The sequence below is a fragment of the Culex quinquefasciatus genome, chromosome 1 (assembly GCF_015732765.1).
Source record: "Culex quinquefasciatus strain JHB chromosome 1, VPISU_Cqui_1.0_pri_paternal, whole genome shotgun sequence".
NCBI classification, from domain to species: domain Eukaryota; kingdom Metazoa; phylum Arthropoda; class Insecta; order Diptera; family Culicidae; genus Culex; species Culex quinquefasciatus.
In genome coordinates, this window is record NC_051861.1 from 129,848,246 (window position 1) to 129,920,334 (window position 72,089).

General features: G+C 39.2%; 1 protein-coding gene and 1 long non-coding RNA gene across 4 annotated transcripts; both read right to left on the reverse strand.

Annotated features, from left to right (window-relative positions):
* Positions 1-18,534: 18,534 nt before the first annotated feature.
* LOC6038182 lies at positions 18,535-24,596 on the reverse strand. Of its 3 annotated transcripts, none has more exons than XM_038249419.1 (4): positions 24,539-24,596; positions 24,420-24,466; positions 22,933-22,957; positions 18,535-22,869 (listed from the first exon to the last, which is right to left on the reverse strand). In XM_038249419.1, exon 4 carries the CDS (start codon positions 22,844-22,846, stop codon positions 18,725-18,727), a length of 4,122 nt encoding a protein of 1,373 aa, XP_038105347.1. In that variant the 5' UTR covers positions 22,847-22,869; positions 22,933-22,957; positions 24,420-24,466; positions 24,539-24,596; the 3' UTR covers positions 18,535-18,724. The 3 variants fall into 3 exon arrangements, with proteins under 3 accessions (XP_038105347.1, XP_038105345.1, XP_038105346.1); XM_038249417.1 differs by having other exon boundaries at positions 22,933-22,984; XM_038249418.1 differs by having other exon boundaries at positions 22,933-22,998.
* Positions 24,597-32,580: 7,984 nt separating this feature from the next.
* On the reverse strand, positions 32,581-46,079 carry LOC119765503. The gene is made up of 2 exons (XR_005276782.1): positions 45,288-46,079; positions 32,581-32,686 (listed from the first exon to the last, which is right to left on the reverse strand). It is a non-coding gene; the product is annotated as an uncharacterized LOC119765503 (long non-coding RNA).
* Between the last annotated feature and the right edge of the window lie 26,010 nt (positions 46,080-72,089).

Sequence of the window (72,089 nt, forward strand, 5' to 3'; positions counted from 1 at the left end):
CGTGCCTTCGTTACCACCATAAATGAGAGAAACCGAGAACGACCCTATATGTAACGAGAATCCGCACAATAATTTCAGGTCAGTGAATTTTCGACCTTCCCTCAGGCCGGAGACCCGCACCCCGTAATTGACCCAGACGACACTCCGGCGTTCTGGACCGGGGCAGGTTGTTAATAGCTCGCGGTTTTTTGGCTTCCTTGCGAACTCGGTGCAGCGAATAATGCCATAAATTGCACGCTCACACTCGGATGTGGTTTAGAGATTTCAAATGTTGGGATTTTTCTGTACACGTTTCTTCAAAATTACTCATTTCAAATCATATTTTACTGATAATTTCGTCATACAGGAAAGTCACTCGCGATATTTAAGTTTATTTTTTTGGAGAAACTTGATCAAAATCGAGTAAAATTAAACCAAAATTGAGTAAATTTGAAGAAAAGTGTAATTCCTGCAATTTGCATCAACAGAAAGGTAACCCTAATTCATGGCATGCTAGATCGATGTGACCATTGGTTGTAAAGTTGACCGGAAAAAGCTCCAGTAACTACATCGGATTGAATATTCAAGCGATATTTCTTTTCAGAGGGGTGACATTTTCTATTCGCAGGATTCGCAGATTTACACTCCATCGACCTGGGCCTTGTGGTCAAGTGAACCGTAAAATCAGAACCAACCCTCGTGAGCGGGAAAAAAGGTCTCCTGACAGTGCGTGAACCGTGCTAAATAAGTGGAAAGTTATGGTTTTAATTTTAAAGGTGGCTTTCAGCAAAATAAACTAGCCAATTAAGGGTCAGCAATATTTTTCTACTCTAACGAGGTGTGAAATTGGGAATTTGAGCCCAAAATCTTGCCTTGTTTACAAAAATTGTCAGGTAATCCTTGACTTTCAGAGGATCTTAGCTTTCACTGAAACCACAAGCCGCAGAAAATAATTACATTCAAAGTTACCGAAATCCCCGAGCACTCATAAACACTTCCGTCCCCGCCCCCCTCAAACGCAAACTGTCAATCCTCAAACTTTCAAAAACCATCGGAAAATCCCCTCTGGAGCCACCATTTCGCCACTTACTTCTCTCCAAACAAAAAACCGCAACCCGGCGTGTCAAGTTTGAATTGCTAATTAAAATTTCATTGACTTTCTCTCTGTCTGGAACTGCGCGAGTGGGCGGCCAGAACCAGCATCCACTGACAGTTTTGTTGACTTCCGAGCACCACATCACCCTTCCCCTTTTTTGGGGGGTGAATTATTTCGGGGTGGTAGTTTGTCTCGCAATCAAAGTTGGCGGCGACGAGGGTGAGATTTTGAGGTTAGAAGTTGGCACGGGGGGAAACCATCTGTTCATTATCGGCACGGCGGTGGCGGGCAAAAGTTTTGACTGTTGGTGGATTTCCTAAAGGGAGGGGTGATAAACTACTGAATGGTGGTGGGTAGGGGGATGTTCAAATATTACGTTACAATATTTTTTATTTATTTTCTTTAGATAAAATTTCCAACAAATTTTGAAGAGAACTGACAATTTTCTTCACTTTTTATTTTAGTAAAGTAATTAAAGCAAACCCCCTCAAAAATTACTAGTGATTTTGAGGGTGTAGTGGATGCGGAACTGATAATTATTTCAGTACACCAATATGATGCTACGGATGGGCCAGAGGGAGCGATAGATAGAGAAATATTAACTCATTTTACACTCACCGCCTCCAGCCAGGAGAAAAAGTTTGTAAATTGCGAAAGTTACACGTGTTACAGCACATCGTTATGTGGGTTTGAAAAGAAGACGGTGCGCGAAATTATTAGACCTATTCCAGGTTAACAATCGACGTTGAGGTAATGATTAGAAAAGTTTAATGATAATTTTTAAATTTGTAGAATCAGATATTCAAAAAATTACAATTTTCAAAACAATTGCAAAATTTGCAATTAATTTCACAAAAATCAGATGTAACCATCCTTTAACTATAAATTAATGCCCAAAAAACACAGCTGGCCATGATTACTAATGGCCATTTGCAGCCTAGTGACCGTGGTTGCCACCGTCGCCACCGCTCATGGCCTACTTTGGTCGTCCCGCAAAAACATTCATCACCTAAGAAACGACCATTTCCTCGCCCTGGAAATGGCTCCCGAGTTGGCTAATGGTAATTATGGTGTATTAATTTATACGAGCCGCCACGATCGATAACGATGATAAATCACAACTGTCTCACCGGTGTGTAACCTCTACCAGGGACATTTGTTACAGTAATGGGCGCTCTACTTTGAGGTGGTTTACTTTAACGTGTGAAAGCTCTTTAAATTACTTGGAAATTTTATTGAATTTCGATTTTCTCGTTCTTTAAACTTGACTGTAATCTTCCATGTTCAACAGTTACCAATCACATGGATTCGAATTACATTTTCGTTATTTATGAGAACATTTTCCTATCTATTTAACGATCAGCAATAATGGGTTTAACCGTCACCATGGTGGCGAATCATTCCACCTTTTCTCTCTCTCTCAGCGTGCATGCTGCGATGATGTAAAACGGCTCAATTATCGGTCGCCAATTGCTGAAATTAGTTTTTCATGGCATGCTAATTGGGTACTAAAGCCCTATGTCAATTTTTATGTACAACGGTAAAAAACACGATTAAAAACCATTTCTGATCACTTTTTTTCATTTTAATGCAATTTTTTTTTTACAAGACAACATTTTTTCGATGGATCAACTATGGTCCCCTTGGAACGAGCTGTCAAGTAGGAGCTTTTCTGTCAAGAAGGACCGCGAGGTTAATTTTTCGAAATTTATTTAAAAATCCATTTTAAACTCTTTGTGGTCGTACAAAGGGTCATTTTACTCAGAAAAATAAGCTTTATCGCTGTAAACAATAATATCAGCAATCTAAGCTTCATTTTAGGACCCAATTGAACACCAGTGCATCCTCTCACGGCTCACTGAGCTTTGCACCGTGAACATAATTAATCGCATTTTTTATGTTTAATTGTGCCCAGTTTGTGTGAAGTGAAAAATTAAAAGATTACTATTTATGAATTTCCCCTTTCGAATCAATAAAATTTCGAACAAGTTGTAAACGTTTACACCAAAATGACTGCGATTTCACCGCCTGCTACGAATCGAAACCCAGCAATTTGTGACCATTTTCACCCCTTTGGAAACGTGTGATTCATTTTACTGTGAAACCAAATCGAAAAGGGGACTCTCCCTCGGTAGGTTCAAGTGCAAACAGTAAATATTATTGCAACAGTTTGCGGAGTGACCAATACTCGGCCATTTGAGGAGGGGAGTGGAGGGTCGTCCATAGAAAGGGAGCCTATAAATTGCACCATTGGACATGAGGACAACAAAACGATGGTCACTTCGTTTTAGGGACAACGCAAAGGACTCTTTTGAGGTTCTTCTCGTTGGTCGAGAGTAGAACATGCAAAATGTGCGGCGAACTAGAAGGGGTGAAATTGGTCCAGAGAACATGAGCTTGTTTTGGGGTTTTGTAATGGGTTGGTTTTGGGACGATAATTTTGCACTGGTGAGTTAAATTATGTTTCCAGATTTTTGTAATAGACATTTTTCCTGATATTAAAACTACTTTTTAAGCAAAATATCTAAAAGCAATTCCAAATAAGTCTTATGACAAGGTTGCCAGCGCATCGCAAACAATATTGCATGGTTGCCAGATCATAATATTTTAATTTACTCAACTCAGCTTCATCATTCCATTTCACAAAGCATTAAACAATGAATTGCCCTAAGGTAATTTTAAATTCTCACTTCAACAGACCTTTTTCCACCAAACTCTCCCCCTCGGTTGGTCGTAGCAGGCCTTGCCGACGACCCCCCGACTCGTCCGCACAAACTAGCAAAGCGCTTGATTTGGGGATTTACTGCGTAATTTCTCATTTTTATGGCTGTTTGATGGGGACTCCGTTGGAACGGGGCAGTGTTGCCAGAGTGTGGTGCGAATTTTCAAACCGGGGGATGGCAACACTTCCCGAAGTGAGAAGGATCACTTTACGGGACTGTAAAGATGATGTTGAACTGATTACTCGGTGGGAATTGGGTCAAATTGGCTGCAACGAGTTGAATGAGTTGAGTTGCGGAAGTTGACGACTGCCTTTTTTGGAAATTTTAAAGTAGAATTATTAATTTTCTAACAGAGAGGACTGCTCGCGAACCGAAATCCGACCAAATCAAGCAAGCAAATCCCTCTTCAACAATTTCGCCAACCCGCAGACAAGTGCAGGAAAAACTGTCCACAACCGTCACTTTGCTTGCACCACCCTATTATTAGTGTTCCGCGTTGCAGCAGTTTAGGCTGAGCCGTCATAAAACCGAGTAGGCCTCGCGCCGAGCAAATCCGTTTATTGAATTTGCAACATTTAAAACAGAGCATATTGGTTGACGTTCCACCGCCATGTTGAAATAAATGTCGTCGTCACAGCCTACTGTCATGATGAGCTTTCGTTTCAACCAAAATTTGCCAAATTCACAAACTCGATTTGTTTTTGGTTTTCGAGTGAGGGAGTGAGGGTGGAAGGAGTATGATTTAGGAAGCAATTTATTTGCTCACTTGTTACTCACCCCTCGGCGTTCTTCCTCGTGTTTTCTCGCTCTGATGATGACCCTCGCGTCGCAATGATGTGACATAATCACGGCGGAAAACATGCAAACATTTATGTTGGAGCTGCTCATTCGATGGTGGTTGTGGTGGCAGAGTTGAAACGTGAGCTGACTGTGTATGTTTTTGGCGGGTTGTTAGTGTGACAGTTTTTCGTTGTGAGGGTGGTGGCAAGTGAGGGTTAAATTAGCAACGGGAGAACATTTCGAGTAACGCTCGCTGGCAGATACTGCGAAAAGGACTCATAAATTTTCGAAATAGACGCAGCAAAGTGCTGGAGGGGGCTAATAAAAGGGGTCCGTTCTGGTCAGAAAATGGCGATGTGAGCACGGTTTTATGATGATTAACGTGCGCGTCGTAATGTGTGAACGTTGAGGGTTGACGACGAAATGACTGAACACGTGTTCAAGATTTATTCTGTGGAACAGAGAGTGTCCTTTAAGCAGTTCGCGCAAATTTGCGGTTGTCATTTCTAATTGAAGTGATTTCATCTGGTCCGAAAAGAATCTAAATCAAACTCTAACTCTAACTCTAACTCTAACTCTAACTCTAACTCTAACTCTAACTCTAACTCTAACTCTAACTCTAACTCTAACTCTAACTCTAACTCTAACTCTAACTCTAACTCTAACTCTAACTCTAACTCTAACTCTAACTCTAACTCTAACTCTAACTCTAACTCTAACTCTAACTCTAACTAACTTCAACTCTTGTCGATATCGCTCTGAACAAAATTAATCAGTTCATCCAGCTCACGTTTGTTTACTGTCTGGAGCGATTTCCACTGATGCAGAAGCTTTTCGAGCTTTCTCGGAAGCAACGCTCAACCGAGCCGTAACTGATGTCTCCTTCGAGACGACAGAGATTTATTCTCCGCTGTTTGAGACCCGTTTTATAATAAGATTTTTACTTTTATTTTTCTAGCCATTTCTCCTTCCTATATCCACGTCGTCTTGCATAAATCACCGGAAACTGAGTGGAAAATGACGATAAGAACCATGAATCACACGAGATCGGCTGCCTTACTGGTTGCAGCATTAAAGGGGCATCGCTTCGATCAGCCACATATAGTGGGCAAAATTTATTTCATTTCGCAAAATTTCGTCCAAAAACGCCACAAATTTGACGAACGACTCCTCTAAGAAGTCATTTCTGGAAGTTGCGAGGCTTTGGTTGCCGAAAATTTCCACTTTCCAAGTGCGGGTGTTGGAAGAATAATTGAATTTTACGCCTCCACCGGTTCACTCTCGCTCGCATGTGTGCGACATCAGCCGTAAAAGCCATGCCAAGCATCCCATTTTGGGACCATTTACGGCACCCACGATGGTCACAGAAGAGACGTTGACGACGAAGAAGTTTAGGGCTATCAGCGATGAAATTACGCGAGAAATATGGAAAATTTTCCACACGAACTGCCTGATTTGATGGCTCGTATTTCTCTCCGTGCTTCCGTGCCAATCTTAGGGAAGGAGGAATATTTTATTATTTGATTGAATTACGAACACTCACACGCCAGACACGCAATTTCCCAAGCTCAGATTAAATTTTAAGCATCGAACGTCTCCCAATTTCGCTCAATTTCAGTCCGCAAATTAAATTTCAATCCAATTTAATTTCATCAAAATTCCTAACCTCCCCGCATCAAGTTAGCCTTGCGCCGCCTTCAAAAACGTGTCGAATTTCGCACCCCACACGAAAAAAACACGAATTGTTTCCGGTTGTCACATCGAACCCATAAAAAAGTCTGTGGGTAAACAAAAAATTATGCCCAAAAATGTTGTTTCAGTTGTGCCAACAAGGAAAAGTTGCTCCTTGTGGTCATCCCCCAAAATGACGCCACCTCCAGCGCAAAAGTTTGGTGCCATGTTGGGCCAATGTTGGTCAAATTTCGGGGTTTTCCGCTCGGGCAGTAACTCTAACATTGAACCGTCATAAAAACATGGGAAATTGTTAAACTCACACCATTTTCAAATTCATAACGCAAGGGGCACACTTACACACACATACACACCAAAAAGGGAGTGACGAGCTTTTTTGCGTTGTTTAGTGTGAGCAAACTTTGTGTTTTTTGCTTGTGTTTGTATTGAAATTGACACTTTTGGGTGAGGGACGATGAGTGGAGTTTAATACACTGACTGGGGGTTGGAAGGTTGGCTTGCCTTTTTTGTTTGGTATTTCTGGTTATTTAAACTATGCCGTGATACTTTTTTCATGCATAATAAAACAAATTTGAAATAACTTTTGCAGGAATGGAATTGTTGAACAGCTTGTTCAATTTGTTTGACATTTGTTAACAAATAGCTTTATTGGTCGAAATTTGAAATTTTCTTTTAAAATAAATTGCTTTAGAATCTACAACTTTTCTTCTCTCTCTGAGTGACATTCATCGGAATTAGACTTCACCTGAGCGCGTTTCACCACAAGAGGAAAAAAGCGTCAACCACCTGGAAAACACCAGAAACGCTCCCAAATACCCCAGAACGATGACAGTCATGGACCAAAACCTGCCCCCTTTTTCTCCTGACGACGAAAAAAACAACAACAACACGTGGATCACACAGCAAGCCATTGCCGGGTGGCGAACCAGATTCGATGGTGCCTGTCATTGGCACTTACGACGGGGCTGTTTTGAACTTGAAAGGTTGACGTCCTCCCCTCTGCCTACCAACACTTGGGGTCATGGATTGCTTTGATGGTTGCGCGAAATTGCCTCCTGGGGACCAACAAAAAAAAGTGTGTGACAAATTCAAATATACCGTGTTTGACGGAATTGGGTACTAAAACCCTATGTGAATTTTTATTTACAACGGTCAAAAACACGATTTAAAACCATTTCTGATCACTTTTTTTATTTTTATGCAAAAAAAGTTATTGACAAGACAACATTTTTTCGATGGATCAACTATGGTCCCCTTGGAACGAGCTGTCAAGTAGGACCTTTTCTGTCAAGAAGGACCGCGAGGTTAATTTTTCAAAATTGATTTTAAATTCCATTTTAAACTCTTTGTGGTCGTACAAAGGGTTATTTTACTCAGAAAAATAAGCTTTATCGTTGTAAAGAATAATATCAGCAATCGAAGCTTCATTTTAGGACCCAATTGACGGATGAACGGTTTAACACGTTTCGAGTTTTTTGGGGTTTTGGCGAATTCCGGTGAACACCTTTAAAAATTCAACACGTTCACGGTTTAATTCCACCATGGAATCCGGCATTTTCCCAGTAAACCGAAGGAAAACCAATAAATTTCCCGGGTGCTCTCCCACTGCAGCTGTGCTGATCAGATCTAATACCTTAGTCTCTGCGAGACCCCACGCAAGCTTCCTCTAAAGCAAAAGTCAAATTTGCATGCAAATATGATTCGCCCCCGCTTGCTTGGATGGAGTTGGCAGCAGCAGTGTTGCCAGCAGTTCCACTTTCACCAGCAGTGGCAGTGGCCGGGATGCTTTAAAGTGTTTTCAATAAAATTTATTGGAAATTTGCGGGCTTCTTCGAGGAACCCTTGCGCAGTGTCGCGCCCCTCGCGTACTTCCGGAATGTCCCAGTACAACGCGGAAAACAAAGCATGCCACGCTACCAAGAGGAATATTAAATTCAAAATCATGCTAAACATCGGTTGCTGCGATCGATGATTGCGATATTCGAGCGGTATCGTGGAGACAAAGACAAATGGAGGCAGCAAAGATCAAAATGTCCAACATTTTCGGTTGACAGCTGAGTTGTTCAGAAAACATCCGCTAGGAGCGCTGTAGCGCTTAGTTAGATAATCTTCAAAATTTCTAACATCTAAATCTGTGACAAGAAAGCAAGCTCAGTAGTTCGCCTGCTGCGATGAAGAGCACTTGTTTTATGGCTGCAACATTTTGTTGATTTGAAACAATCGGTGGTGCGAGCGTGAGCAAAGTTTCGAGCTTTACGACCCCTGGGAGGGTCGTGAAAGGGTCGTAAAACCGTTTGACGTAAAGCGTTCTTTTGCTGTTTTTTCTTGAAGATGAAGGAAGAGCTCTTCAAATGACATCTTCATGAAGTTCATTCCGAGATCATTTTGGAATTGATTGTAAATTGATTGAAAATCGGTTGAAGACTTCTTTCATTTGAAGCCATGATGGATGCAATAAACGGATCTTAAAGTCGCAATCGCAATTTTTTAAAGCGGAAAAACGATGCAGCCTACTGTGATTCTGTAAAAAAAACAACGATTTCTGTGAAATTTACACAGTCAATTAACGTCCAGAGCTATCCGAAATTCGACCACCCCCAACATTTCCGGAACTCATCAGGTCCATTTCCGGAATCTGTCCAACAAGACACCCACATGAACTTGGCAAACCCGGCATCATTTCGGCCATCGAACACCGATTGATTTAATTTCCCCCACACTCTCCCCATCTAGCTCGCTCGACCTCACTGCCTAGTTTCAGGAGCAACTGACAGATTGGCACTTTTATGGCCATCTGTAGAACAAGATGTGATTTACGAACCGAAACGCAGCGTAGCAACTGGTCAAACACCCAAAGCGGCTGGCCTGCTGGGATTGTGGACCAGTGGAAATGGCTTTGTGATTTTGTAAAATCAGTGCCAACCGAGGATGATGGTGATGATGAGGGTGGTGGGACGACCACTCATTCGCTCACTCGTAGTAGGCCAATATTGACCGAACGGGATTGGGAGCCAACTTGGATGCTGCCGGAATAGTTGGCGGTTGTCAAGTTGATTCGACAATAAGTCAACCGGAAATGAGACGTGGGGATTAATGAGCCCAGGCACGTGGACGGTCGGTGGTGGTATCGATCAAAGTTGGCTTAGAAATCGAGCGGATGAAGCGAATAAGCAAGATGTGCAATTTGGTAATCACGTCAGAATGTTAGACGTGTAAACTTCAAGAACTTAAATAAGAAGAAAATACACAAAATCAACAGCATTCCAATCGAAACTCGTCAGTTCACAGAACCAGAAGTTCTGTTTGCAATTTCTCACTTCACAATCAAAGTTGGTGTTGGGCGTCTAAATTGGATTGCTTTTTCCCCTCAACCAAACTCAACCAACCACCAATTCACGCTGTAACAGGCTCTCATCAAAGTTGGCTTTGATTTTTTCCGAAGCACCACAACAAGTTGTGGCATTCTGAGTAAACTATCATTAACGCACTGTCGAGCTTCAAAAACCATCCACGCCCTTCCCTTTCAACACAGTTGGCCATGAATCGTAGAATTTGAGGCTCACAACCATCATGGCCAGCTTTTCCGAACTTGTTTGGAGTGAGTCCTATTCCTGTTATCAACCGAATTGATAGCGATATCAAAATTTACCAGCAGCAACTGAAAAATTCGTCTGGCTTCACAAAAAAAAAAAGTTCATTGACTCGCCACCACACCCCCTGACCTGTCTTCCTTTGGGGCTCGAAAACTCAACTTTGAAACGAAATTCACGGTGCTTTTATCTGTGGCCAACGAGTGCTCCTGGTGGAACACTGAAAAAAAGTTGCAACCAGTTATGGCAGTTTGTCCAATTTTATGATGTCAGTACTAATCTTAGGGTGATACTTAAATTTAATGGTTCTTTTTCAATTGAAAGAAATATTTTTTTTAAATCATAAAAAGTGAAAAATTCAGATGAAAATAAAAAAAATCTCATTTATTAAAATTTTAACTCTTATATTGTACCATTCTAAAAACAGTGCAAAAGTATCTCGTCCGGGTTCACGCTTCAAGTGTTCTCTCTCCTGCTGCACTAAAATTTGTTTCATTCCACAAATTTGGTCATTCACGATAGTACCCACGAAACCCCGTTGGCTTCAAGTATTTTTTTTTCGAGCAGTTTCGAGCATTTTCGAGCAGCGCGCGTCTGGCAAAGCGCATAAAATTAGCCAAAAAGCGCGGCCTACCTCCATCGCTATATGAAGGAGGCTCTCGAGTCACACTCGACGGAACAATTCGAAACGTTGTCCGCGGAATCGGGTCGGTGAACCGGAATCGATACCGGTCACTGACTAGTTGGCTGGCCCTGGTCAGAGTTGGTGCCTTCCGGAATGGAACTTGGACCCTTGGTGGATCAAAATTTGATTTTAAACCGTTGATTTTTGGTTATCATTTTTGTTTGCAATTTTCTTGTCAATTTGTCAAGTTTAACAAAAATCACTCCCCAAAGCCAAGGGTTAGTTCACAAAACCCAACTGATAGCGTTAGACCGCACGAGGGGAAAGTCACCCGAGTGAGTAATTTCAAAGCGCACACCATTGAACAGTCTAACCTTTTTGTGGGTGTTTTTCCACGCCACGCTGAAAGTACCCACCACGTGACAGGACACTATTTGCTGGACAGCTCTATGTTTATGGACGATCCTCACCCCTTCACCATTCTAAATAGGATAATATCGCCATTTTAAACTATCTCTCTGGCTGCCAATTAGGAGGGCTTTCGCGGGTTAATTGTTTCGTGGTGTAAATTTTGTGTGCAGCCAACCTGAAAGTTCGCGATTGTTTATTTTACGCAATTTTGGGTAGATTTTGACAGGGCGTAAGTAATCTTTGCGATGCTTCACTGAATTTGCGCAATTTTGATAAGATTTGGTTCTAAAAGTCAATTCAAACAAATTTTAAAGCTAAATTTCGATGTTCTTCAAACTTGTTCTCGTAACAAATATTGATAATACAAAAGTGCACCTTGTTTGCTCGGTGGTTGCCGACTTGAAAAATTTCTTTCTTTACAAACTTTTGTTGAAACAAACACATTCGAGTCATTTTTTCCCATGCTCTTCTCAGAAAGAAAAAGAAAAATGCAACAAGCTGAGCTTCCTTCTCGTGTACCATTATTTGGAGAATACAACTTGAAGAGACACCCACACACACAATCACACACAGACACACACACATGATTTATTGACAAAGCAAGAAGAGCATTTTACTCTATTCCTTATCAGTTCCACTCGAGTGGTGGAGCGCATTTTATGGACACGCTAAATTGGATTGCAAGCAAATTTTCCAAAAATGAAAAATCTAAAATTTTAGGTTTTGCAAAAAAATGCTCAAAAAATACAATTTAAAATGATCGTCATTTCAACAAAAGTTTCATAAATTTTGACAGTTAACCTTTGAGTGCCTCACTCTTCTTCCGTCCCACCCGAACAGCGATGCAATTTCATGTTTCATCAGCAGAAACTCACAGTAACAAACGAGAGAAATATACATTCAGGGGGCCTTTTTTCTCCCAGTGTGTGACCATCTTTCATCCAAGCAAGCTTCTTTCTCATTGGAAACTATCATATTCGTGAAAAAGTGAGGAAAAGCTTCATTTTGACAGGCAAAAAATACTCACAAACAATTTGACGTAAAGCTCTTATGAAAATTGAAGCCCTTCGGCTTGAATTGCGCTGAAAAAGTGTCGAATTGATTCTACTTTTTCATTCCAGAAATGTCTCCTACGCAAGTGACACAACAAACAATTCCGCAAATTGGGGGTGAAATTGGATTAAAGTAATTCGTGAAAACTGTCGAAAATGTGTTTTTTTTAAGGTTGCTGACGTACGACCAGTGTTGCAAAAGAGTGATAGAAAAGCTATCAATAGATTATCTCTGCACCAAAAATATCCGAGAGTATAGCGGCCGTCACTATAGCTTGTGAGATCTCTTCTTATGTCTCGTGATTCCCAGCAATGCCATTCTCTCTCTATCAGTCCTTCCCTTTTCCTCGACTATGCGCTCTCACCGCTGAGTCTCTCAATCTCTCCGAAAACTGCAATGAGAGAACGCGAGATGGCGATTAGGAGCCGACCACGCATGACGCCCCTTCAAACTGCGTTTGCAAAATTGGTTTTGTGGCGGCTTTTGTGGTTAAACGCTGTTGCGGTAGGATGTTCGTGGAAGCGAGAATGAGAGAGAAAAGGAAAATGTCAATCGCGAGTGGGTAAACACGAAAACGTGTTCGGCTATGTTCGGCGCTGAGAGTTTCAATGAAGAGAGAAGAGCAGTTGTATTTGAGGCATGAATATTCAGGCGAGATAATTGTATTTGCTGAGAGCTGATATTTTGATATTTTAACAACCCTGCGTACGACGAAAGCAAAAGTTCAGACACCGCACGAAACTATTTAAACTTGAATGACACGGAAAAACTTGAATTGGCGATAATTTCTTTAAACAAAACAATAACAAGACAAAGATATTTTCTCCGTGCATCATCTGTCAGTCACTTCCAAGTCGAACCGCTCACGGGGAATAGTTGACGAAACGAGATTCAACTCCTGGGTTTTCCCAACTTCCCCCCATCTCCCTTTCATTTCCCACAAAACTACTTCACAAAAGAATTTCCTTTCTTCGTCGTCTCGAGCAGAAGGAGAAAGTCAGCGTCGAAAATTAGTTTGATAAATAGTTTCAAAACTGTGTTTGCGTTCTCGACTCGAGTGTCTTCTTCGCCGTCAAACGTGGATCTGGAGAAGCTCGTGTCGCGAAATTATGAGGCGAACTTAATCAACATGAGCTCACTCGAAAGCGCTTTTAAAAGCTTTTGAAGAAACAAAAAAAAAAGGTCTCAGTGAAAAGTACTTTTCCGTCGTTTGTTCGAAAAGAAAGAACGAAAAAACAATTTAAATTCAATTAGAGCAGTAGGCTACGCGAAATGAGCTCAACCATGCGTGGTTAAGTCGGCGTTGCTTCCCGTTGTACATTCGCGCCTACTTTGACTCGTCCCCGAAAACCCCTGAATTGCTGAACGGTAGATGAAAAGAAAGCAATCAGCACTCCGAGAAAAAAAAGCCCACCTCCTAATGGGAAATCGTTGTCAGATGCAAATTTTTGTTTTTCCTCGGAACAGCTTATTGCGCGCGTTCGCGAACTTTCAAGAGTTGACGGTGTCTTCTTCGTGCTCTGGCTTGACAGAGCTGCTCCCTGGAAGTAGGCTGTGACAATTATCCGAAGGAACAATGACGGTGGCTACTAGGAGTGTGATTGTGAGAATGACGATGAAATTGGATTTATTTATTTTTTGTTATGGCACTTGACTTTTTGAGGAAATTGCCTTGAAAAGGTGTTTTTTAAGTTTTAAAATGCCTTACTTTCCCTGTTCAAGCTGTATCCAAGCCGATAAAAATTGAGTATTTCTTCAGGCGGAACAATTTCATTTGAAATAATTTCGAAATTGAGTGGAAAAAATCGACACAACATGCTCCAAACGGAAGATAAATGCACCAAATTGGTGACCTCCGAACCAGAAGCTTCGTTCCAATCTGTCGTCATGCATTTTCCTTTCCAAAAAAGGAAGTGAAAATTTTCAACCCGCAAAAAAATTGTCACACGGTAAAAAAGCAGACGCGCTCCCAAGTGTGCAAACGAATTTCGGTTGTTTATTTTCCACGCAAATAAATTCCATATTATGTTTTTCCTGATTTCTGATAATCTCTTCAAGGGAGCTTGATTTATTTCTTTTACATTTGACCTTCCCCCGTCTGCTCATTATGTCGAGTTTTTGCGTCATTTCGTTGAGATTTTTGTGCAATCTCGCTGCAATTTTCAACAGTTATGTGAGATTTTGAATTATTTTACTTTCTTTAAATTAATAATCCATAATATCTCACAAATAAGGCAACCCTCAGAAGGTTTCCGGAACTCGACAGTGAGCAAAGCAGTTACTCTCATTTTCCTCTCATCCTCTCTTTACTCTCGCTTGTTTCAATTTGCTCTTGGTTAGGATAAATCTAGAGAAAAGGAGAGCAAATTAAAAAATGAGAGTTATTTCGTTGCATATTGTTTTATTACGTTATCTCAATTAAAGTTGTACAAATTTTAGAAATTGAACTTGTTTTTTGTCAAAGAAATTGAGGATATCTTAAAACTTATCTGCAGTTTCAGTTTGATTGGTATTTGAGAGACATTTTCAGGAATTCGTGGAATTTGATAATATGGCAAAACATTCGGTTGCCTAATATTCTGAAATTTCAAAATTTATTTCACTTACCTTACCTTTAACCTTTCCGCAAAACACAACCTGAAACATATCCTGGCCAACTCCGAATAACAACAACGCTCACTTACCAAGCAGCATCACCATCCGGGACAACAACGACCAATCTCCCTTAGCACGCACATCACCGAGCAAAGCAGGCCATGCCCTGAAACCATGACCTAACCCAAACCGTGTGTCCGTAGCACAGCGCCTACTTCGTTCCCATCATCAGCAACAACGGCAAAACAAGGCCTACTTTGTGATGGATTTCGTTCGAAAATGTCCTACATGGCCTCCTCGGATCGATTCGGAAGAGGAGTTCATCTTGAACAAACAATCCGGGTTTGGGTCGATGACGATCGGTGTTGGAACCTACTCTGCAAGAGAGGGTAATTCGACAAAGTACCAATTTGTGGAAAAGTGCCACTTTAGCATCCTGATGATAAGAAAGACCTCTGGCGGAAAGTTTTACGGCCACTTCCGGCAGCACTGCTGAACCTTGAGGGTACATCGCGGTAATGTCTAAATTTATTGGTACACAAAACCCGGAAACTGCGCTGCTGCTGCTGCTCTCTCGGTATCGCGAAAGTGCTTCATCTCAATCGTCTTCCTGTGTAAACAAACGCACACACACACTCACACGTACAAACGTTATCTTAAGTGTCTCTCGTAAATTAAGTTTTATGTTTCTTGAAGCGCCGCAAAACGTCCGAAAAACGCGAAAAGCAGCAACAACAACAAGCATCTGCTGCAGACACAATCTACTGATGTTGTTGTTGAATTTGTTTTTGTTTTGCTTCTGCCTGCCAGGCAAGTCTTCATATTCTTCATCGTTTCCAGTTCATCCCATTAGATTAAATTTATTTTCTGTCAAAATAATATTATCTCCAGCGTGCAGACAACTTCTTTCATGTCTGGAGAATAAAAAAAAGTTGTGGAACTTTTTTGACGAGTTGTTTTGAATTTTAACTAGTTCCATCGCGCAGTGTAGCGCACCACGTGTCAACGCACTCTCAGCCTACCTTGATCCTTTAAAAGTCTTATTCAGAAAGAGTTTACTTCAAAATTATCCCCAAATTTCATTGTAATTTTTCTTAAGCAACTCTTTTAGAAATTTAGAAGAAATGTTTTTTATGGGTCATCCATAAACTAAGAGAATCTCTCCCACCGGGTTGACAAATTTGAAACATTTTAAACCAAGAAACGGCAAGTCAGTACCAGTCCTCTTAAACAATACTTTCTTCAAATCAGCAAAATTCTTCATTGTCATTTGGCAGAATCTATTCCTTTCCTCAAAACCAGCAGTAGCTTGGCACCTCTGAACCTTCAAAAGGAAGTAAAATCTTGTCGACGAAGCAGAAAAAGTAAGATTTTCCCCAACCAGGTGCGGGACAACCCTTTTCCCTCCAGTTAAGGTGGAAAGCCAAGAAAAGAATAGCTGGTAAGGACGATTTTTCGGACTAAGAGGATTTCCTCCTTTCTTTTTCATTCTCTCAACGGGGAAAGAGACGACGTCGCCTTGGAGCAATAAAAATGAAAAGTTATTAGTATAATAATTTTTATAGTTGCGGTGTGGTTTTTCGGGAATTTTGGGTAACGGAGGAAGTGGGCAGGTGTGCCATTCCACTTTGTGCAAAAGTCAGCGGAAAACAAAAATATGAATTGTGTCAGGAGAGCCAAAGGAGAGCCAGCTTTTTGTTGGGAGGAAGGTAATAAAAATGATTAAGGTGATTTTTCTTCATTGAATTTAAAATATGTTGCAGGGTGATGCTATCGAGTTCCTTCTTTTAATATTTTGATGGGGTTTTAAGACATTTTATTCACATTTTTTGAAAGTTTCTGTATGAAATATAAAATGGATCACTACTCAGTTAGATTCTTAGCTATATGTCTACAATCAAGTAAAAACCTTAAACTCATCTTATCACAATATCACCCATTTCCTTCAACAAATTCGCTAAAGTTGCTCTTCAAAAACCCATCAAATTGAAGCTGCTCGACACGTGCGTCGAGATTATCTCTTGAAAAACATTTCCAAATATCACTTTGCTCCCATCCACCGTGAAAACTGAAGATAAAAGCGATAACATTTAATACGCCTTCAAAGCGCCATCCAAGCCGTCTTTAAACCGCCAACGCAGCAGCAACACATGACAGTTCTTTTATGGGAAACCAAACCGCACACACGCACACCATCAAAGCAAGCCACGCGATGAACGTGATCGGCATAATTAGTGCGATTTTGTGTTGGCCTTCGTCGTTTAGAGTGTATTGAAAGGCAATTTTTGTGTTTAAAGAGAGGGATTTCTTTTGTTTGAGGAAAACGATTCGCATTTCTGTTATTTGAAATTGATACTTTGTCATCAAAGTAGGCATTCAAAACAATGACATTTGTAAACCTCTTTCACTTGAACCACCTTGTTTTATTTAGTTTTCTTTGAATTGAAGATGTAAGTGATGTTGTGCCAGCTGTTTCACAATATTTCTTAGAATCATTTCTTTTCTAAACTTGATGATGTTGAAAATAAATTGTTCAATTCCACGTAAAAATTATGAAAATCTTCTTTCAATCTAATCTCTTTTTCGTCTGAGGCCCTTAGTCGCAATTAATTTCCTGTCCTCGTCGGTCCAACGTGCAGCTTGAAGAATGCTTAAATTCCCGGAAACCCGGAGCAGCTCAAGTGGAGCTGTATCGTCTGCCGAAAAGAAACTTGGCCCAAGAGGAGGTCCTCCATAAACAACAAGTGGTGCCGCCGCCTCTTCATAATCATCGACGAGGAGATCTATTTTGGCCACCGACTTGGTACCGAGTAATGAGGACCCTCTTGGCTCGGGGGTGGAACGAGACTACTTGAGAAGAATTCGAGGGGAATGAGAGCTGGACGGAAATGAGTAGAATTTGTTGAGATTAATTTAATGGAAATATCAAAAATAAAAAAATCGAACAAAATTGTAGTCAAATGTTTCTTCTATCTTCTGTCAAAATAGACGAAAATTCACAAACCTTCCTCCCCTCAAAATCAAAGCAACCCACTCTTGTTGATGATGATGAGACCCTGCCAGCCAGCATCATAGAGTAGTGGTCAGTGGGTCATGGCTTGCTATGAAAGTGACCCTCATCGTCGCGTCCCCGCAGGTCGTTTTGGCCTGATGCTAAAATTTTGCCTTCCCATAGAATAAATCGCGTGGGAGCTTGTTTGCGCCTGGATGTAGGCACACAAGGGTGCGTTATTTTTTCACGACACAAAAAGCTTAATTATCACCACGAAGTTAATTACTTAACGGTCACGGGCTCTTTTGCCGAATCATTACGCTTTATGACGTTGCGGTTTTAATTAGTGAAATGTGCTTTTGAGTGTTATGGGTTTCTTTTTTCGTCCTGAAAAAAAGAGAAAAATCTGCAACACACGCGCTCCCTAAAGGTTATTTCGCGTCATAATCCTTTGAAGTGGTCTCAAATTGATGTTTCGCACATAATGCAATTACGTCAGTCAGTCGCAGCATGCCGCGAGGGAATGTGCCGTGGGGGCAACCATCGCAACGAACAAAAAAAGGCCTCCTTTGTTGTGCCTTTTTGTTCTGGGAACACTGCTGCATTGACAAGACTGGTGCAGGGAAATCGACTTTACTGGGTTCGATTCTGGGATTTTGTTGGATGATGAAGAGAAATAAGGGGACCGATTACGTGATCCGCATTTTTTGTCCTTCCCTGGAAGTCGGTGTTCGACGGATTGAGTCTCTGAGCTATTTTAATGAGCGTTTTCCTTCTATTTACCTTTTCGATGGAATTGTTTTCGTATTGTTTTCGTTACTGGCCAAATCGAGTGGGGTGGAGTGGAGAATCGTTTCAGCCCTAGTTGTTGTCCAGTGGAGCTTCCGAAAGAATATCTAATGAGGCTGAGACTTTGAGACTGGTGAAAAGGGAAGGAGATTTGAAAAGGATCTTAAAGGGCATGGAAATTTAGGAATCGAACTTTTCTGTAAAGATAATTTATATTTATTGTAATTATTATTCATTTTACTATAACGTTTTATATCAACTTTAATTTACAAGAATAATAAACATAATTCTGGGATAGCTAATTCAAATCTGGTTAGATTGGAATTCTTTAAAAATCGACAGAACGTGCTTCCTTATCTCTTTTTTTTCGCAAAAAATTATAAATAAATGCTTTGGGCATTACAATTCGTGCATGGTAATAATTTTTGTTGACATTTTTGTTTCGATAAGTTCGAAGAGTAACCTCCGAACTTTTGCACTCATTTTGCCTTTCTCCACATAATCTAGAACAGTTTTTCCCTCTTTGGTTTTTGCAGTCACATATGCTTCATTTTCTATTAATCTTCTCGCGACCGCTAAATTACCGCTTATTGCTGCCAGATGAAGTGGAGTTTCTCCTTTCGAATTTTGACTGTTAACGTTTGAGTCGAGATTTATTAAAATATTTGCAACGTCTTGAAGATTATTTTTTAATGCAACGTGTAAGGCAGTGTTGCCATTTTTGTCAGTGAGATGAATACAAGCTTGCTTAAATAACAACAATCGTGCCGCGAATGATTTTTTGGCTTCTAGTGCCAAATGAAGTGGTGTTTCTTTATTGGAGTTACATCGATTTATTTTACAACAGTGATTAATTAAAAGTGGAAAAATAGCTTCAAATTTCGAAGCATGATGTAAAGGGGAATTGCCTTCATTATCAAATTTTTCAACAATCGCGCCAGCTTCTATCAACAACTTAATAATGTTTGGTTTTGGAAAAGTATCATTCTGTACCAAATGAAGATGAAAAAGAGTTTTTCCTGTTTTTTCATCCTGGAAATTTACTTCAGCACCAACTTCAATCAATGACTTCAACACGTTTTCCTGGTTTTTCATAACAGATTCTCTTAACATTGTTTGTAAGAGTCGTAAATCGGGTTTTGCTGAATGTTCTTTTAAGATGGAAACAATGGCATGATGACCTTGTTCCAGTGCCAACATTAGTGGTGATTTTCCATTACTATTTTGTACATTGCTTTCAGCTCCTTTATTTATCAAGTATTCTACAATTTGTTTATGCCCTTCTCGAGCAGAAAAGTGTAAAGCTGTATTTTTTTCACTGTCTTCACTATTAACATTAACACTACTTTCAACGAGAATATTTACGGATCTCAGACACCCGAAAAATGCAGCATAAAAAAATAAAGAATTCTTGAAAACAATGTCACATTTGAACATGAAATGTTTTTCTAATAAACATAATAAGATATCAGGAGAATTTTCAAAAGATATCAAATCCAATGGAGTTTTTTTCGCTTTATTAGTTGCGTGAACATTTGCCTCACTTGAAACCAGCAGTTTAACGATTTCAGTGTTTACTTGTTTAACAGCCAAATGCAGTGCAGTGTTGCCATCTTTATCGGTCAAGTTTAAATTTATGTCTGTTTTAACCAGAAACTTTACAACATTGATCGACGAACTCAAAACAGCTATGTGTAGTGGACTTTGGCTTTCACTGTTTTGATGATTTATTAAATGAGAATTTGATCCAAGTTTTTTTTTCAATTTATAATATTTTATTTGACTATCTGTCAACTGACAAACATCATTCCAGAATTCAGATATTTCGTTTTTAGGACTTTTTGGAAGATGAATCATTTCCTTATATTTTCTCCAAAATTCTTTCTTTTTTAAACTGTTTTGCTTTGCTTTGCTGATTATTATTCGAAACGATAGTTTCAGAGGTTTTCTTGTATCAGAGGTTTTAGCGATTGATTCATCTGCATCTGATTTGCACGTGATTTTAGAGACCAAGTAATCACATATTTTCTGAATACTAGAAACCTTGGCTTGATTCAAAAGTGATTGGTCTTGGAAAACGTTATCGTCATCGCATGACCACAATAAAACAACTTGATGTAAATTTGACAAAAACATGAGTCGGTTCATGTCGTTTTTTGTTATACAATACATCAAACCGAAAAAAAAGTTTCGCATAATTTTATGCTTAATTAAAACTTCCAAAATTTCAGAAATGCAATAAATTATTGGTTTTTTTCCTACATACTCGAACAAAAATTTTGCTGCGAAATATTCTCGATATGATTTGTGAGTGAACTCAGGAGAACCTGACTGTATTTCAACTAAAAGTGATTGTTGTTCTTTTATGCTTCCTTCAACCGACCCAAACAATTTATTGGTTATGAAAGGAATCAACTCTATATCGTTTGCAAATAAATATTTTGCTGCAAATATTTGGTAATCGTTATCGATGGCCTTATGTGTGCTGTCAAAAAATGGGTCAAGCTCAGCATTGTTGTCCACTTTACACTTTTTATTAATTGCTATTTTTATACATTTTGAAGTAATGTTTTCAAACAAGACAACAACGTTAAATTCATTTTTTTTGAAGAAAGTTTCTACGGATTTTCTAAATTTACAATATTTTTTATATGATGCTGAGTAAATCTCGGTTACCATTTTAATCGTCAACGGTAGACTAGTAAATTGATTTGTATTGCAGTCGATATCGTTATTTATTTTCTGAATAAGTTTGTTTGAAAAATTTTCAAGTTTATCTTTATCATTTGAAATATCTTTCCAAACTTTTATGAAAAATTGTTTCTGTTCGTCTTCAGTGAATGCCTGTATTTCCAGAGGCTTCACACATAACTGATTTGTAAGCTTATCCAGCACATGGTTTCTACAGCTAACAACAATTTTAAGATTTTTTTTGGTTAAGAGAACTTTGATTAACTTAAGAATTTGATATTGGCTCGAAACACTCAACTCATCCAAAGCATCGATGAACAAATTGATTTTAGTTTTATCATCTTTTACAATAAGGTGAATGTTTTCAGGGGATAAAAAAGATTTGAAAACGTTTTTATTTGAAATATCTTCCAATTGTTCAACGCTCGGAATTGTCCCATGAAAATTACTTGAATAAAGTAAAAATACAGCAACATCAGAATACTTTCTTTGGACATTATATGCCAAATATTGCATCAGTGTACTTTTGCCCATGCCAGGTTCAGCCGTGACAGCATAAAATTGCTCTTCATTTTTGGGAAGTTGGTCAACCATGAAAACATCTTTTATACATTGGGGTTGGCATTTTAGCTGGCGATTTATATAATATCCTTCTATTTGTTCGAAACTAACACAAGATCGATTGGCACACTTTTCAACCTCATTACGTAATATTTTTTCTGCCTGTTTCAAATAAGTGTTACCATCGCAAAGCCTCAAAAAACTTTTATTATTTTGAACTGGCTTCTCCCAATTTATAAATTCTTTCTTAAAAGTACGAAAAAAGTTTCCAATTTGATCATTTGAAAACCTCCCAAAATCATCTGGCCGAATCCAATCGCGCATCCACAGTCGACTTTCTTCAGACATGAGCATTTCTAGTTCGTCCAAATCTGGTTGGGAATATGCCAGTATAAAATCTTTGAAAAACTCTTGAATGATTTCCTTGCTTGTATAAGATGGTATCTTTGTTTTTCTCTTTTTCTCTGGGGTCTCACATTGTTCGTTCCAAAATTTTAACACTTCTTCTGAATTGGATGAAACTGCACCGAGATCCTGATCAAACTTCTCCACCAGGTGATCAAACAAATCCTCATCTAGTTGGTTTTCAAGAAAGTTTTTCGAAAATGTTACCTCACTTTCGGTTGCATTAATGACTGGTAGCAAAAGTGCTTTACAGTTGGTAACTGAATTTTCAATTAATCCCTCTTTAAACATCGTGTGTATTGCATCAACTAATTCGTTAAAATCTTCATTAATTTTATCAAACATTTTACTCTCTAATCCTTTGAGTTGAATAAATTTTCCGCAATTGAATATTATAACCTTCTTAACTTCCCCTTCAAAAGTAAATTCTTCTTGTAGGCCAGCCTCTTCCCTGAATCCAATATTTGTGAACAGACAAAACCATTTTTTATGTTTTCCATGTTTCCAATTTTTCACCACTTTTTGATAACCTTCTATATATTGAAAAAGTGCAAACTCATTATCAGCCGATAATGATAATAGGGATTTTTTGGTTCGATCACTCTGATTTTTCCGTTTTTTGTGCTTGTTTTGAAATAACCACCACTGCCCAGGTTCCTCCAGGTGCAGAACAACGTCCTCAAATTTGATAAGATCTTTATGCTCAAAGGCTAATTCGAACGGTATATGTTTTCGCGAAGCTCGCTGAATCAGCATAAGCGCAAAAAGTCGTTGATACTCTTCACCGTCACCGCCAAGTCTACCGGCTGAAAAGCTTTGAGCGATGCTGTCCCCACTGATGGCCGAGGGTTGTGAATCCGTCATCCTTTTTTCGTCTTAAATGCCGACTGAAAAAGAAAATAATCCATCTTCATTTTTGAGCATTAATTATAATACAATCATTTACTTACATTTGTTCCAACTGGCTCACTGGGTCTTCAAAAAGATTTAAAATGTATGCGACTAAGTTAAAACAACTATATTAATTGAAAAAAAAAAAAACACATATAATAAAAAACTTTACAAAAATCTACACAATCCTGATAGACTCACAAAAGCAAAAAAAAAATTTATTCACCTTTTGGTGGTTGGTGCATTCCTCACATTCATAAAGTGAATTCACTACACAGTCTTGAAAAGTGTAAAAATAACACTTTATTTTTATCAAAATATCTGAGATCCAGCTTAAAAAAGTGTATATAAAAACACTAAAGTACTTATAACTTTTGATAGGTTTGTCAGATCCTCAATCTTTTGGGCTTTTTGGAAAGGTCTTTTTATTACCTATCCAACGATGGATCGCATGATCGATCCGGACAACTTTTTCATCAAAATATTTGAGATCCGGCCTCAAAAAAGTGTTGTGGTCAGATCTTCAATATTTTGAATGCATTGGAAAGGTCTTTCAAATACCTTTCTAACAATAAATAGCATGACAGGTTTTCTGACAAAAACCACCCTTTTTACAATCTTCCGAAGTTTAGCTAAAATCGTTTTTTAGCATAACTTTTGAAGTACTTGTCAAAACTTCATAATATTAACTATGGTCTTGTGGGACCCCAAGATGGATCGAATGAAACCAAAACGGTCCAAATCTGTTCAGCCAGTCCGGAGATAATCGTGAGCATATTTTTCGGTGCACGGACTTACAAACATACACACGCACAGACATTTGTTCAGAATTTGATTCTGAGTTGATAGGTATACGTGAAGGTGGGTCTACGAGGTCGAGTAAAGAAGTTCATTTTTTGAGTGATGTTATAGCCTTTCCTCATCGAGATGAAGAAGGCAAAACCAACCCATGACCCGTAGATTTATGATTTATGATTTATTTACGCTATAAACGATGTAAACAAGCACTGGATAAAAATACACTTAACTTATTCGATCGACCCGCTCGAATCAAATGAACGCACCTTCACACAGAGCGGCATGTTCTTATCGATCTGTTATTGCAGTTAATCTTCCCCACAGATGGCCATAAATCAGCCAAAATAATTGCAACTGGCTCAAATAAAAAAAATAAACAATAAGCGTCATTTCATTTCGTTCGGCCATCGCCATCGGTCCAACGTAGTGTCGATTGATGGCTAGCGTTGGAGCAACGAAAAAAAAAAAAAACAAAAAAAGTCAAGCAATTTCAGGTGACTGGATGCACCCCCTTACGTGAAGGGACTCCCACATCACGTAGTCACTGACTGCTGCTGGGTGAATCCAGCGTCTTGACGTGACGATTCTCTTTCGCTTTTTTGGCATGGCTTGCTTGATAATGCTGAGCATTGCCGTGCATCTTTTAGAGTGCAGATATTGCAAATTTGCTCTAGGTGTGTAGCTGAGTGCAAAGTTTATTTTTCTCGTAAGGCAATTCGTCGCTGTCATTTTTAAATTATTTACTCACCCTAAATCTCAAGTGGCTCACTAGGTCCTCAAAAAGTATTGAAAAAGCTGCCAAAATAAAAAAAAAACGCAAAGAAAACTTAGAAATATGCAAAATCTACAGAATATCGAAAAACTCACGAATAAAAAAATCAACCCACGATAGGTAGATTTTTACGAATGAATGCATTCTTTTTTGCGGTACAAGCCATCTCCCGCTCGAAATAATCAATGACTTTTATCAATGCATTTATCGATAGCGTTGGGTTGTGCTATATTATCTCTGCTCAATTGTTTCTTTTTTCAACAAAGTGACCATTTTGGTTCGCTTTTTGAATCAGCATAATTTTCGAAAAATTGAACTCGAAAAATATCTGGTTTTCTGAAAATATCAAATATTAATTTTAATTTTGCATTTGATTTTTTTAAGCATATGAAAATGTTTAAAAAAATGGATTGACCATCCCGAGCTATTTCTTATCTTATCGGAATTTCGTAAAAGTCGACAATAACACTAAGTATCAATGGCTGAACTGATAAGAAAGCTCATACTGTCGGCAGGTGATATTGTTGACGGTAATAAGAAAACTGGTGCCTTTAGTGATGAGATCTCAGTAGGCTTACTAATTGTATTTGTTCTATTTTTCTAGAAAAGTTTTCTCAAATTTCAATAAAATTTCTGAGATTCTCAGTGTCTCATTCGAGAAATGAAAACCCCCTTCTTTAAAAACACATTTTCCGTGATTTCCTTGTGACAATCAAGCCAACCAATCTGAGGCCGCGTCCCAGATTTGCTTTTAAAATTTATTATTTCCGCTCTGATTCCGAGCAGCTCAGGATTTAACCTTTTCCCGCCAGTGGGGTTTCACCTGTCGTGACGAGCGCTGAGAAAACGATCTTCCAGGAAGGAATTTCTTCTTGTTTTCTTCTTTTTAATGCCAAGTGTACTTATCACCCGTTTCACACAGGTGTAGGAGGGGAAAAGAGACAGATGAAATTGGAGATTCGCTTTTCCTTGCATTTTCTCTCTCTTTCTCGATCTTGACGGTAGAAAAAGATAAAGGTTGTACCCTTTTTTTGCAGGCACAATTCATGGTTTTAATTTGGGTAGCAAAAGGAAGGGGTAGAATCTGGGTAGAAAATAAGAAGCGTGCAATCTCAATTGTTAGTCTTTCGACCAAAAAAGACAGCGTCGGAAAATAAAAAACCCTGAGTAGGCTGTGATTTTTTCGCGGAAAGCGAAAACTGGGAAAAAGGGGTTCAGATTTTTATCTTTGAAGCTCAGGTGTTGCGTCGCGCAGTAGGCGTTGATGATGGCATCAAGTGAGAGGTGAATATTAACGCTGTCAGAATAATTTTATGGATTTTTGTTTTATAAGTGTGTCTTTTAGGAGGAGTAAAAATGTGGAATTATTCAATATTGCAATACTATAAAAATCATCCAGATTAAAAATGATTTAAATGTTTTTTTTTGCTTCAAGCCAGGATTAATAAGGTCAGCATTCAATGTAATCAATCATAACAATATGCATGTTAAATGGAAACTAAGCCCCAGGATAATTGCACTTGTTTTCATTCTGAACAGAGATCATTTTCCATAAAGGCACTAAAGAGCTCAGCAGATTATGATTTTATTTTTAATAACTCACATATAACTTTAACAAAACAATAACCACACACTAGAAAATTTGGAACATTACATTTGACGTAATACTTTATCAAACCGATTACCAAATCATGTAAACGCCTTTTCGATAGAAGATTAGGTTTATTTTAATGTAAATCGATCAAATTCCCTTGTTTATTCCTTTACATCTTTCGTACCCTAAAATTACATTAAAAATAACTTAACTTCACACCTAATTAGATGCACATATCTGGAGCATCAAATTTGATGTAATGTTACATCTAATAAAACCCAATATCACGCTCCTTAGCCACTACACTTTTGTCAGAATGGTGAAACGTCAAAATGTTAGCAAGAGTTCACGTCGCAACGGGAATCAATTTTTCGTTCAGATTTTTTTTGCAATTGTGACCGAAACCTACTACAGTTTAAGATAAAAACAAGCAAATCGCTCATAGAGGTGAGTTTAATCGATCTTGAGGTGATATGATTGAGGTGAACAGATTACTAATATGTTTTATCGATTTCCCTTCGCTTCTTAGATCGCGGACATGGAACGTGAGGGAAAATTTCGGTTCAAGCCAAGTTCAAGCCGCTGTTCCGATGAAGCTGGCTGGATACTTTCTGAAAAGTTTTCCACATACAAAGATGTTCCCGAAGTGAACCAAAACTGTCACCTGCTTGAGGGTTGGCCAACATGCTTCAAATGGCTAGTGGAACAAAAACAATAGCAGTGATTGAAATGAAACAATTTTGGTGATTATTCGTAGATGAAAACAGCAGGATAGACAAGTTTGTGTCATGAATAAACATTTTTGTAATTTATTAAGATGCGCTGAGTGATATTTGCAATAAAAACGTATTGTTTATAGAAAATTTAAACACGTGTTTTCTCGTCCAATAGGAATGACACGATTCCAATAAGAATTATGTCCGACCAATATTACGATTAATGTAATTTTACACGATCTTCGAAGCTCTTTGGAACGTGTAATATTACGTTCCATTTGACCCAGCTTTGCGTCTTATTTGATGCCCCAGTTATGTGCATCTAATTTGACCGAAAATTACACGCTTTTTTCGTAGAGTGCATTTCAAGCACTGATAGGCGCAATTATGAGATTCAATTCAAAATGCATTTGTAATCATCCGCAAAACAATCACAAAAAAAATCTCCATCCCACAATTTGCATTGCAAATCGCTTCCACTTCCAATCAGAGCTTGGTTTTAAACAATTTCTCTGGCATCACTGCTGCCACGTGTCACGCAATTTATTGACACAAATTAGCGCGCACCACGTGGTTGCAGCAGCACAAGATAAGCTCTCCAGTTCCGTGTTGCATCACCCACACACGAGTTGAACATCTGATTATGCAATCTGGAAACCATCGTCATCAGCATCAGTGGGAAGGACCAAAGCAGATCATTTCTGGTCAATTAATTATTATAATGATGCTTTATTGACCACCGCAGCTCGCAAAGTGGCCTGATTAGAATAAATTATAAATCGTTGGATGAGCCCACCGTGTGATTGGGATCGAAGGAGGCATTGCTGGGTTGGTGCAACAGGGGGGTGAATCAATCAATCACGCGTTGTCATGGGGATCGAGTTGGAAAATTGTGATTTTGATATTTATTGATAAATTCACAAAACATCATTCAGATATTTTGTTCAGATTTTGTATTGAATGTTGATATCTCAAGACTCTTAAATGAGTAATTTCAGATGAGCGTGTTGACCTGTGAGCAGTGCTGCCAGTTTAACTTTTGTAAATAAATAGAGCTAATTTTTCAGCCGCCGTTCTCGCGGAATTCCTCCCATTTTTCCCCATTAAACAAAACCACTTTCTAAACAATTTCACCCCGAACAAGTTTAGGCACGCGTAAAATTCCTCACCGAACTCTGAACTGGTGTCAGAAAATGTTTCAACTTCAAGCTCTAATGACACCGCCCAACCCCCAAAAACGCCATAATGAACCGCGTCGAGGCTTAATTTATCGACACAACATTCCAAAACTCGGAAAATGTTCGCCTGCTTCGATCCGGCTGCTCTGACAGTTCCGCTTCCATGCAGGGTCTACTCTGACAGTCTGTCAGGGATGGGGTGACGTAATTTGCATGTAATATTAGGTTTCACAATCTCTGCCCGTCTCTCTGTTGGCAAATTTTAACGACGGACGGAAAAGGGCTCAATCAGTGTCAGGGTGGCCAGGTTGGAACGTCCCTCTTATAGGTCAGGTCGTCCGTTCCAGCTGCGAAAAGAATTCGGAGCTTGGGATTGATTCTGGCGGAGCTTTCAAAAAAGGCTTATCAACCTAAAAAGTATTTTATTAAATTCTTATTTTTTCATCTTTTATTTTTAAATATCAAAATCATTTTCTACGAATCTGTCAATATTCACTCTAGAATTATGCAAACCAAATTGAGGCAATGAACATGATTTCAAACGTCCACGTTGGTGGCGCTGCTGTGCCCCCCGAGGACACAGCTCTACTTTGTTCCCTCGTCGAATAAATTTCGACCGCTAATTTTGCAAGTGAAGTTATTTCGGCACAATTTTCCCAACTCAACATATTGGAACGGGCCCCATTCTCATAAAAAATGAGCTGTCAAGTGCCGCCCACCACCAGCGATGATTGAGCGATGAATGAGAATAATTATGTTTCCTGGAGGTTTGAATTAAGCGTGTACCCACTTAGTGCAATTGAAATAATCAGCATTAGTTTGCAAGAGTGCTTCATTCGTGGGTTGGTCGATGTCATTTGCAAGTGCACTCGATTTCATTCCGTCGAAGCAGGCCAAACCCAACCCTCAATCCAGCGTCCGTCCATGGTCCCAGCATGCCATGGACAGAGAACCAACGAGTGCATCGCAGCAGCTCTGATGATTGATGGTGCACCCAGTAAGGTCTGACGTTTGCTTGCTTTGATGCTGGGTTTTTTCTACTTTCGTTTGCACTCGATATAATTTTAATAGGGTTTGCATTAATCGAGCTTGTAGTGCTAATCTAGGGCAACTAATCGGATTAGATGGATGAGTTGGGCTCTTGCTGAGAGGTATTCTTGATTTGCAAAAGCATGAAATTGATGCGATGACTTTTTTCAGTGTATGAAGTGGCACTCTCAAAAGAATTTAAACTCTTTTTTTTTGCTGAAAATCAAATTCTTTTTAAACTAGCAACTCCAAACAAACGAAATTTTCAAGGAAAATTGAATGAAGTTATGTAGGCTGTACACGTTATATCCCAAATCTCCAGCTAATGGGATAAATTTTCACTATTTACAAGCAACTTTCTCCCGTTAAAATTGCATTTTCTCCTCTCCAGCTCTCAGATAACACAATAAACTTTAACGGAATTCAGCGCAAGTTAAGCTGAAAAATTCACATACTTACAAAACCCTCCAGGGATGTTCTTCATCATAGCGGTGATGCCACCATTTTCCATGGAAAATGCCCATCAAAAAAGGCACAGCCTGCTACTGCTGCACACTGAAAAAAGAAGACAGACTACATCGCACACAATGCATAACGTAATTTATGTACTTTTTCCTTATTTTTCTCATTTTTACTCCCTTCATTACTTCCCTCATGAAGAACCAACTACTTCAGCCTTCTTCAACAGAAACTAGCTAGTTGGTTGTGTAGTGTAATGTTATAAAGTGAGTGTGGCAACAAAGGAGCTTTTCCTCCCTTTTTCCGACCTCGAAGAAGACGAGCTCAGACTGACGTTCGTGCATGCAAAGATGGCGGAAGTTTTCATTTAATTTAATGAATAGAAAATATTTCTCCAGCTGCTGCTGCTGCACAGGGCAGGCTGGCAGCACTTGAAGCTTGCTTGCTGGGTTAAGTTTGATTCAATTTCTCACAGGATGGTTCCACTTGAGAGAGGCAGCATAATTTGTTATGCAATGTAAACAAAGTTCGTTGCATGGAGTAAAGGAAAGCTTGAAGGAATTTTACTTCAGAAAAATGTTATCAGAAAGAAAAACACGGTGATCAGGGGCATCAAAAGCTTCTTCAACTCAAAACTGCGTAGATTTATGTTATCGTGTAAGAATTTGACAGCTCACGCCATGCTAAGCAGTGTTGCTAAATTTGCAAATGCAAAATATCTATGGCAAATAAATTTATACACGAATGCCTTCAAATTGTGTAGGAGCGGCCGTGGCTGACTGGTTACGGTGTTCGCTTTGTAAGCGAATGGTTCTGGGTTCGATGCCCATCTGCTCCCAATGAGAAAGTTAAGAACACATAAATTTGAAATGATGAATATGAACGAAAAATCAAAGTCGCTCGAGGCGGGGTTCGATCCCCCGTCCTTTGGATTGGTAAGCAAAAATGCTAACCACTAGGCCATGACGACTTGGTGAGCGTGGACTGGAATTAGGAATACTGTTACAGAGAGCGAGTTGTGGCGCTTTAACCACGGCAAATAGTGTCCAGGGCATTCGTGGAAATACAATGTCCCATCCCAGAGGGTCCCGGAGTACCAAACCTTCTTAGCATGGTGCTCCCAACGAATACAACCAAATCTCGAAGCGTATGGTGGTGTGTCCCCCACGCTTCTTCCTCCCCTGTCGATTCAGAATTGTGTTGTTGTTCGAACACTCAGTGCTCAAACTCAACCCAATTACGAGTCATCTCTGCGATACGGCTTTACGCAGTAGGCCTGGCCGCTTTAACGCTTGTGATGTTTCAATGCATTCCGATGCAATGGCGCACTACAAATGTTAATAAATGACAAGAAGAGTGCTAGGCGTCATCTAACCTAAGGCACTCTCCAGGATCCCTTCGAAAGATTGGCTGCGCTAGGGTCTGATTAGATTAGATTAGATTAGACACGAATGCCTTCAAATTGCAATATAATTCACTCACAACAATCCTCTCAGTCTGCAACAAAATAGCAATTAATTTGACCACACATTAATTTATGGGTTCTCGGGAAATTGGGCAAATTAAATTCGACCACGAAAATATTATTAATGCTACTTTGTTACCTCATTTCACTTTACCCGGTACACAACTTTGCATGACTTGCTCCCAGTGGACTATTTCATGTTTTTCATATTATCGACCACAATTATTTAATGGTCATTATTCACAGCGTGTTTTTGCACACAGCAAAACCGAGAACAATAAATTTCGGTGTGTTCCGTACCCACACAAACATAAACCAAATGAAACAATTTTAAATATTTTATGTTTTGTGAAAAAACTATTAACTAAATCTCAAATTATGCAACTTTTAAGTTTTATGAAAACTAAAGCTATTTTTATTATTTAACTGAAAAATAAAAGTTTGTTTTTCCAGCTTAACAGTTAGTCCCTTTGGAAATGTCACCTGGTTAAACCACATCGCAGCAAGCCATTGAACTGGAAAATTATGAACAGCACCGAAGAAAAAGTTTTCCGTAAAACGTGTCAGCTCACCAAACTAAAATGGAGCAAATTTTGTGTGCACATGTGCGTTTCAGGAGGTGAACACACTGAAAGCTAACGACACCATGTTTTTTCCCCAAGAGTCAGCAGCTTCTGTGATGTTGTGGTTTTATTCCTCAGGGTGTTGTAAACAAACTGTTAACATAGATGTTTAGATCACAACATTATCTACCTTTTTGAAAATCAACAATTTGATCAAAAAGCTTATTTTTTTTTAATATTCGGCAAATCATCAAATTTATCCTTTCAATATTTTTTTTCTAACTCAAATAAAATGTGTAGAATGAAGTTCTATGTACCCCTTTACAGAAGCAACAGTTTCAACTCACCAGAAAAAATGTGGTTGCACTATGATAAGCGTTCACAAACACGCACGCACACAGGTGTGTTAAAATCTCAAAAGATTTACAATGTTCCCATACGGAGTACGAAAAGTTTTAACCTCAACCTGCTGTTTGCTGCTGCACCTGTTTGGGGTGAGATTGTTCCCACAACGCTGGCAAAATGCACAAAGCATGTCATGACGAAGGGGTTAACTTTTTTGGCAGTTTACATAGCAGGTCATGACTTTGGGATGGGGGAGGTGCCTTAAATGTTGTAATATGCATTTTAAAGGGAAACTGCGGTTGAAGGAACTGTTTTGGAATGAAAGTTTGGATAAACACAAATCAACGGTTTAGAAAGTTTATAATTTTCGGTAAGTGTGTTTGAAAACAGGTTATTTTAAGCAAAATGAAAATCTTGTCAAACTTGATTTCAACGCCAACTTGGATCCTACACACGCCAATAAATTCCGCACCACTTCACTCTCAATTTAAACCCAGCTGTCAAACTCGTGTGGTGACAGTTATGACGCCCACTCGTTCAAATTTTCAACGACCAGCTTGTGAAACTCGATTAAATCGCTTCTGACAGCATGGCTAAAAATTTCTCATCATTTTGACAACTCCATGCGTTCACGACTCGTGTGAGATTTTTCGACACATTTTTTTTCTTCTTCTCAAGCGTGTTTCGGTGGACCCCTCGTCTCAATTTTTGGAACATTTGTTTTTTCATGATTGCGTCATGTTTGGACATTTCTTTCAAACGCCTATTCGGAAGTGAAACTAGGCTGATTTTTTGTTTATAATTGATTATTATTTATTTAATTTACGATTTGTTTTATGATTTTGGAACCGACACTCGTTCTCTTTCCAGAAGGAATAATTATTCGTCGAATGTCTGAAAATGAAAAGAGAATAGTTTAGAATTAGGAGATGGTTTAAGTAAATCAATGAATTTAAATTCCATATAAAGGTCACTAATAAGTATGTAAGAGTGTCTAACGTAACTGCCATTTTCCAACAATTTTCCTTCTCGAATCAAAGCAATCCAACGCCAAACAGCCAAAATGTGGAACTCGCTTGTTTGGGCCAAACAAGCATCGCAGCAACCTGCTCTCCAAAGTGCCTGGCAGCGATTTTCTGCCCTTTTTGTTCACTCCTACAGATTTCCCGCTGATCCAAGGAGACCACGAAAATGGCTTCAAAACGGTGGAAAATACGGAATGTGTTGACGCGCGTTGCAGGTTAAGCCCGCGATGAAAAAAGGAACATGTGTCGAATCATAATTTCACCGTACACGACGGAGTAGAGACTGTAATCCAGCTTTCATGACTTTTGCTTGCTTAGGAGTGTGTACACTTTCATGAGCTAATAAAGTTCGCTTCTGACAAGAGCTTTTAAGGAAAATTTGTGCCGAGTTAGTTGGTTATTTTGCATCGAGTTCCAACCCCCTAAAGCATGCATAACATTACACAGCTGAACAAATTTGATGACAAAACATGTTTTCGTTGGAATTTGCATATCCACATCAGCAGCCCTGCGGCAGCAGTGTTGCCATCCGTTCCGAGCTTGTGCAGCATTGTGCAGCTGGGAACAAATTTACCCATTTATTGAAAAATGGAAATCCATCACAGCAAGCGGAGCGGAAGAAGTGGATTCGATTCGAAGCGTATGCCATGATGAAACTATCTCAAGAGGATCACTTTCCGCAAGGGACTATAGTCAATAGTTTCCGGTTTCGGGCAAATTCCATTCGAGAAGAAAGGAAGACTTGTCGGTGATCCGATGGATAATCGCATTATGCTGGTCGGACGTGAGCAAGCAAGCTTGGGAATTTTGGTTCTTTCGGCGAGAAAAGTGTTGTCAAACGATAAAAGTTTCCCAGCAACTCACACTGCGTTTGTTTTCACTTGCCTTTTTCCGAAAAAGGAATAAATTAGATTTACCATGAAAAGATGCTCCGAAAAGTAGTCTCAAAGTCTCATGACTATAAGTATTAGGGTGTTTCATCCAAACAAAGAAGTTCTCAGGACACCCTTAGGGACTCTCATGCCAAATATCAGCCCATTTAGGACCGATACGAAGTTTTTGCTCTGTTCTTGCTGGGTAGCAAAGTCTGTCTAGTAGGCCATGTCTCAGACACCTGCACAAAACTGTCGAAATTAGGTTAAGTCTCAGTTTAGTACCACGAACAGAGACATGGCCTACTACTTGCCTCGTCGCGTGTGAAGATTTTTTTTTTCGAACGAAAACTTTTATTTAAAGGGAATTTTTCCCTTCAAAAATTTTTAGTTGGACTAGATAATTCAACTTTTTAAATCCTTACAAAAAACGTTACTTAATCCACCCTTAGGTGGTTGGCGCCTTCCTCACATTTAAAGGGTGTTATCCAAAATGAAAAAAGTGCGTAAATAACACTTAAGTGCTTATAATTTTTGATAGGGTTGTCAGATCTCCAATGTTTTGGACGCGTTAGAAAGGTCTTTTGAATACCCATCCTACGATAGGTCGCATGAGAGATCCGGACAGCATTTTCATCAAAATATCTGAGATCCGGCCTCGAAAAAGTGCGTAAATAACACTTAAGTGCTTATAACTTTTGATAGGGTTGTCAGATTTTCAATGTTTTGGACGCATTGGAAAGCTCTTTTGAATACCTATCCAACGATAGGTCGCATGAGAGATCCGGACAACATTTTTATCAACATATCTGAGATCCGGCCTCCAAAAAGCGTATAAATAACACTTATAACTTTTGATAGGATAGTCAGATCTTCAATGTCTTGGACGCGTTGGAAAGGTCTTTTAAATACCTTTCTGAAAATGTATAGCATGACGGGTTTTCTTACAAAAACCACCCTTTTTACAATCTTCCGGACTTTTGCTAAAATCGTTTTTTAGCATAACTTTTGAAGTACTTAACTAAACTGCATAATTTTTAATAGCGACTTATGGGACCTCAAGACGGATCGAATGACGCCAAAACGGACAAAATCGGTTCAGCCAATGTCGAGATAATCGAGTGACAATTTTTTGATCAACATCCCACCACACACACAGACATTTGCTCAGAATTTGATTCTGAGTCGATAGGTATACATGAAGGTGGGTCTAGGAGGTCTAATTGAGAAGTTCATTTTTCGAGTGATTTTTTAGCCTTTCCTCAGTAACGTGAGGAAGGCAAAAATTCAATGAAATTTGGAGATTTTTTATCGCTTTTCAAAAAATCCACCTTTCTAGCTAATTATTCTTTTTCGACAGCTGTTTCTGTGTTAATTATCGTTAGCCGAGAGCCGTTGATTTCAACACGTGTGCAAAGTTAGTCTTTACCTTAGTTCTAGAAAGACACTCTGGGGGACACTTGCTCTGTAGGGAACTTTCCTTCCAGGACATATCGTTGCCAGTTAGGAAGTTTTCGGTTGAGCACATGTTTTTGGTGGGGTCAAATGAGATCTCATTATCTTATGGGATTTTTGAAAGGAGAAATTTTCTTGATAGGTTATTGCTTGACCTAAATTCTTGAATCATTTTGGCTTATTTTTCCTGCGGAACGTAGCTTCTGGACGCACCCCTCCTTCTAAGCTTCTTCGAATGGAATTTTCTCTGCTCAAAATTGGGACCACTTCGCAGAATGATTCGAGAAGGCGTTCGATAAAGTTTCATTTAAACATTTCAAAATGTTTGACAGCTCCTGTCTGTGGGATGCTGCCGTCGTTATTTTTCCTCCTCTCAACACAAAAATTCGAATCCAGATCTAGTCATCACTGCTCCAATTTTCATCCTCCTCTCTTCCACGTGGTCGTCTGGGGTGGGTGCAAGTGGGTTAAAGCAGGCGCTGGAAAACTTTTAAACTTTTTCCAACCCTTTTCCCACTTCCTCATACCAAGTGTTGTTTGCAGGTTGGAGCAAATCTTGGCATGCTGATTGACTTTGGCTGTGCGACTTTCAACCACTTTTTTTTCTCTCCGTGTATCTTTCCATGTTTTCTTCCGCCAACTTGCTTGTCTGGTGATATTGCACTTAATAAACTGTTAAAGTGAAAATGCTTTTTGTCGTCGTTTTTTGCCAAGATATCGTGGAATGCATGTTCCAATATTTTTCGGAATGTGAGTAAAACATGACGATTTTCTTGTTTTTTTTTAAACGCTCAGTTTTCCATAGACGACCCTAACGTCTAAGATTCCGCGTGTTTGGACCATCGACAATCACGTACAAAACAGGACACATTTGCATTATCCACCAGCACCTTCCACCCACACTTCTTTCGATAAAAACTTATGTAGTAGTAGGGCACAGTTAAAATATTCGACAATAATCGACGAATTTAAATTTGACAAAATAAATTTTGTTCGAATGAATATGTTTTACTAATATTAATTCGCCACCCAGAACACCACCCGTGTGACCCTCTTCGATTCATAATCCGATCAACCACCACGTTTCTGCTAGAGACCAGTGCTGCCAGCAATAGCTTCCCTCTTCTGGGTCGTACCGAAAATTAAAACAATAATTCCTAACTGCTGGACCTTATCCTCCGAAAAATGACGACTTTTTTTCTCGGAGTGGAAGGAGATGGAACAGACCAACTTGGAAGAGGAAAAGAAATCTTGTATCAGAATGTCACAGCAAAAGCAATAATGGCGACAGCGGCGTCGTTTTGTTTCGCAGAACAAAATGCCAATGTTTTATTCATCTATTGTGAGACTTTGTGTTTCCTTTCTCTTTTTGAGCTAAAGCTTTGATAAATATGGCGACTCTGGCAGGGTAAAGCATTAAGGTGGAACGAGGACACGAAAAACATTCAATAAAATTTTATTGTTCCTGTTCGTCGATTTCGGCATAATTCTCCTCTTCTCTGCTTTCCAGGTTTTACCATCGTCTTAAATTTCCATTGGCCTTTAACCTGCGACCTTCGTGCTTTATGATTTATCAAACTGTTGTCGGCAGATTGCGACAGTTTCATGGACCGTTTGAGTTGCACAATTTTGCGAATCCAAAATTCTTTTAGCAAATAACAACACAATTTAGAAGCGAAATTCACAAATTTCTGTTCCGAGAAATTGCTTTTGGGCTTATCCCGTAGTAAAATCAAAGCCTGCTGCGAGAAAATTAACAGAAAAAGCAGTTTGACTCAACGCGTATCAAATGCCACGATAGCTGTGTAGGGAACAGTCCAAAATTATCCCTACTCTAAGCTGGGAACACTGGAAAAGAAGACCACAAGTTCATTGTTTTGTCAAATGAGTTCAAAGTCTCAGGAGTGAGAGAAATAAGTTTGAAATGAGGTGATTTCAGTAGGTCGAAAACAAGTCCTTTTCAAAACATGCTCCCAAACAAAAACAATTCCATCTATTAAAAAGATTGAAAACTCTATTATCAATGGCATCCAATGTAACTACTTGGAAATAGCCAACCCGAGCATGCCATGCAATCTCATTTGTAAAATCAAAACAAAGCAGCACAGTTTTGTAACTTTTCCTCCTGAAAACTGTGAAAGAACCAAAATATAGCTGCATTCTTGCACAGCTCGACTCGAAACCAAAGTCCACCTCTCACGTTTCTGGGTAGAACAAACAACAACCAGATTATCTTCCCCCCTCTGAATTCAAGCTGCACAACAATGCACCAGAGAATTCTCCAACTACTCTCCTTTTGTCAGTTCCAAAGCTGAAGAAGCATCATCACCGCCCGCAACCTCCTGCGGAAAAAACACCCAAACAAACAGTGATGCTGGTGTTTACTTTACCCCACCGCACCCTACCCCTATGAAAATTTTGCCTTCTTTAGTTTTGGCACCCATAAACGAATTACCATGTTGGCCGTCGTCGACGTCGTCGGTGCAGTCAAAGCAGGCCATGATGTCTAACAACACTTTCTGCGCGCTAGCGAATCTGTGTTTGTTTTGGTTTTTCTTAGTTGTCGAGTTGCACCCACGCTTGAAACATTTTTTTTCGTCTGAAAAAGAGTCAGGGAAAAAGAGAGCCGAAAACATAATAAAAACAAAACAAACATAACCTAGAGCTGTTACCGCCAACGCTTACGCCCGTTTTCTGCAAGTTTATGTGTTTTTTTGGCAACTATTTAAATTTTATATAACGTTGAAATGAGTTTAAAAGCTCCGATAAAATCTGAAATATAATGAGGTCATACAGGTAAGTTTTTATTGTAACAGCAGTGAACTCGAGTGAACCTGTGAAGAAGCCGTCAAAATCTGTCAATTCTGTCATTTATTCCGTCAAATGTCACAATGAATTAACCCTTGAAATTGTCAAGTAGACCAAGAAATCAGCATTGAAGTTTGATTTCAATTAACAGCTCAATTAATTTGTCAAAATAACATATTCCATTAGGCCTCTCCCCGTGATATGTCATTTATCACCAACCCTGAAACGCCAGTAGCAATTAGCCAAATTGCTTTTCAGCTCGCGCCAACATTCACGTCCTCATGGTCAATAAACTTTATTGCCCAAAACCATATCCCAAAACCCAATAATGGACCTTCCCGCAAGCACAATAACATATGGAGCCAACTCCAATTCAAAACATGGTTCCGAAATTTGTTCGCATCAGTATCACCACCTAGCGTGGATGCCTGAAGTTACTACACTGTTAACTTTGAATATTAGACAAGATAATGTTGTATAACACACGCTACAGGTCACGCGCACGAATCTGATTTTGAATAAGTGGCATAATTTTTAATTGACCGTTGCTACTGGTTTATTTTTGTTTTCAACTTATTCTAGCGTAAACGAGTTGCATACATTGTGTAAATATGAAAACTGTCTCCTTAAATAGGGTTGGCGTTAATTGATATATAAATTACGTAAGTTTATAAATTAAAATTTCTAAAATTCTTTGGGAGGGATAATGCGTGTTACAAGTTTTTCTTATCTTTCCGTAAAATAAGTGTTTCGGTGTTTCTCAACAGATGGCCAGTTGGCCTGGCTTCAGCCCCAGTCAGACCCGATGGCTTTTTTCGAGCCAAGATTTGTCTTATCCGTCTAAACCTAATCTAGATCGTTAGCTTAGTCCAAGTGTAGGAGTCGTCCATGGGTCCTTCCTCGGTTGAGTCGCTGGTAGGCAGTTGGACTCACAATCCAAAGGTCATCAGTTCGAATCCTATCGAGAGGAATGCACCAACCACCATACGGCAGATTAAGTAGCGTTTTACCATTCGTTAACATGCTGAAGTAGTTATTGATATACTGATTGAACATATTGATAAAAAATCTGATGACCTAAATTTGTACACCTTTGTTTGACAGTTCGACGTCGTCGTGCTATCTTGTCGCACCCGCCATTTCGACGTTCCGAGAAAAACGCGTTTTAATGTTTGACCTTGAATATACAAAAACGAGCGCACGCAATGTAAACAATAACAAACACGTTTTGTTTGGCTGACCATTCTGTGCATTGTCCCGAAATTTGGTTGAAGTTGGTTGCTGGAGTCCCGAGTTATAATTACAAATGTTTACGGTAGTCTAGCTTGTACGTGCGACAAACGCATCCTGACTTTTCTGGCCTGAAATCCCTTTGGCCTTTTGTCGCACTTACATCAATTTTCATGGAGTGACAAGATAGCACGACAAGATTGAAACTACTTTCATATGTAAAGTGACAAACATGCACGGAGTTTTTTCGGTTTTTGTTGAATATCTCAGGATTGAAATCGAATTTTGGGGATCTGTGAAGGTCAAAAGGTGAGGCATTGTGAGCTGCACAAAATGGCGTTCTTAACTCAATTTGGCCCAAAATGCACGTACGACAAGTTAGCACGATGGCGACGAGTTGACAGGCGAAAAAACAATCACTTTGGGGTCAGGAAACTTTGCAGTTCTCAAGCAAACTTTTAAAATAATATCCGGCAATTTTGGGAAAGGTCGGTTTCTCTTGACAACGTTGGCAAGCCGGATTTTTAATTTGGCCACTGCTTGACGGATTTCTTGGCTGTATTTTGCAAGAGGAATCGGTCCACCGGTGGACAGATTTCTTTTCGGGAGGAAATGGGTACTTGGGACAAGTTTGTTAACAATGTCTAGCAAGAGGAATCCGTCCAACGGTGGACGGACTCTCCTGCAAAACAATGCACAGAAAGCCGTCTACTGGGGAACCAGTTCTCTTGCCAGCTTACAGCTATTCCTGAACGCCCAACTGTTGTAAGCCAACATTACGTGCATGATGAAATTACATGTTATTCCCCTTTACATTCATAATAAAATTATGCTACAAAACTATTCAAGAAAAATCGAACCGACTTACGGTAGTTGTACTGTATACTGTTTACAAACATTATACGAGGCTTTTTTGACGTTATCCCTCTGTGGCGTACACGGTCAGCAGCGAACGGGCAAAACAGGCAACAAATGGGAAATCAAAGTGAGACCAGGAAAAAAAAATCGCTTTTGTTCGAGCTTGCCTCCATATGCTTTGATTTCCCATTTGTTGCCTGTTTTGCCCGTTCGCTGCTGACCGTGTACGCCACAGAGGGATAACGTCAAAAAAGCCTCGTATAATGTTTGTAAACAGTATACAGTACAACTACCGTAAGTCGGTTCGATTTTTCTTGAATAGTTTTGTAGCATAATTTTATTATGAATGTAAAGGGGAATAACATGTAATTTCATCATGCACGTAATGTTGGCTTACAACAGTTGGGCGTTCAGGAATAGCTGTAAGCTGGCAAGAGAACTGGTTCCCCAGTAGACGGCTTTCTGTGCATTGTTTTGCAGGAGAGTCCGTCCACCGTTGGACGGATTCCTCTTGCTAGACATTGTTAACAAACTTGTCCCAAGTACCCATTTCCTCCCGAAAAGAAATCTGTCCACCGGTGGACCGATTCCTCTTGCAAAATACAGCCAAGAAATCCGTCAAGCAGTGGCCAAATTAAAAAAAATCCGGCTTGCCAACGTTGTCAAGAGAAACCGACCTTTCCCAAAATTGCCGGATATTATTTTAAAAGTTTGCTTGAGAACTGCAAAGTTTCCTGACCCCAAAGTGATTGTTTTTTCGCCTGTCAACTCGTCGCCATCGTGCTAACTTGTCGTACGTGCATTTTGGGCCAAATTGAGTTAAGAACGCCATTTTGTGCAGCTCACAATGCCTCACCTTTTGACCTTCACAGATCCCCAAAATTCGATTTCAATCCTGAGATATTCAACAAAACCGAAAACTCCGTGCATGTTTGTCACTTTACATATGAAAGTAGTTTCAATCTTGTCGTGCTATCTTGTCACTCCATGAAAATTGATGTAAGTGCGACAAAAGGCCAAAGGATTTCAGGCCAGAAAAGTCAGGATGCGTTTGTCGCACGTACAAGCTAGACTACCGTAAACATTTGTAATTATAACTCGACTCCAGCAACCAACTTCAACCAAATTTCGGGACAATGCACAGAATGGTCAGCCAAACAAAACGTGTTTGTTATTGTTTACATTGCGTGCGCTCGTTTTTGTATATTCAAGGTCAAACATTAAAACGCGTTTTTCTCGGAACGTCGAAATGGCGGGTGCGACAAGATAGCACGACGACGTCGAACTGTCAAACAAAGGTGTACAAATTTAGGTCATCAGATTTTTTATCAATATGTTCAATCAGTATATCAATAACTACTTCAGCATGTTAACGAATGGTAAAACGCTACTTAATCTGCCGTATGGTGGTTGGTGCATTCCTCTCGATAGGATTCGAACTGATGACCTTTGGATTGTGAGTCCAACTGCCTACCAGCGACTCAACCGAGGAAGGACCCATGGACGACTCCTACACTTGGACTAAGCTAACGATCTAGATTAGGTTTAGACGGATAAGACAAATCTTGGCTCGAAAAAAGCCATCGGGTCTGACTGGGGCTGAAGCCAGGCCAACTGGCCATCTGTTGAGAAACACCGAAACACTTATTTTACGGAAAGATAAGAAAAACTTGTAACACGCATTATCCCTCCCAAAGAATTTTAGAAATTTTAATTTATAAACTTACGTAATTTATATATCAATTAACGCCAACCCTATTTAAGGAGACAGTTTTCATATTTACACAATGTATGCAACTCGTTTACGCTAGGAATAAGTTGAAAACAAAAATAAACCAGTAGCAACGGTCAATTAAAAATTATGCCACTTATTCAAAATCAGATTCGTGCGCGTGACCTGTAGCGTGTGTTATACAACATTATCTTGTCTAATATTCAAAGTTAACAGTGTAGTAACTTCAGGCATCCACGCTAGGTGGTGATACTGATGCGAACAAATTTCGGAACCATGTTTTGAATTGGAGTTGGCTCCATATGAATCAAAGTGAGACCAGGAAAAAAAAATCGCTTTTGTTCGAGCTTGCCTCCATATGACAATAAGCCTACTTCGGTTTTAATAGTTCCACTTCCCGCCACTGGAGCGCGCCATTATCACCAAAGGGGATTAACGCGGTCGCTAGGTTAATTAAATTTGGCGCGTTGATGTTCAATTTTCATTTAACGCAAGTACCACATCGCGATTCGGCGAGTTTTTATGACACCTCCACCCCACCCCGCCTACTAGGATGTCATCGATGAGCTTTTTGTCACGCTAGTAACACAACAAAAACGAAGTAGGTGGCGCGTCGTCGCCTGCGATTACACACTCTATTTAAATTCAAACGGCAGTGCTGCCATCCAACTCAAAAGTGGGTGAACGAATGGTGATTTTATAGTCCTCTTTGGGGAATTAATTTTTCAATGTTGCGTCTTTGCTATCGTGAAGGTTGATAGGAGGGTTGTCAACCCCGGGGGAATACACGTCCTTCCTGCGAAAACGCACCTGTTGGAGCTGACCTCTCCTCCCCCTGAGAGGAGGCGATAATTTATGGACCCTGACAGAAAAGGTGTTTACGAGCGCTTTTGGAATGATTAAATTTAAATTTCGTTAATGGCCGAAATTGGCTTCGGATTAGATTCCGACGGTATTGTTTACAATTTCGAGCGATTAGGGTCACAGCAAGCCGTTGTGCGGAAGTCGAAGAAGTAGCAAAGGGGAGAGGGACTCTTTTATTACGAACGTCAACTTTGTTAGGTCATAGGTAGAATGTAAATTAAATTGTAGTGTCACCAACCATCAGTTAAGTGTTTAGTGCAAATAAAAGAGAGTTTGATAGAGCAAGTAAATAATGTGGAAATTTTTTCATTGTTTAGTAAACTGTCAAAAAATAATTGAATTCTGAGGCCAAATCGAAGAACTTGATCATCTTCGGAGTAGCATCCAGGGCTGACGTTTTTGAAATAATTTCGTTTATCAACTCAATTTAAATTGACTCAGTGAACTCATTCACAACTGACGGAAACAAGACTAAGGAGACGTGAGATTGAGGGTGAACAAAGCAATACAACGCACATATGCTTAGCTTCCCCTTACCCAACTCGGTCGTGGCCAGCTTAGTTGTAGAATCTGACAGACCACAGCATGCCATGCCAAGGCAGAAAGCATGCCATGTTGCAGGAACTGCCTCCACGGAAGTGGCGGTTGGAGAAACAGCTCATGGCCTACTAACGATACCCTGAGGGAAACTGCCTCCGGGGTAAATCGTGACAGTTGACAGAATAATTGACAGAATTGACAGTTTCACTAGTTCACTTGAATTCACTGATTTTCGCACTAAACACTTACCTGAAGATCGCCAAACACTTCGAAATTGGAGAGTTTCTCTCAGAGGTACCTCGATTTTGACGTCCGTGGTTGGGAAGCATTTCGAAAATTTTCTTATCATGTTAATTTTGCTTGCTAAATGTCTAGAAATCTTTTAGGAGACTCATTTTAAGATATTAAACCTCAAAATCGGTCCAACAATTGTCAAATTGCCCCAATCTCAGTGTGCAGTATACACTTGGAAACTGGAATGGAACGTGCATACGCATAAATCATTCGTCTTTCCCTATGTCTTGTTCGGAATGGTTCTCGACTCTCTCTCCCCCCTCTTGACTATTTGCATTTGCTGGTGTAACAATATCCATTGTGAGTCTGAATGTGTCTGGCAGTGGTTGGCCCTCGGCAGGTTACCTTGCACAATTCCGAGGAAGCTACTCTCTGAGGAATTAGAGAGGCACATACTTTGAATAATTAAGAATACTTTAGCGGATCTTGTTGCACAAAGCGAAACGAAACGTTAATTCAACCTTAATTTGAGAAATAAATTTTCCCTGCTCAGCGCTGTGACGTGTGCGGTGCTGTGCGGGTTGCATAACTCTCGCATCAATGATCACCTAAAAGCAGGATGTGCAACAGCATTTTGTATGTGTGAATAAATCAGATGGGAAAAGGTTCGAACGCAAACAATTTGTGTGCATTTTATACACAAATAATACGAATTCATTTCCCCTCTCTCAACATGCATTCGTTTGACCCGATTGGGGGTCGTCATCGGCTTTAATGTGGATTTAAAATGTTTCGAAAGTCCCTCTCTGACATGGGGGATGATTATCGGGTCGGGATGAATTTAAGGCCCTGTTGATGTATGTCTGGTATTTTGCTCGGTGTTGAAGTTTTGCATTTTTCATCTGGTTGCAAATGAGTTTGTGGGTGAAAACGATTAGTCGTATACACAGCAGTTGATTGTTTGATAAAGGATTAATTGGAAAATTGTTTTGAACGTTTTAAATTAAATTATTTCATCGTAATTAATTTGATTCAAAGAAGACATTTTCAAAACTGACACAAATTTCTGACATTTCTCACCCTCGATAAAACTTCCATCAGGCATTGGAATGTATGTTTCAAACATAAATTCCCACCATCAAAAGGACGAAAGTGAAATAAATTCCCAGCCACCTCCATCGAAGCAAGCTGGTGTCCAACGTCACGAACGGACAATGGTGTGGTTTGACTTTCCCTTTTTCCACCATTCAACCCTAACCTCCAAGGATGGTCAGTTGAACGGTCAGAACGTCCCTCGGAGAGGGGAGATTGGTCGCAGCAGGCGCCGTCCTCCAGTTGGTTGGGTGTCAATCCGATTGTGTCTAGTTGACCAACCCTCCCTTCGTCGCCATCTTGGACCACGTGGCCTACTAAGACTAGTGGTGGGAAGTGTGGCGACAACAACAATCCCCGGCAGTTGGCGACGGACGGTTGATGGTGTTAAAAGAAAACAGACACCAGACCACAGTTGGCCGTGGCATTCCAAGATGGGGAGTTTTTGAAGGGTGATGGAGGAGGGATGTTGGACGCCGCCTACTGGGACCGACTGGAACTACTACTGGTTTGGGGTGATAGCAGAGAATTAATGCTAGTGATTTAGTCATCCTGATGGGATTTTGGCGTAACGGACTCGTATCTGTCTTGTTCGTCAAAAAGAAAGATCTTAAAACAAGAAGCTTTGATGATATGTGGTGATAAATTAAGATGTATTTTTTGGGGATACATTATTGGAGCTTGGTTTTTTAAATCTCAATCTTAAGTTTGACTTCTAGCTAAAAACAAGTTGATTTGATATAAACGCAACAAGTGTTTAAAAAAAAACAAATATTATAAATTACCTTTTTTCAAGCATTCATCATATTTTGTTTCCAGTTGGAGCTTGCAGAGGTGGAATCCGTTCAGCTGTCAAACAGTGCGAACCGGATTTCTGAAGCATGCGCACTCAGTTCTTCACCTGACATGCTGTCAGCTGATGGCAGACAGGGTATTCCTTGACCAGTCTGCCATAATCGTAACATTATTCAGTTTTTATTCCAGTTTCATCGATTTCTGCGTAGTTCAGTCCCCTTCAGCGTCAGATTTCTTTCGCACTCGTTTGATTGTGATGCGGAATCGCCGATAATTGTGTTTTGTTCGTGAGTGACAATTTTCCATCGGTCCTCGCTCAGTGGATAGGTAACGTTGATTTGCCATGTCTGCCCTTTTGATGCTTCCTTTCTTCCAGAATCTTCACTGACACTTATCAATCACTTATTCTCTTTTGGCACTCATTTCGTGAGAACTCATCACTTTTATTTCTCACCGACTGTCGCGTCATCAACACGTTCCAGCACTCTCACAGTCGAGGACTCTTGGATGACAAATCGATATTTTCGTGCATTATCATGACACAGCATCCCAACGCAAAAAATCGTATCCTCTGTCCTACCCCTCGACTCCGTGGTTCACGTGAACAAACCGAAACAAAACAAACCGCCGGAAATCGACGCTCTTACCCGCAGAATATGTCCATTTTGGGCGACAGCCAGGGAAAAACTGGTGTGGCGATCCCAAACCGAATCGACAGCCGACGACGACGACGAAGCCACGTAGAGCCGAACAGAATCTTTCTGCGAAATGTTCGGGGCTTTGTTTCCTATCCCTCGAACGGTGTGAGATAAATTGAGAGAGAGAGAGAAGATCGTTTGAAGTGGGAACAGAGTGAAAGAATCCACCCCACAATGTTTGTTTCAAAATAAAAGACGAACCAGAGTGAACAGCGAATGAAAAACAAATCAAACATTACAAATTTATTTTCACTGCCAAATGCACGTGTCGTGTCGCGCGCCAAACAGAGCTCTCACCATGACGTCGTGGTTTTTTATCCGTCCAATTTTCTCTCGAATATCTCTCTCTTATCGAGCGCATGGCGAGAAAATCTCCAAAACGCGCATGCTTTGATTCGCGTTTTGCTCTCCTAAACCGGTACTAGGGACGCGAGCCTCAGACAACAACAAAAACTTTGAAGCTGTCACGCAAAACATCTGGTTCTCTCTTTGGCGATTTGGCGACCTTTTCGGATGTTATTTTGACAGTTTTGTTGTTGATGATGATAATGATGATGGTAAGAGGTAAAAGATAACAGGCATTTTTGGTCTCCCCCTTCACAGGAAAATGTAGACAGAGAAATGGCAGATTTATGTTGTTTAAGACAATGCTTCCAGATGGCCAAATCGAAAACAGAAAAGGGTTATCCGTGTTTTTTAAAAAAATTCAAGGTTAAACACTCTCGATTGCCTCAGCAATGGCCGGGTCCTAAATTTATGTATGACAGTTATGTGAAATCCTTATTTTGAAAATTGTTCTTAAAATATTTAAAAAATCATCATAAAAGATAGAACTTCACATCAAACCCAATGAGAATCAGTTAACAGTTTATTTTATCCAGAGAAAATTGTTCTTAATCAATTGTTCAGGTCAAAAGAGGACCAAAATCTTACTCTATCTTTTTTGTACAAAGTAGAATTTCAAGACGAGGTTTATGAAAAAAGCAAATTTTGCCTTTTAACATCCTAAACTAACATTATATTACCTACTCACACACATAGGGGAAATATACCCATTTTAAACCTAACAAGCGGTCGTGTTTAAATGATGCTGAATAAACTGGAGTGTTCCTTGAAATTTACTAAAACCAAGTACACCAACGAGTAGAGCAACTTTTTGTGAACATTTCTGTTTATTATATAAATATTTATTCAATAAATATTTCCAAAATGTATTTTAATCAGACTGCAATGCATAAGGCCACGCCCATTTTCCTATCTCAGCTGAGTTCTTTTTTTCTTCCAGCGCTCCTTTGGGTCTGCTTTGTGCTGCAAATTGTGATGAAATTTTAAGCAAACACTCACGAAAAGAAGCATTTATAGAGAAAATTTCCTGGCATCACTGGCTCACTCCAACAGGCGCTGCTGATGGTGTTGGTAGCCACCATTTGTTCTTTCTTCAGCCTTCGATTGGAATAGGTCGTCAAAAGTCAAACGTCAAAAGACATGGCGCGTTTGTTTTTTTTATGGCGCTTGCTGATTATTTACATGTTTCGGGATTATTTTTCAAGTGAGTGACTAACTAATGTGCAAAAGAATATTTTGCGGTGCTGTTGCTGGTAAGTTTATATCCTAAATAGTATTTTTGGAGCTTTAATCGAGCATCAAACTCTCCATATGACGAAGGATATAGGAGTTTGACGAGAAAGGGTATATTTCCCCTACAAACACAAAGGACGAGAGTGTGTCTTCCATGCTTAATATCGTCATCATCATCGTCGTCGTCTACTTGGATGGTGCTGGCGACGCCGTAATGGTCTTTTGCAAACGTGGTGCGGTCACTTCACTGTATGTGTGCAAGAGTGCACGATAAACCATATAATTAATTGCTTTATTATCATCAATTATAGACGAATTATTTAATCCGACATTACTGATTTCGCTCATTTTCAGTTTCGCATCGCAGCATGCCTTTCTTGGGGCCTGCTTGTATGTGTGAGCTCAGGAGTGTCAAAAGGACGGCGACGGAACGGTGTCGGATTTTCCTCATTGTGTAAGACCGTGTCCACGTGTCGATCCGATTCAGCTCAGTCGCCATCGAAGCAGATATAATTGAAATGTTAATTGCTTGATTGCTTGATAAACGTGTTGGTGTTCGTCGTGGCCATCTTCGATTCGGTTGGATTGTTAAGTGCAGCGCGGTTTGTTGGTTGAGGTGGTGTAGTCCGGCGTTAATTGAAGTTTATTGGACGTCATCGTTATTGTTTGCCGTTTATTGAGCCATTTGTACGGTTTGATTGTGATGAACATGGAGTTAATCAGATTGTGTTGAGGAGATGTCAATTATCGTTAGAATATACATATAGTTTGAAATTAGCTCTTGGAATGGAACTCGAAATTTCAATATTATTATACAAAAACACTGACTTCTCTGTGGAACAGGCAGATCAATATTTTCACGGAGAATCAGTCAAGCTTTGACACAGTTTCCACTAAAAACTGTGTGTAATTGAAAGAATAATTAAACTGAGACAACACAACTTTTGAAAATTTAACAGGAAGGAACATTAATTTTTCAATCATGTCGACTTTTGGAAGGGGTAGGGGATGTGGGGAGACAACTTTTTCACTGGGTTGTGAAATATCCTTATCTGGTTCACCTGTGCTTTTTAAGTTAAATAATATTTGCGTTGATTTATATTTAGTCACTTTTTGACTCTTAGTAGGAGAAGCCCAAGGGGGTTGAACAATGAACAAAACATAACAAATTCAAGAAAATATTTGTAATTGATTTTGTAACCGGAATGCAAAAAACATTATAATTGTGTGTGTGTGTGTGTGCAACCAACCAAACGGGACCACGCGGTCGCTTCTTACAAATTGAGTTGTTTCCATGTATTTTTTTTAGATCTACATTCTATACATGCAAATAACTCGCATAAGCATTTGGATGGTGTTAGCTCTGCCGAGCTTCGGTGACCCATTTCTACGCTGGCTAGCCGAGCGCGAGGTACTTCAGCTTTGTCGACAAGCCCCGCCCTGAAGAACGTTTGTACCAATCGGATTCAAACGTTATTTAGAACTTCCGAACCCTTGTCAAATGGACAAGGACCCACCGCGTATATAGTTGATGGTGGTAACAGTATTCCTAATTCCAGTCATAGCTCACCAAGTCGCGATGGCATAGTGGTTAGCATTTTTGCTTACCAATCCAAAGGACGGGGGATCGAACCCCGACTCGAGCGACTTTGATTTTTCGTACATGTTCAGAGTTTCAAGATTTATATTTCCTATACTTTCTCGTTGGGAGCAGATGGGAATCGAACCCAGGACCATTCGCTTACAAAGCGAACACCGTGACCAGTCAGCCACGGCCGCTCCTAATGCAAAAAACATTATAATTTATTTAAAAATCAATGACAATTCATTTATTTCAACAACCAAAATTCACATGCTTAAGTGAAACTCTCTAAAATCCTGAGCAATTTCTTCGAATTTAACAAAAGAGTATTCTGTTGCGCATTCCAGTAAAGCAGAAAAAAGAAAGTAAAAAAAGCATATTTGTATGCAAATTTCTGTGCTGCTTCTGTCACTGGTGGCGCGTGAGCGGAAGGAGACCACTTTCTACCGGGGCATCTTTTGCAACTGACGGTTTGCTTCCATTCTTTCGAAAGAAAGGAGTCGCGATGTTGTAGTGAACGACAAAAAGATTTATTGGCAACCCCGTATGCACGTTATCTTCAAAAAGAGTGTAAGAGTGTAAGGAATCTCAAATGATTACTCCGTTTCTACATTGAAAATCACATTAAAATTTTCAAGAATTGTTGAAATTTTAATTTATTTGAGAAGAATTCCCTTTGAAAACAGAATTTACATTGAAATCAGCTCTTCATCAGCTCTTATCTGAAGAGTTCAATAAATGTTGAGCAAAATTCAACTACATTTGAATTGAATACACCTTCATTCCTGGGATCTATTCTTTGAGCGAAATCGTTCTGATTTTTGGTGAGAGTGTATTGTTTTGGTTTTTTTGTTTTGACAGCAGTGCGGCCAGTTTCATATTTTTTATTACTAAGCGAAAAATTATTACTAATTTAAAAAATCAAGAAAATTTACAGCATTGTACACAAAATCATATTAATTGAATCTGCTTCGATAAAGAAGCTTGTTCCTTGCTGGAAAAGATGAGTAGAGGATAGGGAAAAAGCCATTAATTTAAAACTATTCGCTGCACTATCTGGAGTGAAATTTCCAACGGGATTCTTCTCATCTTTGAAGGATTGAGCAAAAAAAAAAAAAAATGGAAAAAGGGATCCCGATCACAAAGGATTTAAAAAAGTGGAAAATTATGTAAATTAGGCAATGATTAAATTTCACTCCTTTGTCGTTTGCGCCGAAGCCGGGGGTGTCACACTTTGGGACCAGCAAAAAAGGGTACATTCTCGAAATACTATACGAACATTACATTTCAATTTCCTCTCGCTTCCCTTTGAAAAAACAAAAAAAAAATGTTCGGAAGCCCAACGACGACAAAAAGTTGATGAAAAGGGAAATTCGACTTTCGGGGAACCATTTGGGTGGTCCCTTTTTTCTGCTGTTACTTTTTTCCAGCAGGAGGAAAATGGAAATAAGACTCCGTTGAACAAGGCGCAAAGTGAAAATGAGATTCAGGTAATTGAATTCGAAATAAATCTATTTACGGGCGTGTTTTTTGAATAAATGAATTTTATGGTGGGGGGTGGTTTCCCCCCTTGGTGACAAGGAGGCCATGATTTGGTGTTACTTGAGGGGCACTTTGAATTTAATTTAGTTTTATGAAGTACTTGATCACAATTTTTTTCTAATAATCTGAATTGTAATTTTTTGCGATTAATTTTAGCGTATAAGATAACTTTATCACTATTTCACAAGCAGCAATTCATCCGCTCAAATTATAATTTTCCACCGTTACACCACTTTTGTTACAAGCAGCTTGCAGATAATTAATCCAATTACCGTGAAAATTAATCCAAGAGCAAAAGCTCTTCCGTCGCTCGAGTACCTTTTCAATTAGCGCAAGAGAGGCAATATTTCCGATCAACTTGAAGCACATTTTATCACTTTTCCTGAAAAACTCCTTAATAATTTATTCCCTTGAAGAATCTTCAACCTTCACAGCATGGCCAACTTTGGTGGGAGCTGCGTGGAAACGCAACGGAAGCTTCTTTTTTGAAATTTATGAGTTTGCTTGGCGTGCCCACCGTAGTAGGCCTGGGGGTCTTTGACTGATAATGCGTCTCCCTTGATTTATGAAATGGAGCTTGCGAAAATATTTCCCCCACGCATGTGGGACCAAACATGCATGGAAAGAAATTTTCTCATGTAAGTAAATTTACAGGGTGAAAGTTTACACGGTTGGGAAATTGTTGCGAGCAAGTTTGCACATTTTTCCCTCACTTTATCACTCGGTCAAAGTTTGCTGACAGTCTGGAATAACTCAAATGGTTTTATGAAGCATCTTAGTAGGCATGGAGGTTGTGAAATGGTTTGTTCAAATTACACGTTTTGCTGACAACTTAGAACGAGAGGGAGAAGGTTGTATGATCTGTCAAAGTGGTGGACAATCACGTTCCTGAGGCTAAACGGAAAGCCTACTCTTAAGATAAACAGTAACGACTACCCCCTAAAGCGAGTAAATGTGATGATAATGCAATGTTTACATTTGAGTCTTCCCCTCTCACACAATGTGTTTTCGTTGCTTCTTCATCGGAAAATGAGGTGGGTTGCTTGGATAATAACCCCCGAGGTTACGAATTGCACCATTCTTCAAGGGATTATGGCCCCCTCATCAAATGATCATAGTAGGCCATATCACGTCACGTTATCCCGGTGGCCTACTGCTCTCAGCGTCGTCTTCGTCCGGTAGAATGGTGGTCTTAAGGTGGAACCATGCCAATATTGACACGTGGTATCATTATCGTTCATCTTGATATTGAGCAAACGTCACGTTTTGGACAGCGGAAAGGATTTCCAACTCGGGAAATGCCGCTGGCGGTGATGCTCAAGATGTTGCTTTTGAGGCAAATATTATCATGGTCTGAATTAATATGAGGGAGTCTTCTGTGAAATGGAACTGTTATTTTTAAGATAATTTAAATAACTTAATCAAAACCATTCGGTCCCTTCTCCTCACAACCCTCAAATCTCCACCCAGCAAATCAAAACACAAATTGCTCACAAAACTTTCGACCGACTTCCGGCAGCCAATTTCAACTACAATCCGGAACGCGGCACCATGTTCGCGGGTCGGTCCGGCAATATTTTCCTTGTCACACCAGATTTTTTCCCTCTTCTAGTTTTTTTTTCTACTTCTTTGTGGCAAATGACAATACCAATTTGCATCCACTTTCTTCACTTTCTCCCCCAGTTTGGTCGCAATTCGCCAACTTATAAATTGAGTCAAGCTTTTCCACCGTTTCCGGGACTTTTCTTTCTTCTTTTTCTTTGGGTAGGTTGCATAAGCGCAGGGGCAGGTGTAATATGGATTGGCTTATTTATTGCTTTTTTGTGAGTTTTTTGTTCCTCCTTTTTTTTCTTTTGCGATATGATTTTTGCTGCCAAAGCCAAAGTTGTTTACTTTTGATAAAAAAAACAATGCTTCTTCATTCTGCCACTGTCAGTGCGAGGTGAGAAATATAAAGTTTTATTTGATTCACAGCAACAAGGTAGGAGAAAATATTCTGCGAGTGATTGCAGAGCAAAAAGTGCAATAAATCATTGGTTTGTTTTGTTTTGGCACGAAATGTCAAAAGCATGCGTTATTGACTTCTGGTCGCGATAAAAATTGCACAGCAACGAAGGAAATTTTTGTCTTCTTATTCCAAAATTGACAAACTCACAGACCCAATCCTGCAACAACCGGATTGTAAAATTAGTCAAACTTTGATGTAAATTGCTTTGTGGACAGTACTTAAGGGGATGAATAAAAAAATATGTCGATAGTACCCGTACTTTTGAAGATACTAAAATGTCTGTAACAAAAATCTGGGTGCAAAAGCTCTGGTTGATGTGCACCGTTAACATGATTTTAAACTTCTTTTTTTCGTTTTCTTTATAGGTTCCGATGAAAAATTTATTCACAGATGAGATAATTACAATCGTGGCGTTGAACCATGTTGAGGAATTTGAAGGCAACTCAAGTCAAATCGCGCACCACGTTTTAAGAGGGAAAAGCAACTTCCGTCAAGTAGAAGTCAAATAAAACTTCCGGGCTGATTCTCTCGCACGCGTGTTTTCCGGAAATGTTTGTGAACAAGTGTTGCCAGCTGGGAAAAGCAAGCACACTGAACGACAGGCATGAAATTGTGTTTTTTCTCAGGATTTTTTGTGTGCGTCCTTTTTCTGAGAGCAAATCCCGTTTTCTGTTCTGGATCCACTCCCACTCACTTCCAGCAGGATTTTACCAGTGGTTTTACCCCCAAGAGAAAGCATGTAATGAATGACTTAGCACGCTAGCAAACATGTGAACACATTGTGAACCGTGTCTTGGAGTGGCTTTGGTCATGTGGGATTTCTTTTCAGATGTTATCAATAAATCAATTTGTTTTCAATAAAACTAAATTTTGATAATATGCATTTAACTTATTCATGGTTTCCAAAAATATAAAAAATAGAAAATAAGGAATAATTATCATTAATTCTAAGCAATTAGTATTTTTTATTTCATTTAGAAACTTTCTTCAGTCTACTGTTTCAACTTATCCACATGGTTACCGCAAATTTAGTCCACCCACTAGTTCCCAGAGTGACGGAAACAAGCCTTCCGAAAAAAAAACCACTTTTGCAAACATTTTTCACATCCATTTGCCTGCCACCAGCCCGAAACCATCCAAGCAACCATCGCCAAGCTCAGAACCAACCAGCAGAAGTAGAATCCGAGCTCCTGTTTGTACAGTAAAACTAGAGCTCGCGCAGCATTTTCCACGGCTGCTTGGATGTTAGTTTGATCTGCACTTTACTCGAGAAAAAAACTTGTGGAAAATCTTGTTTTATTTGCGTTCGGAAAGAAGTTATGGAAACAAGATTTTCGCGCGCGCGTTGATGTTTGGAGAGCAATTTATCGTGCATCGCGACGTCACTGTTTTTCTTTCTCAAACTTTTGATGTTTTTTCCATTTCATTGGATACTTTTCATGTTCCGATTTGGTGTTTGCACAGTGTTTTCTAGAATATTTTTTTCGGGTGGCTTGACTGCAAATTAAACGCTTGTAAATTTGAAAGTTTTTATTAATTTAAAATTAGTCTTTAATCTTTATCAAAAAGTATTCTGTATCAGATATTTCAAAATCAATCAAAGTTAATTAATAACAGCACTTTACTCTCTTCAAACATCCTCTCCACCAGCGCTGGAACTTTACACGTTTTCAAACAACCAAAAAGACGCTTCCACGCTGCTAAAATATTGACTTTCATAATCTTGCACGGGGAGAGAATAAAATGAAACAACGTAAGCGCAACATCATAAAGAAAGTCGAAAAAAGCTCCCCCTGCAAGCCCCGGTTGCCAACAAATTGAGCTTATCGATGTTGGTTTACGATATCCTTCAGTTGATGCTGATTTTTCCCCGCACTCTTCTTCACCAAAAAGAAAAAAAGCTTCAAACAGATAGACAAAGTTGATGTGCCCCCTCTCCCCTCAAAATCGATTTGCAAAAGTACCAACAAACAATAATCTGGGCGCAGGGTTGTGTATTGTCTGTGTGTGCTGGCAACACTGCACAGAGGGAAAATCGCGCGCCCAACTCTGTCGAAAGTGTTTACTCTCATGAATATTAATGAGCGATTTCGGTATTGAGACGAAAGTGGTTTTGTTCTTTCTCTTCAAATAAATGTTGTGGAGGTGGGGAGGGGCAAGAATGGTAATGTTCATACATTTATGAGATTTACAAGAAATTGACGTAGAGTTTTGGGTCTTGAAGGGAGGAAAAATGAAGGCGAGACGGGTTTGGTAAATCAATCTTAGTTTTGCTTGCTCTTCAAAGTATAACATATTGTGTGCGAGAAGATAGTAAAAATGAATACGACCACAGATTTTTTATGGATAAATTGTGATGAAAGCAGAAAAAGATTGTTTTGAGCTATGTAGAACGCTTGACGTTAAATATTTCTTGCAGAATCAACCATTCTCACAATACTTTTACATTTTGGATCATGCTAGAAAGAAGAAATTTTGTTAAAAATCAAATAAACTTGAAATGTCATGATCATTTTAACTAAACTTTTTGCGACAGATGCTCATTTCAAGTAACCAGTAACTAAGAAACTGTCGCCATAAAGTTTAGCACGATGGTCAATGTTTTGCTTCCTTTTCGTTCTCAGGCAAGTTCAAGCCAATTCGAATCAACTGAAAGTGACGCCTGTTGCTTGTTGGTGAAAACTTTCTCCAGTAACTAACTGACCACTTTCGTACACTTTTGTAAAGTTGTGATCACCTTACTTTTAGCAAATAATTATTTCATTACTTTTATGTCTCAGATCACCTTAAAAACATTAAATAATTGTGATTTTCAGTGGTCTACCATGCGTCTCCATTGAAATGACTTGGAGTTTTTCCACTTTCCACACCTCAAAAGCCACCTTCCACCAAAGTCAGTGTCCATTCTTATGCAAATTTAATTAAATTACTTGCTTCAAAAACTCCACCACCCTAAAATGGGTTCCACAATTTTACCGGAGGTCGTTCCGGTTTGTTTAGGAAAACAGTTTGCACTTCCACATCGATGGAAAACTTTTCTCCAAACCCCAAAACTCACTCTGGCAGGCACTCTTGTTCTGTTTGTCTGTGAGTTTGTTTGCTGATAATTTTCCTGAAACTTTTGCACAACATATCTGTTGTATCTGCTGGTTCGATTCACTTGTTCAAACACGAACATCTACACACACGCACACATATTCGAAGTGTTAATTAATTTCGACTATCGTACGGTGAAGGCAAACAAAAGTGAAACCCACCGGAAAAGTTGGCTTTTCAACCCTGTCTTCCACTTGTTTGATTTTGTTGGGAAAATTGATTACAATCGATCCATTTGCTGATTGATGGTTGGCAAAAAAGCATGAAATCTGGTTCGGAAATTTTTTTTCCTTTCTTTCAAATTCTTTCAAAATCCAGCAAGCTCTCCCTCTCCTCTAAGCCATTCTAGTCGCACCATATATTCTAATAAATTGCACGACACGGTTCCATGTTTCCGCACTGGGCCAAACATCTCTCGGAGCCTCCACGGTTGCCAAGTTCCACACCCCCGACGGCGTGATTTAGTGCAATTTGGTCCGATTTATTGCGCGCCACTGTGACTTGACTTGGGGCAAAGTTCCCCGTACGACGGTAATCCAAACAGGCCTTGAGAATTTTCCTAAGCGATTTCAACGTCAATTTGAACGATGCACTGTTATTTGGAATTATGTGAATTGAAAGCTAAATTTGATGCTCGAAATGTCGAGTTGAATTTTGTTCTCATTTTTCATATTTTATGGTTACGAGGACAGCTTCGATCCCCCTTAAGCTTAAACAGCTTACGATTTGATGAAAATTCGAGATTATCTCTTCGACAGCGATAAACCGACGAATGTGAAGTATATTTTAAGGTTAGGACGGCTATTTTGGTCCCAAAATTGGAGCATCGTTTCGTGGAAGGTGCAGTGTTGCCAACCAACAAAAATAGCCTCGTTCGTACAAGAAAATATATCTTTCTGTCAACTTACGGCGACACCTTCCTCGGTCAAAACGAGATGACGACCATATAAAAGCTCGAACTGCTGATGTAATCTGGCCCTGATGGGACACTTTTCCGATGACAAAAAAATAAAAAAAAGTGAGTAGCAAACCAACGAATGTGGGTCGAATGTTGCACCGACCGACGCTGGCTGTCAGTGTGAAAGGGGTTTATTTGTTATTGATTAAAAATGTTATTTCTGGGGACAGTTTTCGTTTTGAGCAGCTTTGCCGGTCCGGGGTCTTACGAGGACACATCGTAGTAAGCGGTGCATTTTTAGAAGCAGAGCTTTTTGGGCTGTGGCAGAACGTTTGGTTACTTGGATTTTTTTTTGAGAGGTGAATTTTAATCACTGTAAATTTTTGATAAAATTAAACATGGTCAAATCGGACCAGTGACTAAAATAAAGTTTTTTAAATTGATTTTTTTCCGAATTGAAACCCGTAACGAAAATTGATAAAATTCCGCATTATTTAAATTCCATGTCAGTTGAATTACGAGTTTCATCAGTCAATAAAAACTGCCACTTCATCTATCATCAGAGAGTGAGATGATGGATTGGCTCAAATGTCATCGTAGGTGGCGTTGGCAGAGTGCCTGCTCCATAAATAGAATGGTTGGCATGGTTGGCATTTGCTTCGGCTTGGAATCAACAAAAAGGGCAAAGGGCGGACAGATGCTGAAATTATGATTAAATTAAAATAAGGATGTAAAGTGTGAAAAGCATTTTACAAGGTATGATCGTCAACTAGAATGAATCGGGATCATAGTTTTAAAGCACTTGAAAGCTTGAAATTTTGAAAATTGATGAACAAAAACAACCCAAGTCAAGTATCTCAACTATATCGAATCAATAACACAAAAACTGAACCAAGAAACTATCAAACAAGCTTATTTCCCACTAGATTCCTACAAAAAAAGGGGAAAAACTTCCCAAGAAAATTCCCTAGCACTGCTCAAACCCACCTAGCCCGGGGGAAACTTATCTCTATTGACACAAACATCCTGCCACCACCAGCAGCTTCCACCTTGTCTGGTTGGTCGAATAAGCTGACGTTGCTACCTGTTTGCCGTGCTCTTGGAGCAGAGTATTTATTCCCTGAAGAAATTTATATGGCGGTGCTTTCAATTTTGTCACTTTTGCCATCTTTTTTGTGTCAGCTTGAAGGGAACAAATAAGGGGTGATATTTATGATATACTTTCTTCCTGGGAAGCAACAGAGCATTGGCGATTTATTTGTTATTATTTTTCTGAGGAAAAGTGTATTCAACCACTGAAACCTTTTATAGAAGGTAATATTCATGCCAAAATTGATTAATTCTAGCAACCGTGTACGCGTCTGTCACTTTGCACACTAAAGTGGAAACGTCGAGAATCAAGATTATTATCTTTTTTGGTGAAAACATTCGCAAAACAGCACATTAATTTGGTTCGTTTAACGACTTCAACTTAACCCGGAGAAGACACTTTAAAACGAGTTGCGAAAACAAACCAAAACAATACTTTCCCGTGGGAATCGCATCCTTTATTTGGCAAACTCAAATAAGATCTAAATAATGAATGTGTTGGGCGAAGATTATCGCCTTTGAAGAGTGGAAAAAGCATCCAAGTTTTCCTACAACATAAGAAAAACTGTTTCAACCCATTCTTTTCCCAAACCCGTTCGTTCAAAACAAAGATGAAACTTTTCCCATTCACACGAATTGTCACTCGCACAAAAATGGCGGATCTTTTGCGCTTGTTTTCTTCGCAGAAAACTCTCTCGAAACATATGTTTCGTAAACTTGACGTGTCAGGAAAAGTTTTCGCCACTTCGACAAAGGAAGCTGCGACGACGATGGCAAGTCATTTCCGGTTCACATAACCTCAAAGTAGGCGTTTGAAGCCGGTTTGATGCGATGCAGTGTTGCCAATTAGTTTCGCAAAACGGTCGTTGCTTGCTGCGATATGCCAAACTCTTTTGGGGAGGTTAAAATTGAGCAGTTTGCGATTCAAAGAAACTTTTCAAGGAGTGAGATGAGATGTGCAATTTCGTACATGATTCTCTTAAGGGCGGTGAAAGTTTTTGGCCAAACCGCTATCAATTTTCCCACCCGTTCTTTTGACAAGTTTTGCGTGGAGCAGGTTCTGTTTCTGGTAAAAGGACGACTAATAACGTCAAAACGAATGTATTACTGGCGGTAGTGAGAAAAGCTTGAAAAGAAGATTTATGCTCAGAAATTTTTAAATTTCGGAACACAACTTGTGTTGCATATATAAAAAAAAAACAAATGAAAAACAGATAAAATTTTAGGACATTATGAAATGTTAGTCCCGTCGAGGACTCATTTGTAGTTATGACGGGCCAACCATAACTTAATTATGTTCGAGGATTAGGGACCATGGCATGTTAAGGTTGGAGGATTCAACCAAGTACTCGTGGCCTGTCGCTTGTTACGTACGGAGAAGTGCACGGGTAGAATTAATGTAATCAAAGCAATCGGTGTCATTTTAATTTGATGGAATGGTGTTTCTAAAGGGACTATCTGTTAGAAATTTTTAAAATGTTTACAAACTTGAATTCTTTTGTCTCCTCTTGATTAACAACAAATTAGGCGATCAAAAATTTCTTTATTATCCAGAATCAGATTTCCTCTTTTTCTTAACAAGTCCTTACATTTTCGTTCAACCTTTTCTGGTATCATTTTCCACGCTCTGAAGATGTAAAATTCACACGCTCCACGGCCGCCATTGCTGTCATCTGTCAACTTTTTTCCTTTTTTTTTTGCTCTCTCTCTAGCCAGGGTAAAATTGCACCTCAACTCGTGCGAAAATCTGGCATTTTCCGGGGATCAACAGCGTGAATTATGCCGGCAATGAAAAATTTCTACATCTAACTCTGTTGGTTGTAGGGTTTCCCTGGTGATAGGGTGGATCAAACGTCAAAATCTCTTACAATAAAATAATATTAAAGAATTTTGCAAGGTTCAACAAGGAAGCTTCTTTTGAAGTACCAAGCGACTCCATGAAAACTTCAACAAATTATGTACAAAATGTTATTTTTTTATTTTCAATCCGAAAGTGATCCACCCTAATTGACAATTCATCTCACCCAAAACGCACCTTAAACCCATCCAACCCTAAAATCACAAAGGAAAAGCTTTTTGTCACCAGATCCCGACGACTTTGGGACGACCCGGCGATGGCAGAGATTGTAGCATACCTGTTTTAATGGATGGCCATAAGAGATCCGCCGGGGGGCTCATAAAATGGCTCACACAGATCATCATTTTTTAACGGCAACCTTGGGACCTACAAAAAGATGTGTGATATTTTGACGAATTGTCACCTTTTGCGCTGAGGTAGTGCAAATTTGTTAAATTTATGAAGAAGATTACAATCCTAGAATGCCATGAAGTGGAACTCCCTGATTGCATTCGACGTGGCCTACTAGACCAATTTGGCCTCTCTCAAATTTCTGAATGGAACTTCCGTTCGTGGCATAATGCAAATTGCTTCGAAAACCCGTGTTGCTTCATCAGACAAAATAGGCTTTTGCGAATTAAATTTCCGTTTTGTACCGCGGCTGGCAACTGGCAGTCAAACAAATTTTGCCCAAAGCCGCAGCCAACATCATTATGATCATCATGCTCGTCAGAATCCTAGTCCAAGCAGGCCTCGAACCAAGAGCCTCGTTAGGTGTGGTGAAAATTTCGCTTGTTATATTAGTGGCGAAATTATTCCAATTTATTCGGCGGTTCCGGAACGGATGAGGCCACGAACAAAACCGCGCATTTTGGAAAGTAGTTTTGAAGGACCTCTCCGTTAGGGGATGAGTCGACGGAATTTGACTGACAAGTGAAAGGAGGCCACTTTTGCGGGAAATATAATTAGTTTGGGGCCGCTTTTTGGTGAACATAACCAATAAAACTAATAAAAATTGTCAAAATGGTCAAAACGATCAAAATGGTCAAAATGGTCACAATGGTCAAAATGGTGAAATTGGTAAAAATGGTCAAAATTGTCAAAATGGTCAAAATGGTCAAAATGGTCAAAATGGTCAAAATAGTCAAAGTGGTCAAAACGATCAAAATGGTCATAATTGTCAAAATGGTCAAAATTGCCAAAATGGTCAAAATTTCCAAAATGGTCAAAATGGACAAAATGGTCAAAATGGTCAAAATGGTCAAAATGGTCAAAATGATCAAAATGGTCAAAATGGTCAAAATGGTCAAAATGGTCAAAATGGTCAAAATGGTCAAAATGGTCAAAATGTTCATAATGGTTAAAATTGTCAAAATGGTCAAAATGGTCAAAATGGTCAAAATGGTCAAAGTGGTCAAAACGATCAAAATGGTCATAATTGTCAAAATGGTCAAAATAGCCAAAATGCTCAAAATTGCCAAAATGGTCAAAATGGACAAAATGGTCAAAATGGTCCAAATGGTCAAAGTGGTCAAAACGATCAAAATGGTCATGATGGTCAAAATGGTCAAAATTGTCAAAATGGTCAAAATGGTCACAATGGTCAAAATGGTCCAAATGGTCCAAATGGTCAAAATGGTCAAAATGATCAAAATGGTCAAAATTGTCAAAATTGTCAAAATTGTCAAAATGGTCAAAATGGTCAAAATGGTCAAAATGATCAAAATGGTCCAAATGGTCAAAATGGTCAAATGGTCAAAATGGTTAAATTGTCAAAATGGCCTGTATGGTCAAAATGGTCAAAATGGTCAAAATGGTCAAAACGATCAAAATGGTCAAAATTGTCAAAATTGTCAAAATGGTCAAAATTGACAAAATGGTCGAAATTGCCAAAATGGTAAAAATGGTCAAAATTGTCAAAATTGCCAAAATGATCAAATTGGTAAAAATGGTCAAAATGGTCAAAATCGTCAATATGGTCAAAATGGCCAAAATGGTCAAAATGGTCAAAATGGTCAAAATGGTCAAAACGTCAAAATGGTCAAAATGGTCAAAATGGTCAAAATGGTCAAAATGGTCAAAATGGTTAAAATGGTCAAAATGATCATAAAGGTCAAAATGGTCAAAATAGTCAAAACGTCAAAAAAAAATGGTCAATATGGTCAAAATAGTCAAAATTGCCAAAATGGTTAAAACGGTTAAAATGGTCAAAATGGTCAAAATGATCTCAAAATGATCAAAATGGTCAAAATGGTCAAAATGATCAAAATGGTCAAAAAAAAAAAATCGGTCAAAACGGTCAAAATGGTTCAAATGGTCAAAATGGTCAAAATGGTCAATATGGTCAAAAAGGTCAATATGGCCAAAATGGTCAAAATTGTCAAAATGATCAAAATTGCCAAAATGGTCAAAATGGTCAAAATGGTTAAAATGGTCAAAATGGTCAAAATGGTCAAAATGATCAAAATGGTCAAATTGTCAAAATGGCCTGTATGGTCAAAATGGTCAAAATGGTCAAAATTGTCAAAATGGTCAAAATTGCCAAAATGGTCAAAATGGTCATAATGGTCAAAATGGTCAAAATGGTCAAAATTGTCAAAATTGTCAAAATTGTCAAAATTGTCAAAATTGTCAAAATTGTCAAAATTGTCAAAATGGTTAAAAGGGTAAAAATGGTCAAAATGGTAAAAATGGTCAACATGGTCAAAATGGTCAATATGGTCAATATGGTCAATATGTTCAAAATGGTAAAAAATTACAAAATTTACAAAATTGACAAAATGGCCAGCTATTCGAATCCCTTGCTGACGGTGAACGCTTAGGTTCAGTGAGGCCTGCTATGATGACCCCAGCCTGTCATCGGCAGACCGCCGCCACGTGGCAAAACCTACTGAAACGAGCAGTGTTCAAAATTGAATTTATTATAGTTTCGGTCTACTGTTTTCGAGCACGACTATTATGAGGCTCTTTTCGAGGTTTTTGTTTGTTAAATAGCAAGCGTTGAGTGAATGTTGGATCAGCAAATTTGAGGTTAGAATTATCAAACCTGGTAACTTTGAATCACTGTCTGTTGGCATGTTGAACATAATATTTGCTTAAATTTTGGTATATTTCTATAAAGTTTGACGTTTCAAAATTCGCAGACGTCTCAATTATCCACAACCAGTTTAAATTTGGCACGCCAAAAATGCTACAAGAGCAGCTGATTCAATTTGCTCTGCATGGTCGAAAATCTGTACCCGTACTCGAGACCTCAGCCAACAACGTGAGTGAAGTTTGTGGTTTGCGAACAACTTTGGCTGCCAACCAGCCACGTGGTTTTCTCGACGAACGATGCCGGTGCACTTGCTGTCTGGGAAGAATTTATTGTGACATAGGGTTAAACGCAGATGTTTGAAATTTGTTCAGAAGTGCAATGTGTCTAAATGGACCATTTGCAAGAATTGCTTCTCAATTACGGACTTCAATATCAAGTTAGCTCTGAATGAGTAGAACTATCTTCGAAGTGTCTTTGAGTAATGTGTAAGTCGAGTGCAAGAAGTGGTTCCTGCAAGTAAGAGAAAAGGTGATACCGTATCATAGTAAGTACCCATCTGTCAACCTGTCAAGCTGTCAATGAAACCCACCCCCAATTACGAGTTAATTCTGCAGTTTTGCATGCGAAATCTTGTTAGCCTTCTGCTAATGAGGGCAAACACAAATTTCCGCTAAACCGTCGTGTGTGCAAATTAACTTGTTTTGCACACAGACATCAAACGAGCACCGTCAACCAGGTCAGGAAATTGCTCAAAGTAGGCGAAGCATTCCGCTCTCACAGCCTACTCAGACGTTGACGTTGAGCTTTCTCGACTGCTACGATGTGCATGACTTCAAGAAGATGCCTTTTATGACGGGTTTTCTGTTGTTTGGCGTGACTTTGGACACTTTTGAGGTTATTCAACTAGTTTGAAGTGACTCCGATTGACGGTCGGAGAAGGTCTGAACTTGATGCTTCAAGCAATACGGCACGAAACAAGGATAATGCCACAAGGAGGATGCTGCTTTTGCGCTCCAGGGTGATTGACGTCGAGTGTGATGTTATTTGCAGCCGGAAACTATGGAAAAATGATCCGGACACGTTCCGGAAGGCGGCTGTGGGCGGTAGTTGTTAGCAAAGTATCGATACGGGAAGACGACAGAATTGAATGCAAATGGGTCGAATGAATAATTCTGGTTGTTCTGGCAATTGTAATTCGTCCGAATCGTCACTAAATTAATTTCGAAAGCTCAAAATTCGATATCGCAGCAAGCGAGCCAGAATCGTGGAAAAATCGGAAATCAATCTCTTCCCGTGGTCACTTTGATTGGATTGCGAACGATTTGAATTGCAAATTTCGAAAACTTGATGATGATCGCTGCTACGAGGACGATTGTGGTTCGGTTGGCTAATCACGAAATTTGCATATCGCTCCACTTTCCGACATCGCGAGGGGGGAAATAGTCATAATGAAATTTGGCTTTTGAGGGACGAAACGAGATGGAAATCTCAGAAATTAAAAAGTTGAAATAAAATATCATTGTTCACTTTTGCTGAATCCGGAAACAAGTCATTTACTTGCAAACCACTAATTGAAATGAAAAACTGTGGGGAAAAATTTCGCAAAAATATTCCAACTGAAATTCAAATGCACACGCTCAAAAGGATCGCCCAACCGCAAAGTGAAATTTCAAATTTTGACCATACAAGTTCTGGCCGAGGACTATTCTTCCGTGTTTACATTCATGCCCCAGTTTGCGCCGAAAAGAAAAAAAGCAAAGGAATTTATTCCTCGTTCCGAAATTCCTTCTGCCCTCACAGTAGGCGGTGGGCTCAAAGTTCGAGCTCAGCGCCTACTGCGACTTTCTTCCTCTGAAAAGGCAGATGCTATGCAAAGGGCAAATCCTGCAAATCTTTTCATTTTCCAGTGAAATGCTTTTTGCCTGCTTCCCCTGAAAGTATGCCTTTTGTGCTGCAGCTGCATTGCATATCACCGGGCGCTTTGAATGTACAACTTCATGGAATCGCCGCCTTTTCAATTTGCAGTTTGCACATCAATTTTATGGTTTTTGATTTGCAAACCAAAATTATTGTTTCTAATTTCACGCTTGTCATTTGTTGACCAAAAACAAATTGGGACTGTTTTCGGACTCAATTTGTAGTTTCGGACTCAATTTGTAGTTTAATGAGCGGTTTTGCGTGTTGTTTCGGGGGAAATTCGATCCCAAAATGCTTGAATTAATTTGTAGAATTGCGCAGTCAAAGAATTCTTTAAATAATTTGATTTAGTTGAATGCATTGGTGGAATCATGCATTGACCAGATCTTGCTTTATTATCAATTCCTTCAAAAATATTAACCTTTATTTCAATTTGTTAAGTTGTCTATATTTTTTCAAAATATCCTCTGTGAAAGGTGGCCAATCCGCTGGAGAGCACTTTCTCGCTAGATCAACACCCTCTTCAATCAACAAACAGAACGAAAAACCCCTTCACAAGTCCCTACTAAGAATTGGGGAAAAGGTGTAACTTTTGTGAACCCAAAACACTCGTTGTCTTTCAATTGCCACCGAAACCACTCGATAATAGATCACGAGTTTCCTGGTTCACTGAGTGAGTTTGTGTTTATTCAGTCTGTTCGTTCCCTTTCAAGAGAACGGCACGTGTGAGCCCTTTTTTCGGCAACCCCACACGTCCCTACCCCTTTGTGTAATCCTTTTTTATCAGTAAAAATCCGATGAGAGAGTGCTCGAATCGGAAAGGGGGTCAGAATGCCACCCACGAGAGCAATGGTTCAGCAAAAAGCCGGGCAAAAGAGCCACTGTTATCCAAATAAAACGCGATTTAAGGGGAGGGAGCGGCCCACAATCGTCGATTCCTGTTAGACGTTTTTGTTCCGTTCGAAATTCAAAGTGAGCTACTCTCCTCACACGAGCTGGGCGTTTGTGAGCTCTTTGGAGGGCACGTACTTTGTTGAACAGAAGATCTCTTGCAGTACGATTAGATTTAAATAATGCTTGAAATTTCAAAAATACTGTCGATTACGTAGTCCAACGTCATCTGGATGAATGACGCAATGGTTAAAAATATTATTTTTGACTTGAAATCTTGCTTTAAACATTGTTAGATGATCAAAATCAGCCTAAATTTCATAAATTCAGAGTGCCATGAGGCTTTCTAGGCTCAGTAAAAAAATATAATTTAACCCAAAAGTGACGAACTTCTCGTCACAGTGTACTGATGCAAACAATGATCGAGCACAAGCTATCACAGCCCTGCGAAGTATGTTAGCTGACATATCGAGCGGTCAGTCAAAAAAACTAGCTAGAAATCGCCTGACAAAAAACTTTTGATAGAAAGAGATAGGAAATCTGATGCAAACAAACGTCCAGCTGCCATGTTAATATACCTTGAATGTATTGGTAATTTTCTGACTAGAAAGCCTTATTAGAAATAATGGCGTGGGACTATTTCTCCTGTAGAAAAATTGTGTGATATTTACAAAGCAAGAATGGCCAAATTTTGAAAATTTGTTTCACATGATGGCTATGATAGAATTTCTTATATTTTAAAGTGGAAAAAAAACATTTTTATTACAAACCAAACATCACAAAATCCGACTGTCGACTCCATATCCGGCTGAATCACGTGCTTCACCCTCTTTCAGGGGGGATTTCCGTGGGTTTCGATTTCCGTTTCACATCCCAACTCCGTGATAACCATGGCGTTCGTTGGATCTCATGAGACGAGCACGGTTCGCAGATATATCTCGAGGACGACGACGGCGACGTTCTGATTCGATTACAGAGTAAGGTACTTGACCTAGAGTTTGAGAATCGTTCCCTTCAAATGGACCGATTTTATTTCCATCATTCTTTCGTTTTTTCGCTTTTGATATCCAGTCCTGGCGAAAAGTGACACTCTTCACGAAATCCGTTTTCTGCACTAAAGTGGTCGTTTTGAACGCTTTCAATTGAAATGACAATCATGCAATAAAAATAAAAGGTTCCGTTTAATGTTGGATTAGGTATAATTTATGCCCCTCGTCGTAGTTCTACGTTAAAATCTAACAATTCTTGTTCAAAAATATCAAATCTGTCTCTAAACATCTTCCAAAATCACCCATGTTTTGTATAAATTTAGCTCTTTCCAAAAAAATAAATATGATTATGACAACTGAGGAAAATTTATTTGACGTAGGACTATGTTTGTAAACGTTCTGAATTTGAAACTTACAAATTTAAACTATTTTGCTCCATTCATTTCGTCATTTCAACTAAGCAGGATGCCACAAATCACCCCTAAAACGACCACTAATTGCACCCAGCTTGTTACACAACCACTTCTAACCACCTCTAATTGATGGTTATCAGTTATGCACTGCAAGTGATTTGTGGTCCTCGTGGTCGAACGATTTATCTGCTCACCTGGTTGACATCTAGTTCGAGCGGTGGTTTTCAAATGGTCATATCTGATTGAATTTTAGTTTGATTTGGACGCCATTTTAAAATTTTTATTTTGCGTGAATAACTTTTCAACATTGAAATTTTGTATAAACTCACCAAGGACCACTTGAATTGAGCACATTTTCGCACAATCAGTGTCTGAATGGTCCTCAATCTGGCACGAGTGGTGTAAAATGTGATCGAAAAATGAAATTAACATAAGAATCCGGTCGGGAATAAATATATTAATGAAATTATCTACGCCGAGCAAGCCCAAACAATATATTTATTTACAACCACTAATTGAGAGTAATCGTCATGACTTGCTGGGACCGTGGCCGAGGTCTGGGAATTATTAACAAGCAAGCGCCTTTTTTTTTGTTACAATTGTCATTATCAACCGTTCGAGGGGGGGTCCAAGTAGACGTGGTTGGGAATGGTGGTGCGAAGTAAAAATCTCAATTTACAAATGGAAACAACGGAAGTTCGACCCCGTCTCTCCCAAAAAGGTAAGAGGAAGGGTGGCAGGAGGTCATAAATTATGCCTGACCGGGACGATGTATTGAATTTAATTGTCCACTTCAACGTCATAAATTTTTCAACAGCAAGCCCACCCACGACTGATTGATAAAACCCGAACTGTTGCAGTATGTCATAATTTTTGCATAAAGGGGTTGAAGTAGGCCCTGAAAATGTGAATTACAGGTTTGGTCAGGAAGTTGGTAAAGATTTGGATCTTGACATCGTGAATGAATAATGGCATGAATGATAAATAGCTCGTCCAGATGCATCTCTTCACTTTCGATCTCTTTAAGATGATGGAGGTTTTGTTTCTTGGAGCTTCTGAAATTTGTTTTGACACTTGAAGCTTAGTACAATGTGACCTTTCATACGCCGTTTGTAGTGACAATCTCGTTTAATATACGTAGCTCTACGTCAAATTGATAACATATTTAGCTTTTTGACATGTTTGATAAAGTTTTAAGTTGTCAAAAGGCCTAAATTTTTAATTAAATGCCAAATCCTTTCGCTAAATAATAACACAACTCTCCTTATCGTAATTTTACAGTCACTTTCCTGTAATTTATTTTTCATGTGATGTCACTTCGAAAGACTTACTCGGCATTCAGTCTTCCGAACACCCTTAAAGCTAAACGAATAAATCTAACCCTCCAGGTCTCAGCAGAGCCATCTGTAACGTTTCTGAAAATAATCCTGGATTTCCGGTCTACTTCCAAGCTAGAAAAAGACGAAAAAGTGTGCCAAAATCAAACATTCATTCGCCCTTTATTAATTCCCCTCCAGGCGAAGGTTTGTTTACGGAATAATTCACCGGAATGAGGATCCGGAATCTGTGCCTGGAGCAGCCTCATTCCGGGGGTTATTTATTGGGGCTGGGACGGATTCCCCACTGGGAGATTGACAAACACAGTATGTTAGAGCGGAGGTTCGTCCAAGCAGTCCTTGACTGATACTAGGAAGTAAAAAGGGGGGAGGATGTGGCCAACTATGATTGCTGAAAAAGGGGGTTGGTTTGGCAAAAACATAAATTTTATCTCTCGAATCCCGAGCATGGGTAAATAACAAGGGAAATGCGTAATAATACCTTTCTCTGGTATCAATACCAAATTTTGGTATTCTTGGACCCTTTAAAATTTGTCTTAAGGATTATGCAAGAGCAATATGTGCTATCATACCAATTTAAGGTATTGTTTTGATATTGCAAAATTGCAGAATTTGTCAATGATCGAACACCACATTTTGGTATTCTTTTGGTATTACAGTATTTTATCAAATTCCTCTGCAACTATGGGAAAATTTTGACCAATTTTGACAAAATAATTGATTTTGCGCTATAATGATGTCTCAAAGCGAATGCTTTCATTCAAAACCGGAAATTTCAAACTTGATTTTAAACATTTTTGATATACCCCGTACAGAAATGACTTGAAATTGTGGAAAATTTTCTAAGTCAGGATGGCACATTTTGGTATTATTTGAATATTGAAAGGTTTCATCAATTTTCTCTGAAACTGTGGGAAATTTGTTAAAAAAAATTTACGAGTAAATTAATTTTGCGCTTAAATGACTTGAAACCCAAAAATGTTAAAGATGATTTTAAAAATTAGTGTGATATACCCACTAATATTTTTTTCAAAAACGTTGAAATATCTCTAAGTCGGGATAACCAAATACTTTGAAAAACGAGTCAATCGACAGATTAATGAATTTTGGTGAATTTCAATTCAGTTTCATTTTAATAATACTTATTTTTCAATCTTGTTATTTTTCAGAAGCTTCAAGAACTTCAAGCACAGGCCGTTCATCAATGACAAATGCATTCGGTGTGGTGAAAAATATCACTAATAACAACATGGAATCATCAGGTGAGTAGATTTGGCTGTTGTTTTGTTTTGTTTTTTCACTAACTGCAACTGCTGCACTAATAATGGTATGAAAATACCAAATTTTGGTATTAATTGTTCAAATACCAGCGACCATAATGTGCTCTTAGTTGCCCAGTAGATGGTAAAATACCATGAAATCATACCAAAATCATGTATGTGAAAGACCACAGAAATACCAAAATATGATTTTCCAAGGGCGCGGGAATACCTAAAAATAAAACCATGGCAATACCAAGTTTTGGTATTCAAGCAATGTTCAAAAATCCAGAAGACCTCAAGTTGGTATTGAAATGGTTTTATTTTGAGGTATTATTTTACCCTTGGAATAACATGGTTTGGTATTGTTGTGCCCTTACACATACAAGATTTTGGTATGATTTCATGGTATTTTACCATCTATTACTGGGCAACCAAGGGCACATTTTGGTCGCTGTTATTTGCCCAAGTAATACCAAAATTTGGTATTCCCGTGTTATTTACCCCTGCTCGGGATTGGTCAGATGGAAAATAAACACCTGCGGAAGTAAATTGAGAGTGGAGATTGCATTTTCCAGCTGGATTCCCTCCCAGTTACAGTTGAGTGTATTTTCAGAGCCGAAAGTTAAACGAGTCAGTTAGCACTAGTTTGAAATGTGTTTGCTTTTTTGGGGAAACATTTGCAGTGAAATTAGTGCTGATATTTTTGCACATTTTCCTTCTGCTAGCAGTATTATTTCTGAATAAACTAATTCTGTCTGAATTTGTGTGTGGGTCCAGGATCATTTTTAGCAGGCTTCCGCAATTATTTTTTAAATTGATGATAATGACTAGAGAGATTACACTTTCCCATCTGTAAGTTTTTTCGTTTTCATTTCATTTCTCCACATTTCGGTAAACTACTGCCTCTTTAATGGCTCACTTCCTTGCCTCGATTTAATGGTTGGTTTGATTTATACCAAGAGGATACGTTATTTTTGGAATTCATTAGAGCAATTTGGCAACCCAAATTTAGGTTATGTTGACAAAGCTTTTTGTTTAAGAGCTTTGCCCGTACGTTCAGGCAGCTTGCCAAATAATCTTTCAATTGAAAAAGATTGGCGCTTACCGCAAACTCATGATTAATTAATACCTCTAATAGCGACGATTACCTCCCTAGACCCATCAACCCCGGGATCATCCCCGGAATGAAGCCATACCGCGTGACCCAAACCCCCCGGACAACCTGTCGAAACCAAGGTCGGTTTAAAGAGGGTTTTGCGGCGACGGTGGCGATAATTTGCATAATCATACACGACCCTAATTAAAATCCTGGTGCGCCAGAAGGAGCAGCAGGCCAGGATGGCGTGAATAATTCCCATCATCCTGATCGACTGATTAACCTGTGAAATCTGGACCGTCACTTGAGCTGATTATCCTAATGGGTTCCGACCTCCAACCTTTGAAAATTTCCCCCGATTAATGAGTCCCTTTCCAATGTTCGTGAAATTTTGGTAATCGTAGTGGGCTTCTCGTTGCAACTGCGCAGTTCATGGCCTACTCAGCGGATTTTGGACGTGGTTTTACCACAGACACTTCGCTAACCACGTTTTGGCAAACCAGACCGGACACGACTCGGTTTTGCACAGTTTCCGGATATCAGACGGGACCAGTTGGTACGACGCATACATGCAACATTTTTGCAAACATTGACTTTGGTTGGGTTAGTGCACAGTTAAGAAAAGTCAAATGAAATTGCTTATATTTTAGTCAGACTGAACAATTTTAAAAAGGTTGCCTAACATTTATTCACCGTGCAACCAAATGTCAAACTGTCGTTGCTTCTTTGCTCAGTGTGTTTCAAAAGCTTGCGGTTGCATTTAATCTTACTGAAGCAGTTGCTTCGTGACACTCACAACACAAATGCTGAAATTTGGGATAACGACAAAAAAAAATAGAAAGAAATTTGCATTGTTTTGCAAACAATCCAAATCAAAACAATTCAACAAGTTTAGTATTGTTTTTGAAATCAATCCCATCTTTTAAATATTTCCATAGTGCAAAGGTGATTCAATTTGCGTCCTTTTCATCTGGTGCACGTAAAAAGGTGACTGCACGAAAATCCACCGGATTTCACATTATATTTTGCGAAAAAAAAGAACCTTTCTTCTCCAGCGTACCAGAAACAAGATAAAGCTGTAACAACAACTGCTTGCTGGCAACCCAAAAATATGCAAAAACACATTCCATTACGATTTTGCAGTTTTGCTTGAAGAAGCACACACAACAGAAAAGTGGCCTGCAGGTGCACCTTGAGTATTCGAAAACGTTGCTTCTTTTGTATGAAACCGAGAAGTTGCAACACTTTTGTTATTCAAAATGCTGAAAGCGATTTATTTTTTGAGTGTCATTTCGAAATGCAATCCCCTTGAAGAGTCATTTCTGAGAAGAAGAAATCCCCAAAAGATAAATTTATTTGGCTTTGGTAAATGTCGTCCATCAGGACTTGCTGAGGAGTGAAGTAAAGTGGCTTCACAAGCTCATTATTATTGTGGAGTCATTCTTCGTTTAACAATGAGGGATGTGCCCTCCCTTCAACCGAAAAAAGCCACAACAATGGTATTCCTCTCGGGTGAAACCTT

What these genes read in the sequence shown, in the direction of transcription:
- LOC6038182 (XM_038249419.1), bottom strand. Translation starts at nt 22,846, where the DNA reads ATGACGGATTCACAACCCTCGGCCATCAGTGGGGACAGCATCGCTCAA.